Genomic DNA, 72,089 nt, shown 5'->3' with positions numbered 1-72,089 from the left:
GATTGTGTTTTCTTGTCTAGCCTTTTGGCGCGTGTTGATTTAGTACCCAATTTTTGGGTGATTCTGCGTTGTTATATTTGTGATTGTTATGTCTTTCTGTGTTATCAATGAGAATGATTGGAATGGAGTTTTGGGAGATCTGGCTTATGGCATCATTAATACTTTCGACATGTCTATAACTGACTCCCGGCATGTAGATATCTGGGGTATGTTTGGAACGGTGGCGATCGCATGTGCTCACCTTTCACAAATTATAGTTGTTCATTATTTGAGAACTCTTGTTCCTCATTCCTTAGTTTTTACAACTGAGTCGCCTGAACACCGCAACAGCCATGAAACTATTGTGAAGGTCAATTGTGAAGCTACCATTTTCGGGATTGATGCGGGCTGGATTACTCGAGAAGCCTTTGTATTCATTTTCACTTTCAAGAATCATTGGATTCAGTGTGTTAAGCAGTCTCGAAACAATGCGGCTATTTGTTTAGCTCGTTTTATTGTTTATCAACCTGATTGCATTGTCAGTTGGGGATTTGTCCCGACTAGACTTTTTTTAATTTAATGGAATAAATTTGCATTTTGTCAAAAAAAAACATATATAAGTTAAATTATACATAAAAAACAAGTTATTAGAAGCAAAGGTGGTCATGACCAATTGAAGGTTGTCTGTCTTGTTATATATATATATATATATATATATATATATATATATATAATTATAGAAAAAGAATTAGTTTAAATTTTGAATCAATTTTTCTATGATAAAATTTTGAAAGCTTGTTTTTGAGATTCAAATACGTGTTATATCAATTATCATCCCGCACACACACATATTATAAACACAAATATATAATTCATGTATTTATAAAAAAAGTCTTATTAATATTTGATAATTGCTTTTATAATTGTTTTGTTTTCATGTTATTTTGACTCTTAGATTATTTCGATCAACATCTTTTTGTCTTTGTTTTAAAAAAAACATCTCAAATGATCACGTTGGGTAAATATTTTGGATCAAAAATAAATATTATTACTTTAACTTATATATTTATTTGTAGGTTGATGAGTTTGTTGTCACAATCAAAATCAAATACACAATGTAATATATATTCAAGAGTCTTTTCTCGCTTTTTTCTCCTATGTCTTAATTTACCCATTCACGTTGTATTTTTGTCTTGAATTACTTTGTAATTGTATCTCTAGATTAGTATATATTAATGTAATTAATAATTAAATCAAACTATTTTCGATGATTTACTTTTCATCTTTGTTCGAATGGATTGTCAAATTCATACACATATTTTTGTAGAAAATGATTATATATATAATGATAACGTGATCCTTGAATAGTCTTAATTTTAGAGATTATATTGAATTTTTAACGTTATCAGAATCTTTCTAAGAGAGATTTAAACTAAAATTTTCGAAATGTGAAAAAACCGAAATGCTCGAACTAATATTTTTACTTGGTTTTGATAACATTCAAAAATAATGTGTAAAATTTTATAAATAATATTTTTAATGCTCGAACTTATATTTCAAGGTATTTGTTTGATATTTATGGCCACTTCAGTGATTATCTTGATACCGTTTTGAATTCAGTGACCAACTTGATACATTAAACCCACTTCAGTGACCAACTAGATAATTAATCTAATTTTTTATAGCTTAGTAGCTTACTGACTGATCTATTAAGTATTTTTCCATTTTCTAAAAATATTTTTTAATTGATTGTTTTTAAGAGTTCAGGTTACTAGGAAGACAGGAGTCACAGGACCAACAAGGGTTTATAGAAACGGAGCAACAAGGGTTTAACATAAACATCCGCCAGCCAAGACTGTTTTCTTCACACCAACAAAATGGTGGAAACACAGAGTAGGAAGAGGACAACAAATGCATCATCTTCATCATCATTTGGTAAAAAATCAGCAGGGGGCTTCAATTTGAGGCCAAAGACCAAAACTTTTCATAAAGGCAGCAGCTTTGAGCTGCGAGATGGCAAGGGTTTTAAGACTAAATTTGATTCTAGGGATGAAATTGATCTCATTGATGATAGAGGGGATAAGGGTTTCGAAAGAAAGAGTTTCGAGAACAAGGGTTCTGAAAGAAAGACCAAAACATTTCATAAAGGCAAGACCTTTGAGCCAAGAAATGGAAGGGGTTTCAAGAGCAAATTTGATTCCAGGGATGAGATTGGCCTCATTGATGATAGAGGGGAAAAAGGTTTCGAAAGGAAGAGTTTCGAAAACAAGGGTTTCGAGAGGAAGAGCAAAACCTTTCATAAAGGCAACACTTTTGAGCCAAGAAATGGAAAGGGTTTCAAGAATAAATTTGATTCCAGGGATGAGAGTGACCTCATTGATGATAGTAAAGGAAAGGGTTTCGAGAACAAGGGGTTCGAAAGAAAGACCAATTTGAAGAACAAGTCCAGTGCTCACAAGTTTGATGGGCCTGGGAAGTTTGGGAGGAGCAAGTTTGAAGACAAGAATAGAACCGCGGATAGAGGCAACAGTTTTGAGTTCCGGAGTAATGACGGTAAAACTATCAAGGGTTACAAAAACAATTCCAAGGCTGAGATTGAAGTGGATGGTGGGGGAGAACAGGGTATGGAAAACAAGGGTTTCGAAAGAAAGAACAGTTTCAAGAATCAATTTGATGATAATCAGCATTCACCTGTGAAATTCGGGAGGAATAGGAAGAATAAAACACCAGTTGATGATGATTCAGAGGATAGACCTAAAAAGAAAAAGAAGAGAGGAATGCGATTAGACCGTTACGACTTGAGTAAAAAGCGTATGGATGATGCTGCGCCTCCTGCTACTGGTCAGTAATATTTTTACATTCTATGTCAATATTTATGAGTTGTATTTACTTGTTTTTATGTGTTTCTGATATGAAAACACTTATATTGATAGATGAATGGCTATTTTGTTGGAATTTCGATCATGATTTGCATTTATTCCCTTGTGGACATATCCTGAGCCTTAATTGTTCAAATTTGTTATTTGGAAACATTTTGTGAAGTATTGAAGGTTTATAATAATCGGTTTTTGCTAATTCTAGTTCATGAAGGATGTGCTGGAAAGTTGTTCGACATTTTCTTTTGTAAATACAGTGAGCCCACTGTAACATGGCCATTAGGTAACACAAGGGACGGAGGACAATGTTAACTTATTACACTGTAACTTTGGATACCTTAAAATGCTCAGTTGATCATGGTAGTGCTTTCAGAGTGTCATGCAAGTTGCCTTTCATGTTTATGGCCATATGGCAAAAACGAGATGTCAATTAGATTAGTTGGACGTGCATAAACTTTGTAAATCCTTTGTCCACAACTCCATATACTGTTTTCGTTGTCACAGTTAGGGGTCATTAAGGAAATATCCTCTATACTCCTAGACGTATAGTTTAAGTCAGCATACATCTTAACATCGCTCGGGATACATAAGGTGTATTTGGATTGGTCTATAAGTCTATAGAGTATTAGTGACTATGCATATAGTTCAATTTATGTTGAATCAAGTAGTCGTTTGTCAAACAGACCAATACTCACTTTCAGGGTTTTAGTAAATTTTGTATTAAAGTGGCTGCCGCACGGAGTGAAGCTCACATAAAACCACTAGTAATCGATGGCTATTATCAAATGAAGCATGAGGCTGGATTTATGGCACAGGTCAATAGAATGAAGGGAGTGGGATGTATCAATATGCAAGATTGACATGATAGTACACTGAGGTTAAATTAATTTCTGAGGGTTAAGTCAAAGAAATTCAGAATACAGACTTGGGCAAATTATTCATCATGTTTAATGTTTTTGTAGCATAGATAGGATAACTGCTAAAGGGTAAAGACGAGAGATGTCATGATTGGAATTAGCAGTGCAGGTCCTTGACATGGAAATAACAGCTTATTTATGAAGACTGTCTGGTTTTGTCTCTGGTTCCTGGTAACTGTAGTGTAAACCCTACCTTATATATTTAATATGATGTTCAGTCATCACTAATGTACTTTCTGATGATCAATTTTGATGTTTAAGAACAAGGGTGTCAAGCTGCCTTGGTACTTGGAAGCAGTATTGTTTAAGGCCCACATTCTTAAAAAGGGCAAGACCCGATTATGAAGAGCTAGGGCTGAAGTGCCATTGATCGAGCATTTTTTGTGAAAAAAGAAATATTACTCACCACTTAAGAAAAATCTAAATACTTGGCATACTCTTAACTTTCAAAAATAAGAGAGCATATCAACCATAAAATTATCAATAATGTTCAACAATTCATAAGTTTCGTAGTCATTTGGCTTAATATTCTTCCCTCAAATTCTCATTTTTTCTCTTTGTAACCTTATCTCTTAGAAATGAAGAAATGCTCCAGCCTCCATGGTTGCATTTGAGGTGGTTGTGTGCAAGTATGATGATATGGTCTTCCCCCCCTTTCTTTTTAGAGAAATTTCGTCTTATAACTATGTTACCGGAATGTTGGAAAGTTCATGGTTAGTGGTTAAAGTTCTAGTCCATAATAAATCATTGAAGCTTAACGAGCTGTAAATACATACAATTCTTCTGAAATAACGATCAAATATAAGAGGGTTTGTTTGTTTTGTTATAACTCATGATGTGAGCTAATCGTCGATTTATCATTTATATTTTTTGTAATTCAAAACTAAGCTCTGATGAATAATCCTAAAGAATGTTTTGCCTATAATAGCAAATATTTTACCTATATCTGTATTTTGTAGTATATTCTATAATAGCTTGGTCCTCTTTCCATAGGTGCGCAAAGTGGCTAAATGCTTTAATGGTTCAAAAGAAAAATAAGCATTATGCAGTAAAGAATATGAAGCACACACCCATGTATTGCTTAAAATGTTATATGCCTCCAGTAATGAGAGGATAAAGCATGAACACCAATGATTTTAGCGATTTAATGATATTGGATTTATAGATAGTGATTGTTTTGATTGCTTTTTTGTTGTATTCAGATGCAATACAAAAGAAAGAACCAGATGAAAACAAAGATGTTGAAATATCAAAGAACGCACAGTTCCGTGCCATACAACCTAGCCCATCTATTCTTTCTTTTGTGGAAGAAAATGTAATTTGAATCTTCCAGGTTTTGTAGTAATTAAGCCAAATCTACTGTAACTTTATTGTTTGAATATTATGCTCTATTTCCAAAGCATGAGTGCCTGACTACTCTCTCTGCAGCTGTTGGGGCGTAGGCGTGAAATCGAGATAAGAAGAGCAGGCTACAATACTGAAATTCCTTGTCCTTTAGATAACATTCCCTCATCTGCCGATTCAGAAAGAGCACGAATTGAAGAAACAGTATGTTCTTTTTTTTTTTTTTTTTTTCAAATTTAAGTTCAATTCTATCAGCTGATAATCCTACACAAGATTTAGCAATGTCTAATATGATTTACTTGAAGCCCGCTTTATTATAGGAATAGTTCAAGAATAGGCGTCCCTTCATAGGGTAGAACATTGTACCAGGAGCTGCATTATACAGACTTTAAAGTTAGAAATCCTGTAAGAAGTTTGGTAACACTTAAATTTCATGGTGTACTTTGTGGTTGGCGTTTCATATTTTCTTATACGCCCTTCAGCAGTTTAATTTTATTTTTTCTTGAAAACTAGTTGCCACAAATGTAATATGATGCCGCAATAAGAGTATATAGAAATATTGATATCTGCATAGTAGTAAGTCACAGATTGAAATTGTTAGAATGTAAATTTAAAGAACCTAGCTGCGAAGTGTTAGGACTAGCCACATATGAAGTATTAAATAAGAGTCAACCTCTTTAATATTAGCAGTCAAGTCAGAACTGATGGATAAGGAGTATACTCTTAGTAGTGTTGGTTAAGCTTTATATACTAGTTTCCAGTAGCAATTTCGATGGGTTGCTTTTCAATGTGAAATTTCACAACGTATCTTCAGAAAATTTAACTGCTTTTTCTATGAATTCTCTTTTACCTCTGTCACTCTAGTTCTTTGATCTATCATTTCTGAAAAAGATTACCTCATTGCTTATGACCACTTGCATGTTTGCTTGCTCAATAGACTAATTATCTAAGCATTCATTAAAAATTGATAATTCATGTGCAGCTTGTTCTGATCTTATTTGAAACCATTTGATGTTGCAGTGTGGTGGACCAGAGTAAATTCTGAATAACAATGAAACATTTTGTGTGGAATCAAATCAAGTCTTGTATAAAAAATGCAGGTGTCACCAATATTACATGTGTAAATAAGACGAGTTTGTAAATTATGCTCAGATATATGTCTTATGACCTCGGCCCAATTTGTTTAAGATAATATAAATTTCTTATAGCAGCAGTTTTACGAGTGTGTAAATTAATGTTATGATAGTCTGTCTCTGTCCTTAAAAGCACAATAGTAAACGGTTTAAGCCTAGATTTAAAAGTGCTCGACTTATCACACTTTTCAGTCAAATTAGCAAGTTACAGCTACGAAGCTCATTGCATTTTTGTAACTTTGTGGTTGATATATCTCCATTATGAAATTGCATCCGTTCTGCATGGTAGCTTTTGATTCAAAAGTTAATGTATTTACATTTTTGCAGGTATTTCGGAATAAGTTAACATTTTTTGCAGCTGCAAAGGTGTCGTCATCGTTTCCATTGCCCGAGGTACCAGAGATTGCATTTGCAGGTAACTTTATCATCTTATCTGGTCAATGACCCTTGCTATATGTACCTGTGTTTTCAGGTCTTTTATATATTTAAATTTAAAATTAGAGTAATCACTTAATGAATTTAATTTTGCGATTCTCAAATGGTGGTACAATTTAGGTGAATGTTTTTATGGTTCTCTCTTGTAAATTTGTGTGCATACTGCTAGGTAACTTCCTTGATATATAGTCATTGCTTAAGTGTGTAATTTATGTAACAATCGCAGCCGCTATGGATCCTGGTTCAGGTATAATTGATAGTTTGATATAGAGCTGTAAACGAACCGAGCTGGTCGTTAAGAAACTCGACTTGACTCGGTTCGGCTCGTTAATGAGCTCGAGTTTGATACATCAAGTTCTCCCCTGTATTTGGAAATCAATACCAGTTATCAGTGTTAAAGATGAGAAGTAAAAGTGCAAGGGGTGACAGTTGACTGTTTAGACTTGTCCCTCTCCCACTCATATCTTTGTTCGTCATCTTGGTGTATTACTGTACTTTGGTTGATGTGATACTAAGTCTGTAGTTTAATATGATATCTATTACCAGGAAGGTCAAATGTAGGAAAGTCTTCTATACTAAATGCACTTACCCGTCAGTGGGGTGTTGTTCGCACATCAGACAAGCCTGGTCTAACTCAGGTTTTGCCCTTTTTTCTTATGAATGTATATGCTTGTGATAATGTAGATGATCTCATAAAAGGCTTGCCTTCTGCAGACTATCAATTTTTTTCAGCTTGGACCGAAGGTGGCCTTGGTTGATTTGCCTGGATATGGATTTGCTTATGCCAAAGAAGAAGTGAAGGAAGCTTGGGAAGATCTTGTTAGTATATAAATTTTTTTTGCTCATTTATTTAGTTGGTTTATTATAAAGAATTTGCAGACCATTTATCACTCCTTGCATGCTAATTGATTAGTCACTTGTAATAATGCTCATTCAGCATCCATGTGTGGGGCACTGTCGATCACCAAGTGAAATTGTATGAGCTACTTCTTAGTCGTATCTCACCAGTAGGGTTGAAATCACACTCACAAATTTTTCTCTTGGTCCCAGTTTAGAGGTGTAATGAATCAGGATATAACTGTTATTGCATTTTATTTTCGTTGATTACAGCACAATATTAATTAAAATTTGTACCGTGAATAAGACACTGACAACAATAGCGGTGGTGTATCAGTTGTTACATTTTACTGCACATGGACACCGTTTCACAAACCCTGAAGCTGCAATAAATTGAATAACAAGTAAAAGTTGATAATTATCTTTGCAGGACTATTTAGGTTACTTTTCTGTTTTGGTTTGCAACCTGTTATATAACTTTTTAAAAGGCTGAGAATCATATGCAAAAAATAGAGAACTATGTACCCAAGTGCTTCAGTGAAGCAATTTATTAAATATTAATTGCACGGGGTTTTATGAGTGATTTTATAATTATCAGCTGATATAAGATGTCCATTTCTTTTCAAAAAATTTGTAGGTGAAGGAGTATGTCTCTACACGAGTTGGTTTGAAGCAAGTGTGTCTTCTTATTGACACAAAATGGGGTATGAAGCCTAGGGATCATGAGCTTATTGATATAATGGAAAGGTAAGGCTGTTCGTACTCTTGATTCTCTTAACTATAAACCATCAGTTGCACCAGGTCCCATAAATTGTAAAGATAATTAAATAGCAGCACAATGTTCTTAATCATGTGCGTGCCTGTTTTACTAGTTTGTATAGCACAACACTAAGTTTGTACTTGCGTTGTTGTTTCCAGAAGAATTACTCCTATACCAGATAAGAAATTAAAAAATTGTCTACCTGGGACTTTGGCTGATGGAAATATTATATTTTATGAAAAAAAGACCATGTTAAAATTTTTCTGGCAATGAAGTAACGATGATAACTTCATTGTACAGGTCCGAAACTAAATACCAAGTTGTATTAACCAAGACAGATTTGGTTTTTCCAATTGATGTGGCACGGCGTGCAATGCAAATAGAAGAGGTAATTACTACCAAACACATAGCAAGTGACTAGTTTATATTATCTTTGACCCTCTTGCTTTTAGAGCTCACATGTTACCTTGATCTTTTCAGAAACTGAAGGCAAATAAGTCTGTAGTTCAACCTGTGGTATGGATACTAACATTAATTCTTTAAGTATATGTTTGATAATTCAAAAATATCTGATAACACAAGGTTCACATGTTACTGCAGATGATGGTGAGCTCAAAATCTGGAGCTGGCATTCGATGTTTAAGAACAGCACTAGCTAATATCGCCAAATTTGCAAAGCTGTAGAAAACATCCTCAAAACAGATATATTGAATAATCTTTGATTTATATTCTGATTTCTATTTTTCATAATTATTTACTTGAAGGTAGGGGCTGTGCATGACTGGGGGGTTTTGTATAAGTGGAACTGTGGAACCCTTGTATTTTTTTTAATTTTATTTTGGTATATGTTCAATGTCATCTCAGAAAGCAATTGAGCACAGCCGCCTCTGTTCCAACTTCCAACTATTTTTATTCTTTCTGAGTTATTGAAATACTTATCTCCCCAAAATCTTTCTTCCCACGTCTTGAAAGATATTGCTGTAAACACATCTCCATGTTCAAATTAAATATTGATAATTGCCATTACTTCAAATTAGATACTCCTATTGATAATTGATTTATTGTCAAAGTGAAAAATCAGAACTAATTGGTTGATTTATCGATTTCTGGATTTATCATAGATTTGTTCAATAAATTGGAGATTTTTAGTAAAATTGAAAATGCAATAAGTGACCAGCAAAACATTTATTAAAGATTAATTGGAGATTTTAAAGTAATTCATAGATCTTCAGAAGACTGGCAAGATTAGAAAGCAATGCAAATTTAAAATTTCTTTCCCACCTTACGATAAATATATGCAAGTCCAGTAAATTTGAGAACCATCATAATCAAGTATTCTACCGATCAACCCCAACACAGAAACTTGCAAACACAACTTCCAGAACATTTTGTGGTGATGCTGATAAGGAAACATTACAGTGGGGGTGTTCAACATCAGAACGATAACCGCCTGCTCTGCACTAGACATGTCAAGAAGCTCGTACATTTTTCATGAAGACAAGATTACCAAGTAGTATTGCCAGTAATCTGCTTCTCACAACTATATTTTCATTTTGCAATGGTAGTTTTCAGGAACTACTGTGGCCAGAGAGATACAACCCAGATAAATGTACGCACACAAGGAGAAAACACCATCATATGCATAACATAATTAAAGATGATCCACCGAGTAAGAAACTGCTTCATCAAAATAAATCTGACCAGGCTGCTGTTCTGAAGAACAGTATACAGAAAGACTAGGCATATGCAATATGCAAAATTGTTTGTCATGTGATTATATAAGGCCTGTTATACTAAGATCCGTTTCACTGTACCATATGCAGATGATACATAGCTTCATTAACTATGGCAACTGGCAACACTTGTTTTAGCCTATTAATAAGAATTATAATATAGTAAACAATAAGTAACGACTGACAGAAGATACAATTTAGATAATAAATTATAACTTCTTTTCCATAAGAGATAGTTCAAATGGAAAGAAACTTTCACAAGTAGGTATACAAGCTATTAATCTAAGATAGCATGAACCTAATATAATGTGAGAATGAGAAGCCAAAATTTTTAAAAGCAATACACATGAATTCCAATGAATGGATAGATGTCCACTTGGCTAAACAGTAAGCAAAACCTTCAATGCAGTAGATCTTCCATTAATGGTACATTGGTACAAGCACAAACCTCATACACCAGAAATTTTACCAGTTATGCCCTTCCCTTCTTTCCCATTTTCATAGTCGTCACTATCATCATCTATCTGATTAGGCACAGAGGACTCACGCTGTGATGGAACATTACTAGCTCCAGTAACTGACTGCTGGTACAGGACACCTCCTGCAAGCGTGACAAGAAGGCAAACCAAACCGAATGGAGTAGCATGCTTATCCCAAATCATCACGTTAATAGCTACTGTGAGAAACTTGTTAACCACACCAGTCACAGTGAATGCAGTGGCAGATATAGCCTTTCTGGCAGCAAATCCAAAGAAACTGATAAGCAGCCCAAACACACAAGACAAAGATACTGCGGAAAATGCAACAACATTAAACAAGTTCCCATCATTGGATCCAACAGCAGTGAAGACATCAGCATACTCCCCTGTAGCTATCCAGAACAATGGAGCCATCATCAACGACAACAGGTTATTGTAGTATACAAAACCCCAAGTATTCAACCCGAGATTCGTCACCATATGCTTGATGTAAACCATCTCAGTTGTAATGGTAACTAAATAAGCAAATGCCCATGAATACGCAGTTAATGTAAAACCATTATCGGTCGCAACATACCCAACAGCACCACCTAATATTGTCAACAAAGCCAAGAAAGTAAGCTTCGAAGGACACGGCTGTTTCCTAAACGCAGTATCAGCAACAGCAACCAAAAGGGGAGTCAACGATCTAAACACTATAAAAGTATCGACATTGGCATGACGAAGCAAATTCGTATTCGTAAAAATCGCCAGATAAAACACAACGGCAGCAGGCAAGAATTTCTTAGCAATGTCAAGCACAAACGGATCGTGATGCAAAAACCCCAACTTCCCCAAAACCCAAACACCAAGAGCTGAAGTAAGGTACTGTAACGCAGTAAGAAGACCCGGGTAGTTAAATTTGGTAATAGCAAACTTATTAATCACCGCAAGCAAACTCGAACAAAGGGCATATCCAATCACAAGACTACTGGTTGCATAGTGTTGCTTAGCTGCATCAAGCCTAATAGGAACCATATTTTTCAAGATTTTCTTGAAGATCTCAACTGCAAAGCAAGTGGGTTGCCAATATAAATATCAAATTAAGCTGATTTAACAAAAGGGTATAATCAAGAAGCCATGTATATAATTGGGGATCAATGCGTAGATATATAGACAAACTACAAGAAACTGAACCCTAATAATAAATGTAATAAAATGCGATGCAATGCCACCGACAGATTTGTTTATGTGTCTATTAATTAAAAATCAAGATCTGAGAATATTAAAATAAGAAAATAAACCTGCTGTGCAGTGCAGGCGACGAAGGCTCCACCTCTTCCTCGTCCTAAATGTCCGAAAGATGAGGGGTTTGAAGTGAGGACGATGAAGACATAAGTATAACTCGGTGGTTTTGTAGAGTCAAATGTTTTCGGACCAGTTCGCGTTGGTTAAATCAATAAACAACATGTTCTGTTTCTGTGGACCTGTTTTTTTGTTACCTCTTTCTTCTTGCATTACTATAGGACCATCCTTCTATTATTTTAGATCGGTCCTTCATGAAATTATATTTTGGGCATGATTTTCGTTGATATTTTTTATTGTTATTAAACTCAAAATTTTATATACTAAAGTTACAAACGATGAAAATTTAATTTAATAATTGCGGTGTATCTTACTAAACTTAAATCTGAACGGCGTAAGTTTAGGGTTGGATCTGATTTTTGTTAGAACATACAACTAGTCTCCGGCAGTTTTTTAACGGGAGATGTTCTCAAATGATTATTAATAAAAATATATAAACGGTTTTTTATGAAGCAAAGAAGAAAATACTAAAATGTTTTATTCAAGAAAAAAAAGAAAATACTAGAATGAGTGTCTAAATCGCGGATAGGCTCATAAATTTCCTGCCGATACACGTAAAAAACATAAAAATAAAGGGGCTGTTTGAGTGAGCTTAAAATAAGTTTTCTTGCTTAAAATAAATAAGTGGAGTAGAAGTTAGAAGTAAGATAAGACTTATAAGTGATTAAAGTGTTTGGGAAATAAGCAGAAACCCTGAAATAAAAGCTAGCATTCCTAACTTTTTATAAATGCTTCTTAACTTATTACACAAACGGTACGAATAAGTGCTCATAACTTATAATCCAGAAGCTGGACTTATAAGTCTTAAAACAAACACCCACAAAAATTAGTGTAAATATCTTTCCGTTTTTTTTACGCGAATAATTTGGTACAACAATCGATTGCAAGAACCTGGACCCTTTTTTAAAACATAGTTGTTGCACATACAAAACAGTGAGAGAACTGGTCTCATACGCTTGATTAGGGGTGTGCACGAGTCGGTTCGGCTCGGTTTCTACCTAAAATCGTTACCGAACCGTGTATTTCGGTTCGGTTTTTAGGTAGAAACCGTAACCGAACCGTTTCAAACGGTTTTTTTCGGTTCGGTTAACTGTTAGTCGGTTTCGGTTTTTTTCCGGTTTTTATATGATTAGAAGCTACTATACGAATTTAATACTTTTATTAATTTTAGAAAAATATTTATATTACTTATTATATCAATTTCTCTTACTAAAATATATAATTAATATATTGTTGCACATATATATATATAATATGTTATATATAATTTATTATATTTTTATTATATATTATATAAACGGTTTGGTTTTTTGGTTTAAACTACTATACAAATTTAATACTTTATTAATTTAGAAAAATATTTATATACTTATTATATCAATTTCTCTTACTAAAATATGTTATATTTAATAATAAATGTTATATTTTTATTATATATTATATAAACGGTTCGGTTTTTTGGTTCGGTTTTAGGGGTAAAACCGTAACCGTTACCAAACCGTTATATCGGTTCGGTTCGGTTACGGTTTTTTTCGGTTTTTATCGGTTACGGTTTTTTTCGGTTTGGTTTTTCGATTTTTCGGCTCGGTTTCGGTTTTCCCGTTTTTTTTGCTCACCCCTACGCTTGATAGAAAACTAATACACTTCATACAAAACTAATGGTGCCTGCCAAATTTTATGGACGCAAAATTGTTTGTGAAGTTGGCGATTGCAGACTTGCAGTGTCCTCAATTCTACGGCATTTACCTTTCTCAGAATGATAATTTAAATGCTAGACTAGAGTCTATACATGCGCATGACTGTTTCTGTTGACAATCTAATGAACTACAACAAATCAACAATGAGAGGTTTTTATCAGCATCATGATTCAGGATCCTAAACTAGAATAATTCCCTAAACTCATCTTTTTACCTGCAAAATTAATTTGGAGTCATTTTAAGGCTACAGAGCAATTTTTCTCTTTTTTTTCTTGAAAAGGTTTCGTGGAAGACATTTCATCATGAATTCATATTACATATGCACTTTTTGTTCAAGGCTTAAGCTGCTGGAGCAGAATCATAACCACCATCATCTCTGCCAGTGGCGGATCTGACTATAAAATCAAGGGGGGTCAATTTTTTTGTAAAAAAAATTAGAAGGGGTCAAAAAAAATTAAGGGGAGTCAATTTCAATTTTACAACCTAAAAATATGTATAATATTAAAAAAAATAAAATTAAGGGGGGTCAGTTGCCCCCTCTTGCCCCTTCTAAGATCCGCCTCTGATCTCTGCAATCCCCTTCCAAGGTCGATGCAAGAGCGTAGCAATAATCTTGAACATGATCGCCATCTGCAGGTTTCTTGGAGCATGATGTGAATTTTTTTTGAACAAGAGACATTACTGTATAGTACAATGAAACTTAGGTGGTAGAATACTCTGCTGTTTGCCTGCCTAGTAAAAGTCAGTTAATTAATATCGACTAGCTAAAAGATGGAGAAAGTTGAGCGTGTGAATTTGTAATTTCGAGTGAGTTAAGCTACTAAAGCTATATAATGGTAAAAGAAGGTGCACAATTTTACTCTCCACAAGTCCAGCACAAGAGGAGTGTGGAGTAACGGCTGCAGGATGTGCACATAGGTATGTTCAAATAATATGTCAACTTGGATGTAAAAAGTATAAATAGATCAGCACCTTATGGGACATTTTTGGGCCTAGCTCAGAAAGTGAATATATATGGAAAATGCCTTGGCTCTTCTTATCCCAGGACAGGTTAACTAAAAGAAAAATGAGAATCCAGTACATAATTGAGCAACTAAAGTGAGTTTAATTAAATTTCTTTTTATGTTTTTTAAGAAGGGCTGAATTAAATTTCTACCATGGCAGGTTCAGTGGAAGCTTGATAAGATTAGCTTGCTTCGTTTCAGTAAGAAAATTTGCTGACAGAGTAGCTTACAGGAGGGCTGATGCAATTGGCTTGGTTTTCAGTTATTCTGTTTGTTCTACAATACATGAGTCAACATGACCCTATTAAGCAAACATATTACTCTTATCTGTTATCTAAACATAAAAGATTAGCTTAAATACATGCATACCAATATGCATGAGATGCATCTACTTAATTTGTTAGATACTACTCTGTCCCTTATGCTGCGGGAGCATAATCATAACCACCATCATCATCATCATCGCCCTCTGATGCAGCATAAGCATAATCATAACCACCATCTTGAACACATGAGATATAAGTATATGCATCATCGTCATCACCTCCTTTGTGCATCTTGCACCACAAGCCCAAGGTCTTGAGAAGTATAACCATTTTTTGATATAATTTCTTAGAGTGGAAGAACACTGACAAGCTAGGGCTATAATGGATTTAATTGAGTTTGATAATTTGTAGCTGAACAACGCTGTATATATAGATGCTAAAAATTGAAGAAAGAAAGTTGAGTGCTTGAATTTGTGATCGAGTGAGTTAAAATTTTGACTCCACAAGTCCAGCACAAGAGGAGTGTGGAGCAACGGCTGCAGGCTGTGCATAAGCGGATGCTATAACACGGTGTCATCTGTTGTGAAGCCACATAGGCATTTTGAATTACATATGGTGGCATCGTAGGGGCCAAGCTCAGAAAGTGAAGATATCTCTGCTTTGTGGTGACAATTGAAAATCGAATATATATGCCTTAGCTTTTATGGGTGCACAAGTGGTCATTTCAATAATTTATGTGAACATCAGTGCAGGAAATGTGGTAAGCTAAAGGAAAATTGAGAATCCAACACTTTACAAGATTGAGCAGAACTGAGGTGATTTTAAGGGGAATGGTGAATAAATTATTTTTGCTGATTGAAATAGTTGCTGTTCCTATAGCCAACCTAAGAAGCCAGCTACTGGAAGCTGATGCAATTAAGCTTGCTTCGTTTCAGTAAGAAAATGACTTGGCAACGGTGAAATTTATATGAGGCCTGGTGCAATTAGTTTGGTTTTTTTTTTATGCTGTTTGTTCAACCATTTACTTCTTTTGATATTCCAATTGAGCCTTGTCACAATATCTACTTTGTTCATTAGCACGATTATTTCATGGTATTACTGATATATGATATTAGTACACTGCTCAATTATTAAAGAAGGGTAAAGCTACGTATCCCAAAAAATTTCCCCAAAAATCTTTACCAAATGATGTGGCAAACAAGTGGCAAATTATGATTGGGTGATTGATGAATCTGCAGGGGGGTCTCATTATTATGGGAGTGAATGCAGCCAATCAGATTTCGCCACATCATTTGGGAAAAATATTTGGAAAAATATAAGAAGGTGTTAGAAATTGATTGTCATATACATGCATTCAAAGTTACAATATTAGAGTTACGGTAAGTCTAAGAAATAGGAGTAGAAAAATGTCAAAGCATTTAATGTTCTTGTTCATTATTTTGGCTATAAATAGCCATCTTCAGTAAGTATTGAAATGCACCCGAGCATACTTCTTCTGCTCTTCTTTCTTCTCTCTGTCTCTGTTAAATAGCTGTTCTCTGATATTATTATAGCTAGAATATTACAACACGTTATCAGCACGAAGCCCTGCCGGAACTGAGAAGGTATAATTTTATTCAAATGTGTGTATATATATATATATATATATATATATATATATATATATATATATATATATATATATATATATATAGTAGACGTGGTTATACCCTCTATAAATAATTTAAATATATATAATCGTAGTAGACGTGGTTACACCCTCTACTAATTATTTATAAATATGACTCGACTAGACGTGGTTACACCCTCTACTAATATTTTAACTACATATGGCCGGAGCACCGCCTATTTACGGTACCATTTAATTTTGGGTAATACCGAAATATAGTGGGAACCTTGATTTATAAATTGCCTGCCTATCGGATAATAACTTTTGTGCCCTAACTAACTTATGCAGGATTTTCCTATTAAATATATTATTGGTTGGAGATAACCTGTATACGCAGACGTCCGTATGGCGGGTGAAAATCCATTTGTCATTTTATATATAGATCTATTCATAATATCGATGATAATAATGATGCACACATTTATTATTGCTTACTTGTTAACGCACCATATTCAGTAGGATTTTATGTAATATTTATATTGATAGTTTAAGTTAATAATTTTGGTGTTAAATTCAGATTATAATGACAAATCTTACAAACTTGTCGTTCGTTGCATTGGACATTTCAGGGGAGAATTATTTATCATGGGTACAAGATGTAAAGTTGCATTTGGGTTCAAAGAAATTAAGCAACACAATAAATGCTGAAAACACATCCACGGTTGAAGAAAACTTTACCTCTATTATTTTTCTCCGACACCATATGCATGAAGATTTAAAATCTGAGTACCTAGAAGTCGAGGATTCCTTTATTTTATGAGAAAATTTAAAGGATAGGTTCGATCATCAGAAACTAGTTTATCTACCTGCGGCTGAAAATGATTGGGCTAATCTAAGACTTCAGGATTTTAAGAGTGTTCGGGCATATAGCTCTGCCCTATTCAAAATAAGTTCTAGGCTCATTATGTGTGGTGAGGTTGTTACTGAGAAAAGAAAGATCGACAAAACACTATCCACTTTCCATCCCAATAATATCAACTTAGCCGAGATGTACAGGGAGCGGAAGTTTACCAAGTTTGGGGATCTCCTTTCAACCCTCCTTGTTGCCGAGCAGAATCATGAATTTGTGATTAAGAATCATCAATCCCGTCCAACGGGATCTGCCCCTTTACCAGAAGTAAATAACATGACATTCCAGCAGAATGTACGTGGAAAAGGGCATAGAGGTGGACGAGGCCATGGTCGCTACCGTGGACGAGGTCGTGGTCGTGGGCATTTTCGTCCTTATAATAGCTCTGATCACCAGAAGTGGCAAACTGAAACACAGAGCAAAAGAAAGGCACCACAAGGAGGGAAAACTGACAATTTATGTCACAAGTGTGGAATGGAAGGGCATTGGTCACGTAATTGTTATATCCCACAACATCTTGTTGATTTATATCAGTCATCTAAAAGATCGAAAGGAAAAATGGTGGAAACAAATTTCGCCAACAACTTAGATGATTCTCTTATAATATCAACCGGGGGAATAAGCGTTATGAGTCTAACGAAACTCCCATGTGGGAGGCTGAGGATTAGTTTCATAAAATTATTAGCAACCGGAGGAATGAGCATTAATGGTCCGAATTACTATAGTTACTAGTGTGTAGTGTGTGCTTTATTTGATCTATGTAATGTGTTATGTTCTTATCAAATAAATTATGCTTCTTAATTATATACAGAATGGATTCTGAAGATATATGCATTGCTGATTGTGGTACAACTCATACGATTCTACAAAATCAAAAATACTTTACCCATATAACCAAATCCGAAGCTCAAGTTGGAACGAATTCTGGCGTATCTAATATAATCGAAGGTTTTGGAAAAGCTAGTTTCGTCTTATCTAATGGTACACACATACATATTCCAAGTGCATTATTTTCTAGTAAGTCCACTAGAAATCTTCTTAGTTTTAAAGATATCAGACTTAACGGATTTCACATTGAAACCACTTCTGAGGCTGGTAAAGAATATCTCCTTATTACTTCTGCTAATTCTAGCAACAAGAAAATCTTAGAAAAGTTTCACTCACTTTCCTCAGGATTATATATGATGAAAATCAGAACCATTGAGTCACACAATGTCATTGCTTCCAAACTCATAGATCCAAAATCATTTACCCTTTGGCATGAAAGATTAGGTCATCCTGGAGTCTCTATGATGCGTCGTATTATAGAGAATTCTACTGGACATCCTCTTAGAGATTTTAAAGTTCTTTCCAAAAATGACCTTCCATGTTCAGCATGTTCTTTAGGAAAACTGATTACTCGGCCATCTCCTACTAAAGTTAAGCTTGAAAGTCCAAGTTTTCTAGAAAGGATCCAAGGCGACATATGTGGACCTATTCACCCATCATCTGGTCAATTTAGGTACTTCATGGTACTAATCGATGCCTCAACTAGATGGTCTCATGTTTGTCTTCTCTCAACTCGTAATGATGCTTTTGCAAAATTACTTGCCCAGATAATCAAATGGCGAGCTCAATTCCCTGATCATTGTATTAAGTCAATTCGTTTAGACAATGCCGGCGAATTTACATCTGCAACTTTTGTCGACTATTGCATGTCTGTAGGAATCTCAGTTGAACACCCAGTTCCTCATGTACATACACAAAATGGGTTAGCCGAGTCCTTTATCAAAAGACTTCAACTTATTACAAGACCATTGTTATTGAAAGCCAAATTACCGACATCTATATGGGGTCATGCAATACTTCATGCTGCTAATCTCATTAGGATTAGACCAACTGCCTATAACCAACATTCTCCACTACAGCTGGTACTTGGTCAAATCCCTAATATTTCCCACTTCAAAATCTTCGGAAGTGCTGTATATGTACCTATTGCTCCACCACAGAGATCGAAGATGGGAGCTCAAAGAAGAATAGGTATCTACGTTGGTTTTGATTCGACATCAATAATTAGATATCTTGAACCACTAACTGGAGACTTATTTACTGCACGATATGCAGATTGTCATTTTGACGAATCTTTGTTTCCTCCCTTAGGGGGAGATAAACATGTGAATAAGGTTAATCCTGACATAACATGGAATGCATCAGGATTACATTTTCTAGATCCACGTACTGGTCAATGCGAACTTGAAGTTAAAAGAATTATCCATATGCAAAATATCGCAAACCAAATGCCTGACGCATTTAACGATTCTAGAAATGTAATAAAATCTCATATACCTGCAGTAAACACTCCAGCTAGAATAGATATACCAATTCAAAAATCAAATACAAATGAATTGGTTACAGAATCAAAGCCACGCCCGAAGCGTGGTAGACCGGTCGGTGCAAAGGATGTTGCACCAAGAAAAAGAAAAACAAAAAAAATCGCCCCTGAAGTGGCAAATGCTCCAGAAGAAGCAAATACCCCTGAAGTGGTATTATCTCCTGAAGAGATTCACGTCCCTGAAGATTCGGGATTGAACAATCATGAAATTTCAATAAATTATGTGCATGATATGAAATTATGGGATCGAAGTAAAGCCATAATTGATGATGTATTTGTGTATTCTGCGGCATTGGATGTCGACATAAATTCTGATCCTAAACCACAAAGTGTGGATAAATGCCGTCGAAAAAAAGACTGGCTAAAATGGAAAGACGCAATTCAAACAGAATTAAATTCATTGCGTAAAAGAGAAGTATTTGGACCTGTTGTCCAAACACCAATCGGTGTGAACCTTGTTGGGAATAAATGGGTATTCACAAGAAAACGAAATGAAAAGAATGAAATTGTGAGATATAAAGCCCGACTTGTAGCACAAGGGTTTTCTCAAAGGCCTGGCATTGATTATCACGAGACATACTCGCCACTAATGGATGGAATTACTTTTCGTTTTATATTAGGTATGGCATCTAAAGAAAAATTAGAAACACGTCTTATGGACATTGTTACTGCATACCTATATGGATCACTTGATAGTGATATTTTTATGAAAATCCCAGAAGGATTAAAAATGGATGAGTTCAAGAAACCTCGTCATATATACTCCATTAAACTTCAACGATCATTGTATGGATTGAAACAATCTGGTCGTATGTGGTATAACAGACTTAGTCGTTATTTACAAAAGAATGGGTATATTAGTAATCAAATTTGTCCATGTGTTTTTATCAAAAAATCACAATCTGGTTTTGTGATTATTGCTGTATATGTGGATGATTTAAACCTTGTAGGTTCAGCTACAGAGGTTGATGAAGCTGTCATATATTTAAAGACAGAGTTTGAAATGAAAGATCTTGGGAAGACAAAGTATTGTCTTGGTATACAAGTCGAGCACTTGTCATCGGGAATTTTCCTCCACCAATCTACATATACAGAAAAAGTTTTGAGCAGATTTTACATGGATAAATCTCATCCGTTGACTACTCCAATGGTGGTTAGATCTTTAGAACCAGATAAAGATCCATTTCGACCACGGGAAGATGATGAAGAGGTTCTTGGTCCTGAAATCCCATATCTGGGAGCAATTGGTGCACTTATGTATCTTGCGAATAATACAAGGCCAGATATTGCCTTTGCTGTGAATCTATTGGCTAGATTTAGCTCTACTCCGATGGCTAGACATTGGAATGGGATCAAGCATATATTTCGTTATCTTCGTGGAACCATTGATTTTGGGTTATTCTTTCCAGAGAACTCGACATCTCAGTTGATTGGATATGCAGACGCTGGATATCTGTCAGATCCTCATTTTGGCAAATCACAAACTGGATATATATTCACATATTGCGGTACAGCCATTTCCTGGAAATCCACGAAGCAAACTACAGTGGCAACCTCAACAAATCATTCAGAACTAATTGCAATACACGAAGCTAGTAGAGAATGTGTTTGGTTGCGATCTATTATCAAGAATATTCAAGAATCGTGTGGATTACCAGATATCACGAGAAGTCCTACTATTATGTTTGAGGATAACACTGCATGCATTGATCAACTCAAGGAGGGATATATCAAGGGAGACCGGACGAAACACATTTCACCAAAATTCTTCTATACTCATGAGCTTCAAAAGAATGGTGAAATTGATATACAACAAATTCAATCATGTGACAACCTTGCAGACTTATTCACAAAATCGTTGCCGAACTCAACATTTGCAAAGCTACGACGTAACATTGGAATGCGTCGACTCAAGGATATGCTGCCGCAAAACTTAAGTAATTGATGTTTTCATCCAAGGGGAGATTGTACTCTTTTTCCTTCGTTAAAGTTTTTATCCCACTGGGTTTTTCTTTGACAAGGTTTTAATGAGCCAATCTATGATCCATAGTATCATGACAATCAAAGGGGAGTGTTAGAAATTGATTGTCATATACATGCATTCAAAGTTACAATAGTAGAGCTACGGTAAGTCTAAGAAATAGGAGTAGAAAAATGTCAAAGCATTTAATGTTCTTGTTCATTGTTTTGGCTATAAATAGCCATCTTCAGTAAGTATTGAAATGCACCCGAGCATACTTCTTCTGCTCTTCTTTCTTCTCTCTGTCTCTGTTAAATAGCTGTTCTCTGATATTATTATAGGTAGAATATTACAACAGAAGGTTTTTTTTAAGCTAGTGGATGTTGTTTGGATGTAAAATGTTGATAGGTGTTGTATTGGTGCAGACTGTTGACATCAAACTAGTGGAATGCGCACTGTGTAATCCACAGTATGGGCTTTTGGGTTTATCTGATATATGACTTATAAGTCGAAAAATACGCGTGTATTAAGTTATGCATCACAGACAGACAGGGCCTATATATGTGATGCATAGCACAGCCACAAGCTCAAAGTCAAACTCATTGATAAAAGATGGAAGTAGTACCTGTCCTTGTTGCAATCACTCTTCCTCTGTTTTTGCTGTTCATACTCAAAAATTGCAATGCCAGAAAGTCGAATCGGCATGCACCAGGTCCCCCTGGCCTCCCGTTGATCAGAAACATGCTTCAGTTCGACAGCTTAAACACTCACATCTACTTGCACCATCTTTCCAAGAAGTATGGTCCTCTCATGTCTTTGAAGTTAGGGTCAGTTAAAATCCTAGTCATCTCCTCTGTGAGCGCAGCGAAAGAAGTCTTCAAATTCCATGATCTTTGTATCTCGAATAGGCCATCCTCAGTTGCCATCCAGAAGCTATCTTACAACAAGCTAGGCTTCTGTTTCGCACCATATGATGAGTACTGGAGGAGCATGAGGAAATTTTCTGCTCTTCATCTCTTTAATGCAAAGAGCTTGAGGTCATTTCAACCTATCCGCGATGAAGAAATTGCACGAATGGTCAGAACGATACGTGATGCAGCTGCAGCTGATTCCAGTGTCGTAGATTTGAGCAAAACTTTTATGACTTTGACAAGCTCAATTATATTTAGAATTACTTTTGGTAAAACATATGATAATGATATGAGGACTAAATTTCATTGGCTACTTGCTGAAACTGAAGCCAACATTGTAAGTTTCTTTCTTACAGATTATTTTCCCCTAATGGGTCGATTTCTTGATAGACTGAACGGTGCATGGGCTCGGTTGGAAAAGAGTTTTCGCGAAACAGATGCTTTTTACCAACAACTCATTGATGAACATCTTCTTGCATCCAGTTTATCTACTGGAGACTGCAGCATCCTCGACATCTTACTTGAGATGAAGAAGGATTCTCCTGGTTTCACGTTTGATCACGTGAAAGCAATATTAATGGTAATCGAAATTTGTACTTCCTTTATCAGTATTAGATATATAGAGTTGAATTCTATGGGGTCCGCATTTAAGCTGGAGTATTGGAGTACCCGTCATAATTTGTGCTAATTGTTATTGTTTTCTCTACTCTTATGTGCAGAATATTATACTTGCAGCAACGGATACAAGTGCTGCAGCTATAATTTGGGCCATGACTTTGTTAATCAAGAATCCCGCATCAATGGAGAAAGTGCAACAAGAGGTTAGAGATTTAGGACGACAGAGAGGATTTGTAGACGAAGACGACATCGAAAAACTTGTTTATCTTAAAGCTGTAGTGAAGGAGGTCCTGCGATTGTGGCCGCCTGCTCCAATTCTGCGCAGAGAAACCACTGAAAAATGTGTGGTTAGTGGCTATGACATCGAAGCTAAAACGTGGGTTTACGTGAACACGTATGCTATAGGAAGGGATCCTGAATGCTGGGACAATCCAGACGAGTTCTTGCCGGAAAGATTCATGAATAATAGTATTGATTTTAGAGGCCAAGATTTTGAGCTGATACCATTCGGAGCAGGGCGGAGAATATGTCCAGGAATATCAATGGGAGCCACTACGACGGAGCTGGTGCTTGCTAATCTTCTCTACTCTTTTAACTGGGAACTGCCTCCAGGTAAAAATAGAGAAGATATTGACATGGCCGCGCAGCCTGGCTTGACTGTGCACAAGAAGAACCATCTTTGTCTTGTCCCTAAAATTGGTGATCAAGTATCACATGCTTATTTAAAGGTGTGATGCATTGTCATGGGTTGGACCATGAAAGTTCCACTGGTGTAATTAGCTTGGTTTTTATTCCATCCTGTTTAATCATGAATATTTATTTCAAATGAGCCTTGTCATGATATCTTCTTGGTTGACTAGCTTATCTTATGGTCTCTTAGATATTCTCCATAATTAATGAATTTAGAAGAACACTTCAATTATAAATAGCTTGTCATTGTCATTGCTATTGAGCATGTCAGCATCCAAGAATAGCTTTCATTGTTGAATTTCATTCATGTATCATACAAGTCCTGATGTACAACAGCAGCCGAACTAATAATCTGTACACATATGTCACTCGAGCATGGGTTAGTTATATGCTTTTCTAATTACTTATTGTACTAATCAGAGTGCAACTGAAATTATAATTTTATGTTATGTTATCCACTTAATCGTGTGTAAAAAAACTCTGAACTATTGGGTAGCGCAGGATCATGGCATATAGGACAGCACAGCATGCTGCATATTCTGCAATGCCCTATTACCGCCTCTGTCTGCAATTGCAACAATTTGTAGCATTGTACTTGTAGAAAGAACCTGATAGATATTTAGAAACCACATTGACTGCAAAATAGAACTCAGTTACTCAGTTGGTACGCTTATCCTTACAGAAGTTTAAGGCCTGTCGAAAGTTGTCATGGATAATTAAAACAATTTAGTGCTGTCGATTATTCATAGATGATCCATCAATGTATGACAGAGCTATACTTGTCGTCTCTCTGCAAGTAGTCAATTGGCTTCAAATTAAGAGTCCCCTCATCTGCGGAGAGAGTTTCTCAAATTCTATATTATCCATTCCAAAATGACACTTATAAGAAACCCTAAATGTTAGCCTTAGCCCTTAAGTGATATAATATTATCCTCCTTCCAGTTTCTCATCTCATATATATATGATTTTTGGAGGGTTGATGTCAAGTTTGAGACCTAATTACTTATTGCTTGTCTTTAATAATCAGTAGAAAGATTTATTAATAGCTCATTATAAAATGCACAAGGCACAACAAAACGACATAGAAGCACTTTTACTGGCATATAAAATTCAGATCATTGTCATATATTAATCGGATCCACATGAGGCAAAAATATTTCTCTCATAAGATCTCTATTCGCAACATAAAAAATTAGCTTAGATACATGCATACCGATATGCATGAGGTGCAGACACGTAATTTGTCGGATACTACTACTACTCTTCCCTTATTACTTAAGCAGCAGGAGCATAATCATAACCACCATCGTCATCATCGTCACCCTCAGACGCAGCAGGAGCATAATCATAATCTCCATCATCGTCATCACCACCACCATGAACACAGGGGACATAAGTATATGCATCATCATCATCACCTTCTTTGTGCATCTTGCACCGCAGACCAGAGGCCTTGGAAACCAGAGCCATTTTCAATACGATCTCTCTGAGGAGTGGACGAACACTAGCAAGCTAGCTAGGGTATGAAATTGTTAATGATGAATGTGGTTGAGTTTGAATATTTTGGAAGTGAATGAAGCTGTTTATATAGATGTGAAAAGCTTGCGAGTGTTTTAGGTTTATTTCCTCGAGTTCGGCACAGGGCGGACGTGGGTAAATGTCTGGAGGGCCGTGGAAACCTAATGCGTGTACTGAGTGAAGGATCTAAGATTATTTTCTTTACTGGGATACAAAACACATTTTCGAAAAACACCTGTACATTTTCAAATTTTGTATGGGCAATTATATAATTTTGTAAAATTAAGAACGGTCAAAACATGTTTAAAAAAAAGTCAAAGAGCACACGTGCCTCTTACTAGATCCACCCTTGCATGTACTTGTGTGACACAATATTGCTATTCCACGTTGGAAATTTAATGGTGAAAGAAGATGCTAAAGTTGAGTCCACAAGTCCAGCACAAGAAGAGTGTGGAACAACGGCTGCAGGATGTGTATAAGCGGATGCAACAACATGGTATCATCTGTTGCGAAGCCAAATAGGCATTTTGGAATAACATGTCAACACAGATGTTAAAAGTATAAACAGATCTGCGCCTATATATGCATGGGGGCAGTTGGGGCCTAGCTGAGAAAGTGAAGATCTTTCTACTTTGTGGCGACAATTGAAAATCGAATATATGAAAAATGCCTTTGGCTTTTAGATATGGGAGTCCAAGTGGTGATAATTATCAAAAGAAAGCTAGGAAGCCTTCTTACTGGAAGCGTTACTGGAAGCTTGATGCTATTAGTTTTCTTCGTTTCAATAAGAAAATAACTTGCTAAGACTAGCTTCCAGGAGGCCTGGTGCAATTAGCTTGGTCTTTGTTGGTACTTGTTAAGATCTTGTTTATATTCTAAACTTGCCTTGTCATGACTTGTACTTGTTTGACGATGAGTATCACCGCATACTTGCAGGAACCACTGCCCTAGGATAAATCATAATAGCTATCATTAAATATCCATCAGTTTGCATGAGTATAATGTATTTGTATGAAATTAGTCAAAATTTTAATAAATACTAACTACTCCTTCCAATTTTTTTATATGACCGTTTTGACTTTCGGCACACACTTTTAAGTGCTTTGACCGGGTAGTTAAAAATATTATTTTTAAAATTTTATTTTTCTAAATAAAAATTTTGATTATATATTATTACTCTAGAAAAATAAAATTTAAAAAATAATATTTTTGACTACCCCGTCAAAACACTTAAAAGTGTGTGCCAAAAGTCAAAACGTCATATAAAATAAAACAAAGGGAGTATATATTTACTTTTGATTTATCCTTCAAAATTTATATTTATAACAAAATATTATTTTATTTTAAAAAAGTCAGATAATATAGAATAATTTTTTAATCAAATTTTATATGAAAATTTTAATTAATTTCATCCAACAAATTATAACGAGGCCCCCCTACATGCACACTAATATTCTAATTAAAATCAGCCTTCTAACTAAAACTAGCTAATTTAATATTTAATAATAAATTTATGATTTTTTTATTCAATATTATTAAAAAAATATAATGATAATATAATATAAGAGTAAATAAAATATAAAACTTACTTAATAAATGTGAACATTTGAATTCCTATTTAGTAATTGATACATGGTGTGTGATACTCCCTCCGTCTCAATTTATAGGTCCATTTTGGGAAAAAAAATTGTCCCAAAATACTTGTCCCTCACTTCTTTCAATACAAATTTATCTATATATTAATTGTGATTTTTTTGAAACTCAACATTTTCTCATTTCTCAATGCACTAAATCTCTATATTTATTGTGATTTTTTTGAAACTCAACTATATTCTCACTTATCAATGCACTAATTAATGATACATGAGATAAGATTCTATCTAACCAACATTTTTCCTTAATATGTGTGTTTATTCCAAAATAGACCTATAAATTGAGACGGAGGGAGTAATGTGCATTATCTAGAGAAAACTAGGCACATTAAATGTTCTCAATCTGTGCCCATATATTAATTGGAATATACTCCTTTTGTTTTTTTTTATACAACGCTTTGATTTTTGGTGCACACTTTTAAGTGCTTTGATCGGGTAGTTAAAAATATTATTTTTTGAATAAAAATTTTGATTATATATTATTATTCAGAAAAAGAAAATTTTAAAAATAATATTTTTAACTACCCGGTCAAAGTGTGAAAAAATCAAAGCGTCATATAAAAAACAGAGGGAGTAGTATAAGATCTGTTCGGACCTTCCTCTGATATTTTAAAATTTTAGATAGATCTGTTCTTAATGTGATATCAAAGCCGGGATTCACAGGAGACTGTGATTCAACTCCTTACCAATATTCTCATAATTTATTAAAAACACGAAACGAAAGCAAGTTTATACCGACAAAAGTTGTTGGACACCGAAAACAATTTAGTTCTGTCAATCGCTCATTGCGATACTGGAAAATATTTCCCATCGATGCTTGACAGAACTGTACTCGTCATCTCTGTTAGTAGTCATTTGGTCTGCAATTAGCTTTCTTTGTTTCAATAACTAAATAACTTGCTAAAGACTAGCTTCCAGGAGGCCTGGTGCAATTAGCTTGGTTTTTTTTGGTACTTGTAATGATTAATTTTTTGTTTATATTCTAAACTTGCCTTGTCATGACTCGTGCTTGTTTGACGATGAGTATCACTGCATGATATTTATATACCATTGAAATATAACATAATAGTCATTTGGGGTCTTCCTTACTACCTCAATGTTTTAGATGACCGGTTCCAAACATGATTTCAGAGCCTCGTTCATTGTGATACTGGAAAATATGTTTCATCGATGCTTGACAGAATTGTACTCGTCATCTCTCCATCAGTAGTCATTTGGCCTTGCAAAGAGTCCCCTAATCCGCAGAGAGGGTTTCTGAAATTCCATTGCTCATTCCAATAAATAAAATCATAACAGTTAGCCTCTGATATGATATTATCCTCTGAGCTATACACATGTAAATCAGCAGTGATATGATCACTGCACTAAATTTCTCCATGGACACTTGATGACTACGTAAATTCAGGTTCTTTAAACTGCATTAGGCCCCCAGCTACCACTAGACTGAAAACAGCCTCTACTAACTTATCATCATCAGGTTCACTTTCTATCTCAATTAAATTGTGCAATTCGGGTACGAAATTTTAGGATCCTAACGCTAACCACTACACGAAAAGCAGCTACTTATTGGAGATGGCGCCACTATGCCTTTATACTTTATAGTGTAGTAGTGAGCACCACGGTTCGAGCTAGGGAGATGCTGGGCACCCCAACACGTAATTGTTTTACACTGGTTCCATTTGGCTTGACAACTCATTCGCAGAGTCCATGAATGTTGGAGGATGTGGATGTCAAACTAGAGGCTTAATTACCTAGTGCTTGTCTTTTATAGTCCGTAAAAGACTCAGTTAACTTAAACTACCATAACACTCCATATAAAAACATAGAAAGATTGCATAATATCTCATTATAATATGCTGAAAGTCCAACAAAACGCCATACAAACACTTTCTCTGTTCGAAAACTCCGGAGAGCTAGTCATATATTAATCGGATTCACGACCCAAGACCTGAGTCAACATAAACCTATGTATTAAGCGAAAATATTACTCTAATCTCTTATCCCAACATATAAAATTAGATAGAATACATTTTGCATGCCGATACAATTTGTTAGATACTACTCTTTCCTTAGTACTTATGCAGCAGGAGCATAATCATAACCACCATCATCATCATCGTCGCCCTCAGATGCAGCAGGAGCATAATCATAATCTCCGTCACGACCTTGTACACACGGGACATAAGTATATGCATCATCATCGTATATGCATCATCATCGTCACCTTCTCTGTGCATCTTGCACCACAAACCAGAGGCCTGGGAAAGGAGAGCCATTTTCGATATGATGATCTCTTAGAGGAGTGGATCAAGAACACAGCTGGCAAGCTAAGGCTTCGATGAACTTGATTGAGTCTGAATATTTTTTCCCTGATTGACGCTGTATATGTAGATGCAGAAAAGGGTGTCTGAGACTGTGCGAGTGCTCAAACATTATTTGCTTAGGTTTGGCAGACGATGAGCGTGTGTAGGGCGTGGAAGTCCCCATGCGAATGGTTGTGTGACACAATATTGCTATTCCACATTGGAATATAAATGACACATCAGCGTAGATTCGAATGTCTGAGTGCAATTAAGTGTGTTTTTGTGTGGCTAGTGGAGAGGTATCGTTTTTCTCTTTCGGCTGCGGGTCGCGCTGATCAATGTTGAAATGTCGCCTCATGGGGTCATGGGCCAAACTGACTTGGTAAAAACGGCTGCAGTTAACATTGATTAAGTTGAAAATGCAATAACTTCAGTTCTTGTAATTGAAATTGCTTCATGAAATGCCGGAGAAGTGGAAATTCAGGTGATTACTGACTACTGCCTGAAAACCAGTGAGGTCTGGTGCAGAAAACTTGCTACTTTTTGGTTTAAAAATAACTTGTGTCTGTCAACTGAACTTTGTCATGTATCTACTCGGTTGACTTGCATTTTATATGATTCTAACATAAATCTTTGTATATGATTATCAGCGCATGTTGTAGACTCCGTTTTTTGCTAAGTTTAAAATTATGACTCATTAATGTGACTTAATGTGATAATTTGGAGATTAAAATGTTTGTTTGAATAATTTTGATTTAATACTGACTTATGGATTATTAAAAATATAGTAATAATTATAAAAGTCACTTATAAATAACTTACTTATGGTTGACTTTAATCAGAAATTAAAAAATAAGCCACCAAAAAAGTATCTCAAACCAACTCGTGAGAACTTCACATCATTTTCTGACTTGACACACAAACAAAAATTTTTTTAGCTTAGTCAGAAACTGTTTTAATTAGCCGCTGCAGGATGGCTCTACTATGTTAGTAAGATACTGTAAACATATTTATAGAGTAATTAGTTTGCAGATTTGCAGTCATACAACTTAGCTTGATGATAATTACTGTCAAACATCTCAGCATCCAAGAAATGATCAGAAGCCCAAATAAAGATCGCCTCACTCTGTGTATTACTCCACACGCACACACGACGAACTGTAGATGTAAAAAGATCTGAGGCAGATGAACGCACGCATAATTTACATTAGCTAGTTTACATCTGATATCAAGAAGATGTATTATAGGTTATAACTGCCGTCTGCACTAACACAGGACTATAGCTAGGTAGTGAAGTGTCGAATTATGTATAACCTCTTCATGGCGTCTCTCTGCATTTGCTGTAATTACTATTTAGTAGAATTGTTATTTCGAAATGAAAAGCTTCATTTGTTTGCTTAAGCTAGTGACTGATTACATATGGCCATTACTCTACTTGGGCACCTAGCTATCACTAGATTAAAAACAGCCATTACTCTACTAACTTATCATCATTAGGTTCACTTTCTATCTCAATTAAATCGTACAATTCGGGTACGTAATTATTTTACACTGCTTCCATTTGGCTTAACAACTCATTCGCAGAGTCCATGAATGTTGGAGGATGTAGATGTCAAACTAGATGCTTAATTACTATTGCTTGTCTTTTATAGTCCGTAAAAGAATCAGTTAACTTATACCACCATAATACTCCATATAAAAACATAGAAAGATTGAATAATATTTCATTATAAAATGCTGAAAGTCCAACAAAACGCCATACAAACACTTTCTCTGTTGAAAAACTCTGGAGAGCTAGTCATATATTAATCGGATACACCACCCAAGACATGAGTCAACATAAACCTATGTTAAAAAATTAGATAAAATCCAATTTGCATGCCGATACAATTTGTTAGATACTACTCTTCCCTTAGTACTTAAGCAGCAGGAGCATAATCATAACCACCATCGTCATCATCGTCGCCCTCAGATGCAGCAGGAGCATAATCATAATCTCCGTCATCATCATCGCCACCACCTCGTACACATGGGACATAAGTATATGCATCATCATCGTCGCCTTCTCTGTGCATCTTGCACCACAAACCAGAGACCTTGGAAAGTTGAGCCATTTTCGATATGATGAGTGGATCAAGATCACTGTTAAGCTAAGGCTTCGATGAAGTTGATTGAGATTGAATATTTTGGAACTGATGGACGCTGTATATGTAGATTCAAAAAAGGTGTCTGCGAGTGTTGGAACATTGTTTGCTTAGGTTTGGCAGATGAAGAGCGTGTGTGAATGTCTGGAGGGCGTGGAAATCCCCATGTTTATGGTTGTGTGACACAATATTGCTATTCCACATTGGAACTTAAATGACACATCAGCGTAGATTCGAATGTTTGAGTGCAATTAAGTGTGTTTTTGTGTGGCTAGTGGAGAGGTATCGTTTTTCTCTTTCGGCTGCGGGTCGCGCTGATAAATGTTGAAATGTTGCCTCATGGGGTCATGGGCCGAAACTGACTTGGTAAAAACTGCTGCAGTTAACATTTATTAAGTTGAAAATTCAATAACTTCAGTTCTTGTAATTAAAATTGCTTCATGAAATGCCGGAGAAGTGGAAATTTAGGTGATTGCTCTAGACTACTGCCTGAAAACTAGTGAGGTCTGGTGCAAAAAACTGGCTACCTTTTGGTTTGAAAATAACTTGCGTCTATCAACTGAACTTTGTCATGTATCTACTTGGCTGACTTGCATTTTATATGATTCTAACATAAATCTTTGTATATGATTATCGGTGCATGTTGCAAATTCCGTTTTGCTAAGTTTAAAATTGTGACTTACGCCTTAACCTGGCTTAAAGTGATAAATTGGGAGATTAAAATGTTTGTTTGAATAATTTTGATTTATTACTGACTTATGGGTTATTAAATGGGTAACTTACTTATGGGTAACTTTTACTAAAAAATAAAAAATAAGCCACCAAAAAAATATCTTAAACCAACTTCTAACTTCATGTTAGTTTCTGGCTTAACACACAAACAAACATTTTTCAGCTTATTCAGAAACAGTTTTAAGCCGCTGGATGGCTCTACTGTGTTCGTAAGATACTGTAACATATTTAGAGAGTAATTAGTTTGCAGATTAGCAGTCATACAACTTAGCTTGATGATAATAGAAGAGTCAAATATTATTACTATCAAACATGTCAACATCCAAGAAATGATCAGAAGCCCCAAATTAAAGATCTGCTCACTAGCTCTGTGTATTACTCCACGCGCACACACGAAGAACTGTAAATGTAAAACGATCTGAGGCAGATGAACGCACGCAGGCATAATTTACATTAGCTAGCTTACATCTGAAACCTAGGTTCATAGCATAACACAGGACTATATATAGTGTAGTGTGTCGAATTATGTAGAACCCTCTTCATGGCGTCTCTCTGCGTTCCCTGTAATAGGCATTGTTGTTTCTAAATGAAAAGCTTCATTTGTTTGCTTAAAGCAGAGACTGGTCACATATGGCCGAACAACTCAATTTCAGAGTCCGTTAAAAGAAAGGTATAGATCTACAGACAATAGTCTCAAATCTCAATTGATCCAACCAGCTAGCATCATCGCTCGGTTTTTCATATGAATATCAGAAGGTGTAACGTTAAACCTGATACTTGTAACTTGTTGCCTGTGTTTTATTGTTTGTGCAGGAATCTCTTATATATAGCATTTCTACCTGATCATATAAACTAATAAGTTGCATACTAAAAGGGCGACAACAAAACGACAAAAACAATAGAAAAATCAATCTGCAGCCATCTAGATATCATTGTAATAATTTAACCGGATACACGTACATGAGTCAACAAAATCATGATATGGAACAAAAATATTACTTATGTCTCTAATCTTGACTTAGGAAATTAGTTTAATACATGCACCATTGCCTTATGCACTATGCAGACAGCTATTAGCTATATGAATTGTTAGATACTAGTCTCCCTTGTTACTCAAGCAGCAGGAGCATAATCATAACCATCATCATCATCGTCATCACCCTCAGACGCAGCAGGAGCATAATCATAATCTCCGTCATCATCATCACCACCACCTCGAACACACGGGACATAGGTATATGCATCATCATCGTCACCTTCTTTGTGCACCGTGCACCACAATCCAGAGGTCTCGGAAAAAAGAGCCATTCTCAGTATGATCTCTTAGAGTAGCCGAAAAACACTGACGAGCTAGGGTAATGAATTGTTAATGAATGTGATTAAGTTTGAGTATTTTGGAAGTGAATGCTGTTTATATAGATGTAAAAAGCTTGCGAGTGTTTCAGGTTTCTTTGCTCGGGTTGGGCACAGGATGGACGTGGGTAAATGCCTGGAGGGCGTGTAAAACCCAATGCGAGTACTTGCGTGACACAATATTGCTATTCCACGTTGGAAATTTAATTACAGATCAGTATATATTCGATTGTTTGGGTGGATTTAAGTGTGTGCAGACAAGTGGCAATTGTGAAGCCACATCATATTCCAGCTGCCAAAGTTAGTGTATTTGAATTAGCACCTTCTGGGGTATGATTGGGCCAAGTTCAGAAAGTGGGGAGAATCTTTTTACTCTGTGGTGACAATATGAACTTGAATACAACATGTTGACAACACGAATATTAGAGCTTCTGGTGCAAAAAGCTTGAATATTCTCTTTCTTTGGTTTTAAAATCTATACCTTGTGTGTGTCAACTGAGCCTTTTCATGTTATCTAGTTGGTTGACTGGCATTTTATATGATTTTAAATACTTTATATATATATATGGAACACGAATCTTTGATAAATGATTAGTAATTACTGCATGTTGCAGGATATGCAATTAATTATGCTTAGAATAGAGTCATATTGTGTTCAAATATTATGTTGTCTGTGCGAAGATTGTTCAAGATCATCAAGTCATATGCCAACTCATCATGAGAAGCCACATCATATTCCAGCTGTCAAAGTGAGTACACATAGACCAGCAGTATATAATGGGGTAAAGTGAGGATGATCTTTTTATGTATTTATGTGGTGACTGGTGACAATATAAACTCGAATATATCTGGACAATGCCTTGGCTTTATGGGGGAGTACACTTGGTCATTTTTAACAGTAACTTATGTGTACATCACTCTGTAGAATGTGGTTAGCTAGGATTGGTTAGCGTAGCGGAAAATTGATGAGAATCTAAAAGCATCTCCAATGATTGACACCTTTCAAGCAGCGTTTAACATTGCCACTTCTGACTTCACTAAGCATCCCAATGACATTCCTACACTCCAACAGAGTGTTAATTATAAGAGTGTTTTGTCACGTCATGCCACATGGCATTAATTGACACCCCTCTTGTCACCTATTGTTGGAGATGCTCTGACGGTCTTCAAGATGGAGTAACTGCATGAAGTGAGGCAGGGGGTGATTAATTTGTTCTTACTTTACCCATAGGAGAAGTGAAAATTTTGCTGGTTACTGTAACCTACCCTACCTGAAAACTAGTAGTTTTTTGAAGTTCTCCTTTTTTGTGCAGGAAATAATTTCTTTGTTCAAGTCAATTGAGCCTTGTCATGTTATCTATTTGGTCGACTCGCAGTGATTTCCAATATACATGGAACTTTGTTGAATATTATTCAAGAATCATACAAGTCAATCAGAAGCCACATATTAAGAACTGCTTGCTTTGTGTATTACTCTACACACATATTAAGAGTCCTTTTCCAATAATTTTGTAGCATTGTCATTTTGAAAATGAAGGATGAAAAGCTCTGGTGATTGCTTTGTAATAAGTCAATTAAATACACTAACACATAACATGAGCCAACATGATTATGTCAAACAAAAATATGACTCTTGTCTCTAATCTCAACATAAGAATTAACTTGGGTAGCTACATAGTTTGTTAGACACTCCTCTCCCTTGTTACTTATGCCGCAGGAGCATAATCATAGCCGCCATCATCATCGTCATCACCTTCTGATGCAGCAGGAGCATAATCATAATCTCCATCATCATTATCGCCACCGCCTTGAACACAAGGGATATAAGGAAATGCATCATCGCCTTCCTTGTGCATGCACATCAAACCAGAGGCCGTGGAAAGCAGAGCCATTTTCGATATGAATTTTTGAAGAAGTGGAAGAACAGTGGACAACTAGGGTTTTAATAAATTTGATTGAGTTTGAATATTATGGAGCGGAATGAGGCTGGATATATATATATATATATATATATAGATGTAAAAAGGTGTGCGTGTGTTCAGAGTTTTGCATACATGGTTTCGCACAGGTAAAATGTATGGAGGGTGTGGAAGACCCCAATGCTTGCACTAGTGTGACACAATATTGCTATTCCACTCTGGAATTTAAATGACACATCGGTATATATTCGATGATTTATGTGCATTTAAGTGTGTTTGTGTGTGCAGTGACAAGTGGTGAGTGGAGAAGCATCATTTTCTTTGAGGCACTGGTGGTTGCCCAATGCCCAGTGAAAAATTAAAATGCAGAGTTGCAGTATCATTCTCCTCTATAGACTGATTTCTATAATACACAAAGCTAGCTTTCACACACAAATCGTATTAATTTTCGACATTTATGGTTAGATCTTCTGTTGAAAAAAATTTACAAAAAACTGTATTTGCAGATTAGCAGTCATACAACTTAGCTTGATGATAATAGAAGAGTCAAATATTATTACTATCAAACATGTCAACATGCATCCAAGAAATGATCAGAAGCCCCAAATTAAAGATCTGCTCACTCTGTGTATTACTCCGCGCGCGCACACGAAGAACTGTAGATGTAAAAAGATCCGAGGCAGATGAACGCACGCATGCATAATTACATTAGGTCATCATGCATAATTACATTAGGTAGCTTACATCTGATATCAAGAAACCTATATTCATGATTAACACAGGACTATATATATAGTGTAGAACCCTCTTCATGGCGTCTCTCTGCGTTCCCTGTAATAGGCATTGTTGTTTCTAAATGAAAAGCTTCATTTGTTTGCTTACACCAGTGACTGGTCACATATGGCCGAATTAACGACTCAATTTCAGAGTCCGTTAAAAGAAACATATAGATCTATAGCCAATAGTCTCAGCTGAACAACTCAATTTTAGAGTCCGTTAAAAGAAACATATAGATCTATATAAAATAGTCTCAAATCTCAATTGATCCGGCTAGCATCCTCGCTCGGTTTTTTCATATGAATATCAAAAGGTGTAGGGTTAAACCAGATACTTGTTGCCTGTGTTTATTGTTTGTGCAGGAATCTATTAACTTATAAGAGCATCTCCAACCCCAAACACCTCTTAGGTATAAAGTCTACGTGGATATATATTATACCTAACATCTAAATTTTAGACCACTCCGAGTGGTCTGTTAGCTATAAATTTAGCTTCCGATAAACAAGTGCGCTAGATTTGCAGATGATTTTGCTAGAAAGCCCACGTCATCTCCCGCTTGATATATTCCAGGTGTAACCCTAATATTGGTCCAAAACTTAATATCTTTTATTGTAATATATAACATATTAATTTGAATTATTTTTAAATATTTAACTTAAAATATTTAATGTATATTTTAAATACATAATATTATAATATACAAAATATTTATATATGTTCATATTATTATATGTATAGATGTATTATTTACAATTTATAATATTATTTAATTTTATTAAGTGTGAAATATTATTTTATCGTTAACTAAACTTATAAAATTCTAACAACCAATATTATTATATATAAATATATTATTTATATTTTTAATTTATAAAGTCACATGTAATATTATTAAGTGTTAAAATATTAATTTAACTATATTTATAAAAAGATATGATTAAATAAGACATGCTTTTGGTAAAATAGTTATTTTTTTTTTATTTTATAATGTTTACTTTAAAATATTGAAATAGATATAAAAATATTATAATATTATTATTAAATAAATTTTTTATTAAATATAACATTTAATTTTCATTAACCCATATCGAGCAATTTTATTTTCATGATATTTTCAAAATTAAAAAATATATAATATTTGAATATAGCTAATGATTATAGCTAACACCGTCGGAGAAAAATCGCTACAAGTTCAGTAAAATTATAACTAATCATGTTTTAGCTAACAGTTTTCACTGTTAGCCTTGAAGATGCTCTAATAGGAGTATATATAGCATTTCTACCTGCACATAAAGTTGCATACTAGAAGGGCGACAACAAAACGACAAAAATAATAGAAAAATCAATCTGCAGCCATCTAGATATCATTGTAATAATTTAACTGTTGGAATATTAATCTAAAATTTGATGTTTTATTTGCATGCTTTATTTATATTCAGTTTGCTTGTGTCAAGTGCTGTACGTGGAGATATCTGTGAAGCACTAGTCAGTAGTATTTGATTTGGTCATTTAGACGTTAGCAGATTAATAGGAGTGTGAGAGGATAATGGAGTAGTGGAGTCAGTTATGAGTCTTCAACTTCCTAGTTTGTAGCCACTGTTGATGTGCATTAGTATTTAAAACGTTGCATGTAATCAGTTTATATATATCAGAAGTTTTAGTTTTTCTCTCCGCAAATGTTTCCTACGTCTAAACAACTTATATACATTATGTAGATTAGGTTATTTTCAACATGGTATCTCAGAGCCAAGAGGGGAGAGAGTATCAGGGCTTAACAGCCTTTCCTCCGATCCTTGGGTTGTTGCTGGGTGTTGGCGTCACGGGTGCCGGACGTTGTGCTGCAGAGGCGTTGTGTTGCGGAGAAGATGTAGTTTTAAGTAGGCATTGCAGAAGGATGGTGGCAAAGCTACACGTGTAGTATGGGATGCATGTGTAGTATAGGGCTGTCGAGAAAGACAAGTCGATGCCGGAGAAGTCTGTGAGAAGAAAATCATGGCACAAGTGGTCATGGAAGAAATTTTTAATTTAGAATTGTGGGTGAGAAGTGCACCCTGGAGAGAAGTACTCCAAAATTGTTTTTGATGAGAAGTGCATCAAACTTGATAGTGGTGAGAAGTGCATCACAAAATGAAGAGATGGTGGTGAGAAGTGCATCACAAAATTGAAGAGAAGTGCTTCAAAAATTATGTTCAAATAAATTTTAGATTAAGAGGATGATTGTTGGAATATTAATCTAAAATTTGATGTTTTATTTGCATGCTTTATTTATATTCAGTTTGCTTGTGTCAAGTGCTGTACGTGGAGATATCTGTGAAGCACTAGTCAGTAGTATTTGATTTGGTCATTTAGACGTTAGCAGATTAATAGGAGTGTGAGAGGATAATGGAGTAGTGGAGTCAGTTATGAGTCTTCAACTTCCTAGTTTGTAGCCACTGTTGATGTGCATTAGTATTTAAAACGTTGCATGTAATCAGTTTATATATATCAGAAGTTTTAATTTTTCTCCTGCAAATGTTTCCTACGTCTAAACAACTTAGATTAGGTTATTTTCAACATTAACCGGATACACGTACATGAGTCAACAAAATCATGATATGGAACTAAAATATTACTTATGTCTCTAATCTTGACTTAGGAAATTAGTTTGGTACATGCACCATTGCCTTATGCAGACAGCTATTAGCTATATGAATTGTTAGATACTAGTCTCCCTTGTTACTCAAGCAGCAGGAGCATAATCATAACCACCATCATCATCGTCGTCACCCTCAGACGCAGCAGGAGCATAATCATAATCTCCGTCATCGTCATCACCACCACCTCGAACACACGGGACATAAGTATATGCATCATCATCGTCACCTTCTTTGTGCACCGTGCACCACAATCCAGAGGTCTTGGAAAGCAGAGCCATTCTCAGGATGATCTCTTAGAGTAGCTGAAGAACACTGACGAGCTAGGGTAATGAATTGTTGAAGAATGTGATTGAGTTTGAATAATTTGGAAGTGAATGAAGCTGTATATATAGATGTAAAAAGCTTGCGAGTGTTTTAGGTTTATTTCCTCGAGCTCGGCACAGGATGGGCGTGGGTTAATGTCTGGAGGGCGTGTAAAACCCAATGCGTGTACTTGGGTCACACAATATTGCTATTCCACGTTGGAAATTTAATTACAGATCAGTATATATTCGATTGTTTGGGTGCATTTAAGTGTGTTTGTGTGTGCAGACAAGTGGCGATTGAGAAGCCACATAATATAGTATATTCCAGCGGCCAAAGATATATAGTGTATATGAATTAGCAGCTTCTGGGGTATGATTGGGCCAAGCTCAAAAAGTAAGGAGGATCTTTTTACTCTGTGGTGACCAGGGCGGATCTAGCACAAAAATTTTAGGTAGGCACCAAGCAAATTTTCAGAAAAAATCTATATATTTTTAAATTTTGTGAGGGCACTTCTATAATTTTGCAAAATTTAAAATGATGAAACAATATAAAAAAAAACAATTTAGAGGGGACACGTGCCCTTGCGTGCCTCTTCTTAGATCCGCCCTGGTGGTGACAATATGAACTTGAATACAACATGTCGACGGTACGAGTATTAGAGCTTCTGGTGCAAAATGCTTGAATCTCTTTGGTTTTAAAATATATACCTTGTGTGTGTCAACTGAGCCTTTACATGTTATCTAGTTGGTTGACTGGCATTATATATGATTTTATATATATGTGGAACACGAATCTTTGATAAATGATTAGTAATTAGTGCATGTTGCAGGATATGCAATTAATTATGTTTAGAAATAGAGTGTGCTGCTATATATTTAAGAGGTGAGCAGCCACAGAGAAGATCATACATATTCTTGATGTCATATGTAAGCTAACTAATTTCTAACGTATTGGGTCCTTTCTAACGTAAATTCATGGTTTATCTGAGTAAAAATACTGTGCGTCTAATTGTGTAAAAATACTTGGAAGTTGAAGTTTTGCCCAAATATTACATTGTTTGTGCGAAGATTGTTCTAGCTCATGGAGTCATATGCCAACTCATCATCAGAAACAACATCATATTCCAGCTGTCAAAGCGAGTACATATAGAATGTGGTTGGCTAGGATTGGTCAGCGTAGCAGAAAATTGATGAGAATCTAAAAGCATTAAAATTGATGAGAATCTAAAAGCATTTTCAGTGATCGACACCATTCAAGCGGGGTTTAACTTTGCCACTTAATCAAATATAATATTTTTATGATTTATTTCCTACACATCACATCACTATATCATTTCATTAAGCATTCTAATGACATCCATACACTTCAATAGAATAAATTAGAGTGTTTTGCCACGTCATGCCACATGACATTGGCACCCACTCTTGTCACCTATTGTTGGAGATGCCCTGACAGTCTACAAGAAGGAGTAACTGCATGAAGTGAGACGGGGTGATTAATTTGTTCTTACTTTACCCACAGGAGAAGTGAAAATTTTGCTGGTTACTGTAAGCTACCCTACCTAAAAACTAGTTTTTTGGAGTTCTCCTTTTTTATGCAGGAACTTATTTCTTTGTGCAAGTCAATTGAGCCTTGTCATGTTATCTATTTGGTCGTCTCGTAAGAGATTTCCAATATACATGGAACTTTGTTGAATATTATTCATGAATCATACAAGTCCATCAGAAGCCACATATTAAGAACTGCTTAATTACTTCGTGTATTACTCTACACACATTAAGAGTCCATTTCCAATTGTAGCATTGTCATTTTGAAAATGAAGGATGAAAAGCTCTGGTGATTGCTTTGTAATAAGTCAATTAAATACACCAACTCATAACATGAGCCAACATGATTATATCAAACAAAAACATGTCTTTTGTCTCTAATCTCAACATAAGAAATTAAGTTGGGTAGCTACATAGTTTGTTAGACACTCCCTCCCTTGTTACTTATGCTGCAGGAGCATAATCATAGCCGCCATCATCATCGTCATCGCCTTCTGATGCAGCAGGGGCATAATCATAATCTCCATCATCATCACCATCAACACCTTCCGTGTGCATTTTGCACCGCAAACCAGAGGCCGTGGAGAGCAGAGGCATTTTCGATATGATTTTTGGAGGAGTGGAAGAACAGTGGACAATTAGGGTTCTAATAAATTTGATTGAGCTTGAATATTATGGAGTGGAATGAGGCTGAATATATAGATGTAAAAAGGTGTGCGTGTGTTCAGAGTTTTACATGCATGGGTTTCCCACAGGTAAATGTATGGAGGGTGTGGAAGACCCCAATGCTTGCACTAGTGTGACACAATATTGCTATTCCACTCTGGAATTTAAATGACACATCGGTATATATTCTATGATTTATCTGCATTTAAGTGTGTTTGTGTGTGCAGTGACAAGTGGTGAGTGGAGAAGCATCATTTTCTTTGAGGCACTGGTGGTTGCCCAATGCCCAGTGAAAAATTATAATGCTGATCTGGTATTATAATCCAGAGTTGTAGTATTATTCTCCTCTGTAGGCTGATTTCTATACTACACAAAGCTAGCTTTCACACACAAATCGTATTAATTTCTGAAGTTATATATGTGGCTGATCTTGATTGATCAGTTGCAATTATGGTAACCGTATTTTTAAAAATATTTTTTAAAAGTCAATATTTTATGAAAATATTTAAAAAAAAATATTTTTGAAAATACATTTTACAACTTGGGTGTTTTCAGAAAATTCCAATATTTTATTATATTACTAATTACTAATAAGTTGAATATAAAAAAAAATTCAAACACATAATGTGGGTGTTTGGGTGGAGTTTTTAAGCCCCACTTCTGGAGTTATAAGTTAGAAGCACTTATTCGTACTGTATGTATAAAAAGTCGAGAAGCACTTATAAAAAACTACTAATCCTAACTTTTGTTTTATAACTTATATTTTTTTGTCCCAAACACTTTAATCACTAACTTCTACTTCACTTTACTTTACTTTTTTTTAGTTTAAGCAATAAACACTTATTTTAAGTTTACCCAAATGGCTTCAATATAAAAATTACTTTTCGCTAAGTATCTTACTTTCAAGTACTAAGTTTTTTTTCTAAACTAAGAGCATCTCCAACCATCTAAAACCCTTGGCTAAAAGGTGAGTTGGCATACTTAAAATAAAAAAATTTAGCCAACAGCTCCAAAAACTCAACTCCAACCATGCTCAGCTGTTGTCTATAAATTTAGCCAACCTCCTATGGATGGCTAAATTTGTCGAACCTCTACAGGTCTGTAAGAAAATCTGTAGGAAGATTGTACATCATTTATTACCATATTGAACTGATATATTCTATTTTAACAATTTAAAATATTAATAACATACTATTTTTAAATTATAACCAACCAATATAGCCAGTACCATTGAAACAAAATGTCTTACAGGTTCAGCAAATTTTACATAATGTCTTACAGGTCCAATTTAGCCAACGATTATAACCAACACCGTTGGAGATGCTCTAAGCTATGTTTGCTAATTTCATCGGCTTCTAGTTTATAATATGTTTGTGTAAAGAATAATAAGCTAATTTCTAGTTCATAAATCATAATCTGATAATAGAATTTGTTGTCTGTCCCAAAACTTGGAAAATAGTGCAATATATGAAAAGTGATTTCATTGATAGAAAATTCAAAGAATATATTAATTAGCCTAATTTAGGAAATGTGGGATTCTTTATACATTAATCCTATTCCTAAATAATTACCAAGCAAAGTATTGTAACTTGCAAGTTGTTCCTGTTCTCTTTGCAATTTCTATTCAGACGGTGTTGCACTTTTGTAGGAGCAGTTTTTGTCTGGTTTATGAAATGACCATGTCAATTACAGAAAATCAGGCGATCATAACCTTTTCTTCTGCAAAAATTTCTAGCTGATCAGCACAATATTATAGTTTCGGAGCCCAGGTGGTGACAAATTTTTACCCAAAAATCATACAAAATCAGGTATGGTTGTATTTTTGTTGGGGTACTTGTCCATTTCTGAAATCATGTGTTTTTATGCACCCATAATCATGTACATGCAATTGAATTTAAGGGTACTAATGGTGATCTGCTTAAATATATTTCACTATTTGTATGTGTAGCTTTACAAATTTAACAAATGGAAAGGTTTAAAGTAAAGAATTTATAAACCTCTATTTGTCTCTTTTGCATATTGTTTTTGTCGGGGTCTTCCTCTAATACTTTAAGGCTGTGTTCACTTCATAGAATGGAATGAGGGGAGAATGGAATGAAAATTTATATAGAAGTTTTAAGGAGAAAGAAGAAAGTATGAAATAATAGTGACAAAATATGAATGTAGTTAAATTTCTTGTGAGTAAGATTGTGAAGAAACATGATGTAGAAAAGGAATGAGCATTCCTTCCAAAACATGTGGGTTCAAGTTATAGTTAAAATAGTAAGATTGGAATGATTGAAGGAATGAAAATTATTTACATTTTCTTTGATGAACACCATTTTAGTGTAGAAAATTCATTCCATTCTCCCTCCATTCCATTCACTCCAAGTGAACACAACCTAAGGTTTTAGATGAGCTGGTTACATAGCATGGTTCGAGTCCTCCCACTCCCAGCTGTTTGTCCGGCTTTGATGAGCTGGTTACTTAACAGTACGAACTATTGGTGTGATTTGCTTAAAGACGTGTATTTAGATTTTGGCTTGTTTGTTTCAGCAACAAATCACATCTTGGTTTTGCCTGATCGTATATACTTTGCATTTGATACTGATAAATCACATTGACCTTCTCATTAATCTCAGAATGCTTTCATAATGGAATCGCCAAAAATACCATTCCGGGGAATAATTAATGACCTAAAAGGAAGAAAAGCTTGCTACAAGCAAGACTGGACAAGTGCAATTTTCTCAGGATGCAGGTTCTTTTCAGCTTCTTTCATTTTAATAACTTAAATTTCTGCAGAGCATTCCAATATTACTGTAGCTTCACCTGTGTATAATGCAGAATTTTTGCTCCAACAACCTATATATTCTTTGCATCTGCGCTTCCAGTAATTGCATTTGGAGAGCAGTTGGTCAGAGATACGGGTTAGTCATATTTATTTACTTCTAATGTTGTTTCTACAGTTTGAGCAGTTAAGCGATTTAAATTTGCAAAACTGATGCAGTTTGGCTGGCCTGTTTATTTGAGTATGCGGATATGATGGAGGGCTTTGACAAGTCACTTTTTGTATATAGATGGAAGCTTAAGCGCAGTGGAAACTTTGGCTTCAACTGCTATATGCGGCGTCATACACTCAATTTTTGGTGGACAACCTTTATTGATTTTAGGAGTTGCAGAGCCTACAATTATAATGTATACTTACCTATATAATTACTGTAAAGATACACCTGACATCGGAGAAGATCAATTCCTGGCTTGGGCTGGATGGTAAGGTTTACTTGATTCTTATAATACACCTTGACATCTGTAGTATAGTTTGTTTACTTTTGATCCTTCTGTTGCAGGGTTTGTGTCTGGACAGCACTTATGCTAGTCCTCCTTGCAATATTCAATGCTTGCACCATTATCAACAGATTTACAAGAATTGCAGGGGAACTCTTTGGCATGCTCATTGCAGTTCTTTTCATGCAAGAAGCTATTAAGGTATTTTTATGGCTATGAGAATTAATTACCTGAGCCCCTAGAAGTAAAAACAAAATTAAAGCCATTTGCATTTGTATAACAGGGGTTGCTTAATGAGTTTAAAACTCCTAAAGGTGAGGATCCTTCTGAAGAGAAGTATAGCTTTCAGTGGAATTATGTAAACGGGTTGCTAGCGATCATTTTCGCGTTTGGTGTACTGTATAGTTCCTTAGAGACTAGAAGAATGAGGTCGTCACAGTTTGGCCCAGGTTTGTGAATTTTTTGGGGTTCCGATTCTTTATTTTGCCCTCAACTTAAAACTGAAATGGTTTATAACTACTTTTAGGCTGGGTACGAAGTCTTATGACAGACTACGGAGTTCCTTTTTTGATAGTAAAATGGACAGCATTCACAGACCTTGTACCTGAAAGAGTTCCTGCAGGAGTTCCCAGAAGACTTCGTATTCCTCTTCCCCGTGACTCTGGGTTATTTAATCGTGGGCCAGTAATCCAGGTTGAATACTCAATTATTTTTTACATCTCTGAAATGCATATCGAAGATACCATCAGTATGCTACAAGAATAATTGCCAATAACTGCAGCTACTAATTGCAGAATATGGGAACAGTTCCTACAGTATACATCTTTGCTGCAATTATCCCAGCAGTAATGATAGCTGGTCTTTATTTTTTTGACCACAGTGTTGCTTCCCAAATGGCACAACAGAAAGAATTTAATCTCAAGAACCCTTCTGCTTATCATTATGATTTATTCTTGCTTGGTATCATGGTATTTATGTTGATTCCTCAAGAAAATATATATTAAGGTTTCTGTCACTGTTTTCCATGATAAGTTATTTCAATATGGTCTTCCCATGAACTACTCAGACCTTTTTATGCGGATTACTCGGCATCCCTCCTTCCAATGGTGTTCTTCCTCAATCTCCCATGCACACCAAAAGCCTTGCCTTTCTGAAAAAGCAGGTACAAACAAGTGTCGATACATTATTATGTGTACGCAGTATGTTGATTTTCTTCGACTGATATCTTTCATCAATGCATGTAGTTCATTCAAAAAAGAATGGCAAAGAAAGGTAAGGAATGCATAAGTCAACAGGGTAGCAACTCTGAAATCTTTGGGAAGATGCAAGAAGTTTTTGTTGAAATGGACAAGACTCCGGCTGTAAGTGCTACAACCATAATATTAATAAACATGATCTAACCAAAATACCTCATATATAGAGGACATAAAATGTAGTTGTGGTTCTCAGCCTCAAGCCTCAGAAGAATTGAAAGACCTAAAGGATGCAGTTCTGAGAGTTGAAAATGGAGAAAATGGAAGTCGCACACATGATCTGGAAAAAAACCTTGATGCTCATTTGCCTGTGCGAGTAAATGAGCAAAGATGGAGCAACCTACTGCAATCAATCCTTGTGGGAATGACAATACTTGCTGTTCCAATTATCAAGCGCATACCTACATCTGTTCTTTGGGGTTATTTTGCATACATGGCCATCGAAAGCCTTCCTGGCAATCAGTTCTGGGAGAGAATTACGATGCTTCTCATTCCTCCAGCAAGATGGTACAAGTAAGTTATCTTCTCTTTTGTCTACAGTATAATTGTAATATGAGAAACACTACTGGAGTTGCTTACAAATATGACAATTATTTAATTAACCTGAGTTGAATAATTTCTTAAAATAAGAGCACACAATTTTGCAGAGTACTTGCAGAAGCCCATGCTTCTTTTGTGGAGTTGGTGCCCCAGAAAACTATTGCTATGTTTACGCTGTTTCAACTAGTATATCTTGGCATATGTTATGCTATAACTTGGATACCAATAGGTGGAATATTGTTCCCCTTGCCATTCTTTCTGCTAATAATTATTAGAGAGCGTGTGATGCCCAGACTAGTACATCCAGAATACCTACAGGAGTTGGATGCAGCTGCATATGAAGAGTTGACTGGAAGTATCATTCACAATCGGACCATCCCTGGACAGGTATATTACACTCGAGATTTAGTCCTTTTTTATGATCAATTTTATTTTCCAGTGTAAGACATGAAGTATGTTCGTAATGCAATATCAGTAACTAATGATTCATCTACTTTCACTTAATAGTGCTTGAAATCTAACCGATTTCAATTAGATTGCATGTGGGAACATGTATCTCATTTCAAATTTTGGATATTAAAAGACATGATTTGAGCTTTCATTACAAATTCTCAGCTTTATACTAATGTTTAAATATCCTGGATTTTAAATGAAATTCATATCCAACTATTTTTGTGTGTATTTAAACAAGTCATTTGATCAACTCCAGAATTTCAAATGTATTCATCTTCCCAAACGGGCCATAATCAGGATTTTTATCGCTGGATTTCAATATTTGATTAATTGCTTACCAGTAATATATACGTAAAGTCGTAAACCAATACTTCGAGTTGCCAGTATGTCTTCAGAATTTGTTAATAATACACAACTGTAAATAATTGCTTACCAGTGATATATATTTAAACTGATACTTTGAATTGCCAGTATGTCTTAAAATTTGTTAATACTACACAACTGACTTCAAGCTGTTCAGAGGCTTAGTTGTGATTGTACTGTTTTTGTTTTATTGTTCATGTTATTATTAATTATATATTAGTTGATGACGCTCTTTATATCAATTGGAAAAGATGCATGCTCAGTTTGTTGCCTAATGGAACATACGATCCTGTGTCTGTGTGTATAAGGTTGCCCAGAAGTTCAGGCATTTTTTTTAGTCCCAGCCAAATTATGTATTTTTGAGTTGTTCAACATATACAAACTACGGGTTATTTGGTTAAGAGCATAATTTTGGCTTGTATCACATAGCATATGTAAAAATTTGTTTATTGCTGAATCCACTTGGCATGTGGTCATTTGGGGTTGATCTTAAAGTGTGCTGAATTTTACTTTTGCAGAGTTCTGCAGATGATGGAAGTTCAGAATTGCCAACAGATGATGATTATGAGATACTGGATGAGCTAACCACTAGCAGGGGTGAACTGAAGCTTAGAGCTGCAAGTCGTCGTCAGCACCAACAGGCATGTCCTTCTTACTCTCGACATTATTTTCCACCAAATCCGATACTACATATGAACATGTTATCAACAATATCTGACAAAACATGACGACAGTATTGTACTCCGAAGATATATGCATATTCAGAGGCTTATACTTTGTGGATTTTAGTTCCCCATAAAATTTATTCATCTCCAAAGTAAATATCTAATTAAAAGCAAAACTAGAGGGTATAGGTAAAATATTTGTGTCGATGGTATCAAAATACGTCAGGAGAAAAATCCATTGGGGCCTGATAAAAGACAGATTCATGCTTATGCTTGAGGTTTCTTCAAATATACAGAATGTTGCTTGTAACTTTGTCAAAAGTGACGAGGAACAAAGAATTGAAACACTACCCCAACTTCAAGCATGACAGTTCTATTTTTATACTTTATAAGATTATCCTCAATTCTCCAGCATCCTGTCTCGATGTCCTATCAAGTGTTGTACTCGGTAGTATATTTAATATTTTTCTTTGAGTCGATTATTTTGAAATTTTTGAATGCTTCTGGAAGAAATCTAAGTGTTAAGACTTGAGAGTCCATGTATGTGTCTAAGTGTCGAGTAACTAACACTCATGGAAAGAAACATATTCTCTTTCCATATCTTATATCCAAATTGTTTGCTTGCTTAGTTTAAATATGGTGCATTCTAGTCAACACTACAAATGCTTCCATTTCAGATTCACCCTGATGAAAAACCTCAGAGATAGAAAAGTCTATGTAAGGAAGGATTTGCCGAAAATAGTGAAGCATCAGGTTGGCTAATAACTCATCAGCAGAACTCACAATGCTGTTGCAGATGTTAAGACATCAACTAGTCCAAAATGCAGACCATTCTAAAGAGAACACCGGGTCCTGAAGCTACAAAAATTCGGGTCCAAGCACTGCATCAGTCTTGTACAAAGCTGGATTATACGAACAGGCTGGCAAAAAGAAAATGATTTAGAGCTGTTGAGATCACACATTTTTTTTTCATGCTAATTCGTGTTTTTGTTTTTAGCATTTGGTTTTTTTTTGTTTTTTTTTTTTTGACAAGATTTCTAGCATATTCCGCATCTCTGTTTGTCTTACCTGTGTTAACGCGGCCGGTTTGTACCAACTTGGACCGTTCCTTTGTTCTTCAGCTTTCCATGTCTAAGCAAATTGCACCTGTAGCTTTCCTAAACTAATATGTTCACTCCCACTGGGCTTTCCTCACCGATACGGACAAGTGACAACCAAGGATTAAGGACAAAGATGTCCATTCACATGCAAAACACGTTCTCATATACCGGTACTTTAATATTTTCTCAATGGAACATTCTATAGCTAAAAAAAATCCAGTGATAACATTTTGATAAAAGAACGGAGACGAATTTTCAAGCAAATTTCACGAAAATACGCTTGTTAATACGTAAGGATTAAACTAAACATGCTCAAAATTTTCAAGACGATCAATAATACTATATTATAATTTACATTTAATATATATGTACACACGCATATAAATGAGTGAAATAAAAATAATTAAAATTGTGTTATGGAATTTAAATATCAACTCTGTCTATATGGTTCAAAGATTTATATTATATATCTTTTTTAAAAACACTATAAATAAATAATTTATTTACAATATTAAATTTGTTATGTTTTACATAATCTGAGATATTATATGTGAAAATTAAATATATAAAATTGTGAATAGAGATATTAAAGTGCGTACCATTTCTTGTGTATAAATTCAGGAGGACGGAGAGAGCAATTTATTGATAAATATATAAAGTTAGTGAAGAATATCGGGATTATATGACTAAGATTAAAAATAAGTGCTTCTGACTTAAAGTAAAGAAGTGAAGTAGAAGTTAGAATCAAGTTAAGACTTATAAGTGAGTGTTTGGGAAAGAAACAAAAGTCATGAAACAAAAACTAGCATTCTCGATTTTTTATAAATACTCTTGACTTATTACTCAAATAGTACAAAATAAATTTATCTAATTTATAATAAAGCTAAAAGCCGTGACCAAACACCACCGTGGTCGTCGTTAAAATACAAGTTAAAACTTATCCTGTTAGAAAATGTGAAATGTGAATTGGTAACCGGAGGATCCGGTAAATAAACAGAGAAAAAGTGTGACCAAACCAAGGTACCCCACACAGCACGTCAGTCCCACACCACCTGTCGAGACTTATCTTATTCTCTTCTTCTTGCATCCCTTTTAAACCAAACTCCACTTTCCTTTATTTCTCAAGCCACCAAACATAACCTTAACCAACTCAACTCGACTCCTTTCATCTCTCCTCTCTCCCGACAATCGACATGGCCACCTCGTATCTCCCCTTCCGCGCCACCACTGTCCGATCCGCCTTTCGCAACCACGACTCTTCTCGCACACAAAAAACCTCAAATCCCAAGTGGTGGGCCCCGCTCGTCAGCTGGTCCTCCGAGCCAGACTACTTCGACTCTGATCTCTCAGCCAAAGCCGAAGCCAAGCCGGAGACAACGGAGCCGATTAAATCTCGCATCGCGCCGGGAAGCTTTACGGAAGAGAAGGCGAGAAAGCTGAGGTTGATGACGAAAGACACGGCGTTTCATGATGCTATGTATCACTCGGTTATTGCTTCTCGTTTAGCTTTCGATTCGAATGATCGCTCCGATTTTTGATCCCCGAGAGCCTGGATTTTATATTTTAAGGCTCCCGTATCGATCATGTATTAAACCGAACTAAATATTTGTAGTGTATCAATAATGTGTATATGTAATTTGATGTATATAGAACCGGATTTGTTTGCGTTGTGTAAAAAGCAATTTGCATGATATATTTGCCATGGAATTGCATCTATTTAATCGGTTTTATCACAGAATAAAATTATTTGGAACGACCTGACAAAAAACATAATATTTGGAACGAGTTAGCTTTGTAAACGGCGATTGAAACAAATTATACTCGGTTCTAAACCGATGCATAGGTTGTGGAAAATATGCGTGTTAAACTGTTAATCAATCTGGTTAATTAGTTTTAAATTCCGCTGATTCAGATCCGTTGCTAAGACGGAAAGCGAGTTATACTTGGTGCTGTGATGTATCACTTTTAACGGTCGTGATTTAACTTTTAGAACCTAAATGGTGGGGATTAGTTGGCTCGGGGAGATAAACATAAGGAAAATGTTACTTGTTCCAGGTACTTTTTTCAAATTTTAGGTGACATTAAATGATTAATTTTATCTGACAAAAAAAATGATTAATTTTATTGATGTCGATAATAATAGGATTTCGGTATAAACATATACGGATATACTCTTATCATTCATTTAAAGCATACTGTATATTTGTAACACGTTATTTGAGGATAAATTGAGGTAAGAATTTAAAATATGTAATACTATTCAAGAAATAATTGGGTTTGGCTTTTAAATTGATTACTTGTGGAAAATTTGCACAGACGTCTGCTCAGTGCTGTCTTTTAGAATAGATTAATAGTAGTAACAAGTAAGTTTACTGCATTATTAACTGATATGCGCTTTAATCCAAAACTGTGGCATTGTTTTAAGCGTTAAAATGTGATGAGAAACGGCCAACGATGTTAAAGTGTTGAACACATCACTCCATCCCCGTGCTCAAGCATCTGCCGAATATCCTGGAATATGCCTTGAGATTCTTTAGCAATTTATTAATATGATAAGTATATACTTTTATACTCAAATTTAAGTTAATTATATAAAATCTCATCCAAATAGTAGAACGTGAAATTTAATACAAATAGTGGAACTTAAAATTCGATTCAGTAATGTCCAGTTGTCAAGTATAATCAATATGGGTGTATAGAGTTGGGCTCAATGGAGACCAAAAATTTTGGAGTCCTCAGAGACTTGTCGTTAAAATAATATGACAATTAATGGACATGATCAAATATTTCTTGTCTTGCATTTCTAGTAATGTAATATTAATAATTTACATTATTCTTGTCCTGCATTTCTAGTAATGTATTATTAATATTCTTGTCCTGTATTTCTTGTTTCAGTTTTAATTCAAAACTATCTTTATAACTCACACTATTTTTGTCCCGCATTTCTAGTAATATAATATTAATAATTTGTCTAGCATATTTGTGATATATTTAAGTGTTATTTTGCAACAAATTCAATTTGTTGCAGGACAATGACAATAAGTTCAGTGCCCATCATAACAATGTCCAACTACATCTTTATTTTGTATGCAATTATTATTTTTATTTGTTATGATTTCGGTGATTGAACACCAATATTATGGAATTATTATTTTATGTAATGCAGAATTTAGAATTTCTGCTTGTTCACCGATTTAGAAGTGGAGGACATGATAGGGAGAGAAAAAGAATATGCAGGACAAATATCTGCAAGCCCTTGGATGGGTAAGAAATGGATGGCTGTGATTAAGTCTCTAAAGCCTCAACAAAAATCAGTCTCCATAGAACTTTTCTCTAGGTGTATAATCATACTTTCTTATTTGATGAAAAAATATAACGAGTTTTACGTGTTATTTATTACTAGCCTAAAACCCGTGCAAAGCACGGATGTTTTTATTTTTCATAATTTTTTAATATTATTAAATTGTTTAGAAAAATTTTGTATTTTTTATAAATTAATTAGTCACATAAAATAATGAGGTTCTTTTATTGTTTATGTTTTAGATATTATTGATGAAAGTGTATGTTTAAATTTAAAGATAAGAAGCATGGGAAAATTGGAATAAAATAAGTCAAAAGGAAAAAATATCAGATATTTGTTAAAAATTTCTTGTGATATTAATATAATTGAAATTTATACTAATGCCACAAGAATTTTCTGTAAATAAAGGTAGGTCGATCTAATCCTTGATTAGGAGCAGAGTTCAAAATCATTAACAAACATCTCGATCGAGATCTCACCATAAATTATATTCTAAAGCTTTTTAAGCAATTAAAATACAAAGTGTCCTAGTTGCAGAAACCAAATATAGAAACCAAACTGTCAAGATCAGAGCTGCAAATTTCTCAAGTTGGTTGCTGAATCTTGTACCAGCGACCAAAAAGCCTTGTCGCTCTGTTCTCAGATGCAAGAACTACTATTGGACCCTAAACCAGAGAATGGATGCCAATTGTTGCTACATCAGATGTCAAGTTTGTGTTTCCAACTCCAGAAAAATACAGCAAACTCGGAAGGAGATTAGATGGAGGCGCCAAAGTTGTGAATGAGTTTCAGGCTTAGGAATATTTCTGTGCTGGCTGAGTTGCTAAGCTGCCTTTTCCATTCCATCTCCATGTAGATTTTTGTAACTCTAGCAGATGTGTTATATAATATGGGAAGAACAGCATTCATTTTTACTACTGTAAAATGCTAATCTATTGTCATGGATTTTATGCCATTACATTAAGTAAACACTATGTTACTAAAGGATGCAGGATATGGGTACCCAGACTAGTTCCTTATTCGTGCCGATCATACCACACAACCACATTCATGTCCTGTACTATTCTGTACTGAAGTGCAACGGCAAAATTGAAGAGTCCAGTAACAGATAGTATTATCAAGATTTGGCAAATTAGTTCTTCTCAGTAATTTGGCAAATTAGTTCTTCTCAGCAAAATTGAATAGTATATATGATTTTCATGTTTTTTTGCAGTTATTGTGTAACAATATTCTTACATGACATCACCTTAGGATTCTGCATTGCAAGCCTAGTCTTCTCTCTAATCTTCCGTAGTGTTTCTATAAATGCAACAGAGGTTATTTATAAAAATGACAAATGACATAACAATTCTAATATACTCTAATTTTGATTTCAAGTTTATTAATGTTGTTATCTACCTGGAGTATGTTTCATGCCTTTATTCCATGGTATATTTCCTTTATTTGCTTCAAACGACTTCCGGATACAGAAGTCATGGCCAGTGGATATATCTAGACTATACACAATCCAGGAGGTTGCGAGTCTAAGGAACTATATATAAACATATATTAGATACAAACAAATACTAAATTACAATGTGATTTCTTCTGTGGTAAGTAGTCGTATGAGGTCTACAAAAAAAATAAACCAGACAAGAAGACAACTTAATATGAGCAACCATACCTGGCCTGCTGAAATCAGATAGGCCAAAATCTATGATCTTCAATGGGGCATCCTCGTCTCTTGCCGCGAAAAGAAAGTTTTGCCAATTGATTAAGTTAGTAGCTTGGTTGGGAGTGACTGACGGTACAAACAGAGAGGATAAAGTGAATTTCTGTGTGCTTTTCACCTTGAGTGTATTACAAGATGAATCCAAGTCATATAAGCAACTAATACTTTAAAAACACTACAATGTATTAAACTAATACCTCCAGTTTCAGATCACGGTGCACAACACCTTGTAGATGACAGAAGGCAACCACTCTTAGTATCTGCACAATAATGATTTTAGCGTCGTCCTCTGCATATCCTCCACCCCTGTTGAAAAACAATGGAAAGGTTTAGTTCGACTGGAAAGCATCAAATTCGATACTAAGAAATACCAGCACCGCTGGTACAAATATATTTACAATTCTTGAAATAATCACCTTGACAAAATCCGATCTAGTAACTCTCTACCTTCACATAGACTGCTAAGGAAAAAATAAACAAATGCATCAGTTTCCGGTACTATAAAATATTGACAGAGAAAATCTAATATCAATTAGAAAATGCACCCCTAATATAAAACAAAGGGAAGAATATGGTTGTACTTCTAATGAAAAGAAGGCTCTAACTAAACCATGTAAGCTCCAGCTTGAGCTCTTGCTAATACTGCCTAGCATCAAATATCCCGATTACCAAGCATGAAATGATGTGTCTATTTATTTGGCTACAATTAAATTTCTTGTTTCTTGAATAGAGATCTTGATATTTATCAAAAAGGGACAATAAGAAATAAAGTGAATAGAATATGACAGAGCATCACTAGAGAGGCAAACGATGGACTTCATAGGTTGTAAAGCTGATCAAGTATATTACCTGTAAAGATCATTTGATATCATTTGGTTGTAAAGATCATCTTAGACACAAACCAGGGGATGGGGAAACAAATTTGAAGCACTCAGGATGTTAAAGATTCATCACTTTTTACATAAATATCTATTCTATAAATGGTTCGTGTAAAAAGCTTAGTCTTTTAGCCTGTGGCAAAAATAAAAGGGAAAAGTGATAGCACAAGGGTGGTTTTAAATCCCAGGGAAATGAGCTATACTTGTTTATTTTTTATTTTAATATCTATCAATTTAGATTAGTACTTTCGATCATATGATGTATCAAAAATTCAGAAGCCAGTTACAAGTACAGTTGGAGCTATTTAGCACTGTACATTAGGGGGTAACTACACCTTAGCCTCATATTACATATGCAATTTGACCCCATCGACAATTATGTTAGCTACGCCACTGCTTGAAAGGGGGGAATATATTTGAGTAACCCACAACACTGGCATAGATTATTATTATGGTTCAGTTTCAGCCTAATATGCATTGCAAAATGTATAATATAAAATTTTACAAGAATTATAAAATTCAAAGGATAAGTAGCTTCAGTGAATGAAAGTGATTCATATCAGCAATATACGGTCTACATTCCTTACATATAACCATGTAGGAAAAAAATTCATAATCTGTGCCTGCAATGAATATTCAGGTAAACAGAGAACATAAAAACGTACCATTTGATGACCTGAGCGAGGACTAGGACATCCCTTATAATTTAGTTGTTCCCATTGATTGGTTTTCAAGTCCAACATCCAGAAGTCCTGGAAGAAACGAAGTCCAAAAGCAAAATTCCAAACACAAAAACAATGTATAAGTGCAGATCTGCAGAAAGAAAGCAATTTATGTAATAGGTAATACAGTTTCTACCTTGTAGTGGTGGAAACGCTCTTGATTAGGAGAGGTAAATTCACCACCTATGAACCAACAAACCAGAATCCCATATCAATCCACAGGAAAGTGCGAGAACGTTTATTTATAGACTTGTGCATGCCCATTAGCCAAAGAGAGATAAATACATTATTGTATGCATGCATTGTACATATGACTGTAAATAGTTATTTTACCATATATATAAAGATAGTTCTTCCAAGCAACAGCCTGATGAGCACTACGAGGAGGTGGGCTGTTAGGGCTAGATATTAATTTCCACTCATTCTTGTCTACATCGTAGCGATAAAGATCACCATATACATATGTCTGCAGTAACCCAATATCATGTATTCAGTTCCAAACAAGACAAATTCATCAACACTCCAACTAACCTGTATATTGGCATATCACACTCGAAACATTTTTTATTTATTCTTACCTTGTTGCCGTTGTAAAATTCGCCACCGTATAATATCAATTCTGTCTCTTTTAAAGGATTAATACATAACTACACGAAAACACCAAAATTAGTACTGAAGCCGCAAACAAAAGACGTTATCAAACACATCAAATCAATGAAAAATAGACTCCATTTCATGCTTAAAACTACTAATTACCGAGCAGTTGAATCGAGGAGACTGCGCCGGCACACATTATCTTCAACATGAACTTCTTTCTTCTTCGATTCCTCTTTTTGTATATTCAACTGCTCAGGCATAACCAAAGACACACATAAACACATCAAATTCAAGCAAAAACATAACGCACACATAATTGTATATTGAAAGAGTAACAAGATGCTAGAAACTTGATACTTCATAACTGACTAAACACATTTGACTACGAACTGAAATGTAATCTCCCTCTCCCTCTCTCAACTGAACCTTACTCATAAAAACACAATTTCAGCAAATAAGGAAAGCTCAGAAACATAGCAAACACTTACAATACGAAAGGATGAAGCTCGTGTAAAGCAAAACCAGCTAGAACTCCATGATCGGCAGAATTGTTCCTGGTTCCTATTTATCAATTAGCAATTACTCTTATAGGCAGAAGGTGGAGCATTATTTTTTTGCTAATATACTATATCTTCTTATTTGCTGGTATATATAGACATTGAAGGATGTAAGTGATCTGAAGGCTAAGGTTTCTAGTGCTTAAGTTGCTGTCATACTGTTAGGAAGGAGTATAATGGTGAAAGTAAAAAGCTAAAAGAATTGCAGGCTCAGTTCATGTTTCCGAAGATGGAATCCTATATTATACTACTAAATACTAATATAGAGGCAGTTTTATGAGCTACTGTATGTGTTAGTGTTGGACTGATACAGTGTAGTAGTAATCTTTGTATGATTCAGTTTTATGAGCCAGTTCTATACATTGAGTATATGTTACTAATACCATGCATTCACAGCGAGTAATATTACAGAAGCATGCCCGCAAACTGAAACTCATGGCAATTGCCCAATATTACACATGAATCTGGCTATGTGTTACAGTAGCCCCCTTGGATGTTCCCGGTTCTAAGCCTGAAAAAACCTAGTACTACTTGGTAGTTGAGGATTAAATTTAGAGTTCAGATGTGCATTACTATTGAGTGAGTAATTTTATGTTATTATGTGAGTCTGTCACGGTGAGTTGACGTCTCAAACAACTTTCAGATCAAACAGTTTAGCTGCATCATTCATTCTCAGCTTTTTTCATGATTTTGAGGCAGTTGACACTACCAAGAACCAAGAAAGAGCACAACAGTGATGTGCATATAAAAAGTGAATTACTTGAACACAAAGATCAAATTAATCAATCCTCATGAGCAACTAAATTAGTGAATTAAGATAAACAAACAATGAATAACAAAGAAAGCTAGTCATTCAGAACAAATAAATACATACAGAACTCATATACATATACATGTATACAAAACATACCTGAAATTAAGCAGTGTTCTTGAGAGATGGAAAGAGACACAGAGCGCGAAGGTGAGTGTGTTACGAATGTTGTAGTATTTGTTTTTGTTTGCAAAACCAATATCTACGAGGAGATTGAATTTTAATAGGAAACAATTTCCAGTGTTAGTCTAGCGCGCGACGATAAAAAAATGACCAAACCAAAAAACTAGAAGAAAAAATAGGATTCCACCCGGACTCGTGGCACTTGGCAGTACTAAAAAATCGTGGTCGTCGTGACCGAGTGTTTAAGCAACACAGTAAAAAGACGTCAACAAACGGATAATTCAAATCGAAGCATTCTCAAAGTTAAACAGCCTAGCATTTATAAAATAGTAAGGTGCATTGCAAAACGCAAGTGGTAGTGCTTGATTCAGGTAGCACCTGCAAAGCACATATGTTGAATTCCCCTATGTTTTTAAGCATAAAGCTGCTGAGTTATGGAGAATTGTTTGTCAAAAACAACTCCGAATGCAATCACATTGACTTAATTTTTCAAACAACTCTCACATCAAACACTTTACGTGCAAAGAAAGACAACAACCAGGAACCAAAGAAAGAGCACAACAAAGGCAGCTAAAAACAAAGATCAAATTAATCAATTCTTATAGGCAACTAAATTACTGAAATTTAAGATAAATAACCAACGGATAACAAACCCATATCCATATATTTTCAGAAGAGAAACTTGAAATATAATTGATTATATGTGTATGAAGAACAAACCTTCACCGAAGATGAAGTTCGATAAGTAGAATAAATGTCCAGCTACGGAGTTCGCCGAGACGGAGAGGAAGACAGAGGGCGGTGGTTCAGAGACGGAGAGGGTGGTGGTTCAGAGATGGAGAGGAGGTGGCTGTGGTAGAGACGGAGAGGAGGTGTATGTGGTGTGTCCTATTTGCTTTAGTCTGTACGATCAATGTCCAGGAGAAAGTAGAAGTCTGAGAAGAGTAGTTGTTTATTACTAATAGGATACGAAGTAACATAAAAAAAGACCAAAAAACAACGACCAAACCAAAAATTATGAAGAAAAAGTAGGACTACAAAATATACCCATGTTGGCTTTTTATAGTATGGTATAGATTTTAGTTTTCAATTTAATTTTTAGTGCATATTCTTATATGTTTGTTTGGTGGTTAAAATTATTTTATCTTTTTAAATAAAAATAGATGCTGGAATTTTAATCCATAATATAATTTTACAAGGCATCTAAGATGATGTCAAAAGTCAAAATTTTAATTTTCAAATAAAAGAAAATTGTGGTGGTCAATGGTAATACAGTTGTTGGTTAGATTTCATCTCATTTGGGTTCGCTGGGCTACCGGTGAGATATCATAATGGAACAGTTAGAGTTCCAATCTTTGTGTAGGCTGTTCCAAGGTTGGGCTGTTCACCCGGTAAAGTAGTATGTGGGCTGGATTACAGCCTTATAGGAAGAATGAGGAGTTAAGACATTCGTAAGGCCAGTGATTCATGATCATGTTCCATTCAAAGCGGTCCGTTTGGATTACTACACTGTATGTAGAATGTCCAAGGGCCGGCCTACACTTCAAATTACCCACATGTTTTCATTTGAAATGCTAGCCCACAGCCCAATTTTAGAAACATTTTTACAAACATATTTATTATTGCTAAGTTGGAGGAACAATGAGACAATATTTAAGCCCTTTTTTTCATATAAAAAACCTAATTTTTGCATAATTTTGATACTTTTTCTCTTAATTATATTATTCTGATAATGGGCAAAGGCACACTAAATTATTTCAATAAAAGTCTTAATACTTTTAGAGCAACCTGCAATATGGACCGTTTGTATTATTATTTTGTGGGTCTAAACTTTTTGCTGAAAACCATTTTTTTTTATTTTCTTACTTTAAGAATACTAATTACAAACTAAACGGGTATCAATATGGGCCCCAAAGAATAGGTAGTGTTGCATTTCATATCGGACACTTCTTCCGTTTTTCAGGAATGCTGTTTCTTCTAAAAGCCCAATCATGACAAAAAGGTTACTTCAGTTTTTTTTGTAGATTCTACTTTTAAGAAGGAATATAAATATTAGCATATCCAACTTGAAAACAATTCTTTTTCATTTATCATTATTTGAAAAATATTATTCAGCTGCAGTTTTATTTCTCGTCTGGTGTTTTTATTTAGTATCCATTAAATTGAAGAAAAATATGTATTGAAAGCAGATTAAAAAAACAAATAAGAATATGTTTTTTGCCAGGTTAAACTTGGGCCACGTTTTATTGAGTGTATCTCGATTCTCGGTATGCAAATAAGGAACACCCGTGAATTTGTATTTTCAATCTTAAATTAAAATATATTTATTTATGTAATAAATTAGAAGTTGGTTAAAACTAGAAATAAATGAAAAATTGACTCAAAACTAAAAGTATTTCTTTTGAATGCGTTATTTTCTTTTTTATGAGTTTTTTCAATAAAAGTCAAGTTCAACACTGAAATAAATAATCTATAAATTTTATTTTTAATATTATATGTTTAACTCGTAGATCACTTATATTATAAAATTATTATTACATATAATTTAAGTAGAATAATTAAGTCTTTCTTTTAATTTTATTCATCAAGAATTCTCATTAACCCCTTACTCTCACAATTATGCATATGCGGTAGAAGTATAGTATCTTGAATTAAGTCTTTCTTTTACTTTATGGCAGGATCATTTCTTGCGAATATTTTATATGGTGATGTAAACTTGAATTGGACATCTCTATTTGTGTGGATTACTTGCGCATGGTACTACATCGGTGGACATGTCGGAGAGGACCACATTTCTGCGTACACTAATGACTAGTGAAGCTTATCGGACAATGTCGAAACACTGTTATTTATCAATTGGTTGCTTTCGATAGGCTTGGTCTCACCTTTTGCTCAGTGTTTCTCGACATTCATTTTCGTGTACAGATACAGTATATGTCGTGGTCGACTCGGGACCTCGATCACATGAATCAGGCACGAAATATTCAATAATAAGATATTAGGTTCAACAGGGACTCACAGAATTAATTAAGTTAGGTTTTTGGCTTACTCAAAGAGTCTATTTATAATTGTGTTGATTAAAATTATTATTTGAAATAAGATGAAATATTATTTGATAACTCCTTTTCTCATCTAGGTTCCAATACACTGTTCCGGGAATCCCAGGTCGCTACCTAATCTGCAAAACAACGCCGCACGGGGATGTGTCCCGTGAAGCGCCTCCAGCGTGATAACCAGTGATCGGAATGCTCGATAAGTAGGGTGATTTTAGAGTTTTCACTCTAAATATGTAGGGTGCGATATGCTTTGTGGGGAGAGCTTGTGTGGGAAAAATTGTACTTACCTTTCACTTTGGTTGGGAAGCTTTTTATATGGGCCCTTGCCCGTCACTGTGGCTACAGTGGCGGACGCGGGTCCATACCTGCTCCGCGCGGGTCTATACCTGCTCCCCAGCATGGTTGTCTGTTTGGTGTATCAACTGTCCTTTTCTGTGTCCTTTTGGAATTTGTGCATCCTTTTTATCCTTTTTGTTTTGTACTTTGTAATGATGAGTTTCACTTTGAGATGTCCGCGCACTGTAGTGGGAGGCGAACATTGTAGTGGGGACTGTAGCGATCGCTGTAGCATGGTACCATATAACTATTACATACATCTTCCAATACTGTGATATGCCGGTAAACGTGGAGATGGCTATAATAATAAGATAATATTATAAAACAGTATTGTTTTACTATTTTCTAGATTATAATCTAGATATACTATTTTATTTTAATATGATAGTAAATGATGTGAAATTTCTTTAATATATATATACAAGAATATCGTTAGATTGGATAAAGTTTTAGTCGAAAAAAATGTTCACCTATAGTCAGGAATACTTGACTAAAGTTTCCCTTTATAGAATTTTAGATAACTTTTAACTAAAATATTTATACAAAGTCCATACTCTTCGAGCCTGTTTGTCCCGGTTTTAAGTGGGGACTTAAAACTGTAGCCAACTTTAAGATGAAAAATGTCTGCTTGTGTAATAAGTCAAAAGTCGACTTAAGTCAGAAATAAGTTGGAAGCTGACACAAAATCAAAAATTAGTTTGAGGTACCTTTTTGACTTCACTTTTTTGAACCCATTTTTTGCTTATCAAATAAGTCATGTTAAGTCATAAGTTCAACCATTCAACTAAACGGGCTCTTAGTCGGCAAGAGCCTTCTTCTTTTTTTTTTTTTAAGTGGGAAGAGCATCTGATTGGTTGGCTAAGCTCAACAGAATGTTTAATTAGTGTTTAGATTTCTTAAAATTCTATATTAAAAAATCGTAATAATTTTTCTTTATTTTAAACCGGATTTGCGTACTGTTGAAGCTGGAAGATAACAAAAAAATAGCTCCGAATCGATTCATGTTTCTCCATCTGGCTTCCCTTGCATGTCTCAGGTCTAATTACATCTTCACTATAGACAGTTTGATTTATATATGTTTGGTAATAACTATCTAATCAAATATTAAATCAGCTAATTAAAGCTCAATAATCCAGCATATGACCAGCATAATATAACAGACGACATTAGATTAATCTGTCCGCTGTCATTCTGTGTGGTTTGCGTTTGCACGTACCTACATGCTACATGCACATGCAAAGACTTGCCGTTGCCGATGGTATTTGTTATGTGTTGGTTAAAAGAGTAAAAAAAAGAGTCGGGTTATTGTGGCTCCAGTATTGCTATATATGAGCAATCTGTGACAACATCAGTTGTCGCAATCGATGTCGATTCGAACCGAAATTAAATGCATCGTCTGTCAGTCTCATTTATTCGTAACTGAGAAACACTGTGCATATGGCCAGATCAAACGCATCAATGTCGCCAATCCAACCAAAAACTTACGAGAGTTTTAAAAGCTTGGTCCAATTCTTTGCCAGCATATATTGGTCTGTTCGTCTTGGCCTGCCTTTTATTCCGAGCTTCTGAATTTATAAATCAGAATCAGCTTATTTATACTATTTGTGTAAAAGTAATCCTTAATGTTCGATTTATAAGTCAAAATATAAAAAGTCGAAAATTCTAAATTTTTAGTGAGATAATTTTATTTTTGAAATTTATCTTTACTTTTTACTAGTGTACAGGGACATTTTAAAAGATTTTAATACTTAATATTATTTAATAATTTTTAAATCTGATGTATAAATTAACTTCCACCATACAATGTGGGGTGGTCACACAAGAACATTACTAGAATTCTCTAGCAAACTAGGGTTTGTTATTAAACCCCATTTGGGCCATAATATAATTAATTTCTTTTGATAATAAATAGCAAGGCCCTTTCGCTTCTGTCGGTGGGTGGTCGGAGAGAACTGATTAACGATGTATGATCTAATTAAGTTAGTTAAATTCCTTGTCATTTCTTTTCGATCATAAGTCATTATCTGTAGCCACTATCTTTAATACGAGATTAATTTGGTCTCGCCTCTTTTGGAGCCTCGTTGTTAGGTTGCGACGAATTGGCTATTTTTCCGCTTTATAGATTTAGATGTTAATCAATCAGTGTTTGTATATTTATTATACATGACTTTCGTAATAGAGGTGAACATAACATGCTTATCTTGACCGGTACAACTTGATATCAAGTCATTTCACAACATGTGTGTGGAGCGTTATCTTCTCCTAGCAAATCAAATTTCAATTTGTCAGGAAACAAAACAATTTAATGAATTCACGCTTTTGTTTAACCTTGTCATTTTGCATGCAGGTCTATTCATGCGCAGCCTACATGCATATTTTTGCCTCGAGCAACATATTAATTTTAGACTTAATTACCAAAAAAACCATATAACTATCGTGTTTTTTTCAATTTAACCATAATAGTATATTTGTTGCAGGATAATGCAAGTAACTTTAAAAAACTTTATTTTAAAAACCCAATCTCACTAGTTCATAACCATGGTTAAGTTAAAATAAAGATGGGTGCCACATATATTATCAAGTTATTAATTAAATTATTTGGTACATGGGTTTTATTAATATTTTTACTATCTCATTAAGGGTCAAAATCCTAATTCACACTCTACACAAACACAGAGTGTGCTGAAACTTATATTCGAAGGCGATGATGTTAGTGTGATTTTTTGAAACCACCATCTATCAGGTAGTGTATATCGATTATTTTTCATGCGATTTATATTTTATATCGAATTGATGATTTTATTTAAGAAAAAATAGATTTTTTCGCCATCAAACTTATTGTGTATTTAGAAACTTAGCACTAAACTATGATTTTTTTTGTCACTGATGTTAGGATTCGGATTTTTTTTGTCACTGATGTTAGGTTCGGATTTGATTATTAACACTATATTATTCTTTTTAGCCTTATTAAAATATTGTGGTGGTTTGCAATATTTTAATGATATGATAACGAGAGTTTGACACGCATTTTAATATATCTAAAAAATTTAATTTCATAAATTATTTTATTACTTTTCCTAAATAAAAATTTATCATTTGAATTTTTATACACAAAAGAAAATGTAAATATAGCTGACTTTTTATGTATGTATAATAAATTATGTAAAATTTTAAAATTAAATTAAAAAAATTGATGTCTTGTGCTGCGTGTGACATTCATTTCAGCTATGAATTAACTATGGTTAGAGACTCATTAAAACTGGGTTATGTCAAATTGATTTTGTATTACTTAGTTGCATTATTCTGCAACAAAAACAGTTTTATGGTTAAGATGAAAAAATCACAAAAGTTTAGTAGTTTTTTTGGTAATTAAGTCTTAATTTTAAAAGTAAAAGTTTTAGTTCCTAACTTTTAAGTAAAAATTAATTCGAAAATTGTGACACTTTGGTATCATATAAAGGAGTGTGAATATTTTATTTCAGCTTATAAGAATAAGTATGACTATCAAATATACCGGTAAATAATTGATCTTTCAAAGACACATGACGCACCTTTAAATTATCCAAATTATCGCATCTGGGCCAATATATTTGCGCTTATTTTGAAATCCGAAATTTGAAATTTGTGACTTGACTAAAAAAATATTTAAGCTTTGAACTGGATTGTCACAATATGATATCAAATCTTGATTCATCCTAAAACTTGAATTTCAAATATCTTTAAATTCAAGGTTGTGTTTTGACTGCTCGCTCCGTCTCTCTCATTTTTTTTATACTGTACATTGCTCGACACGCACTTGAAAGCGCATAAAAATAAAGTTTCGAAACTTTTTTTTGAATTTTTTTCGTATAAAAATTTTGATAGTAAATTTTTATTCCGAAGAAAAAAATTCAAAAGAATTTATCAAACTTTATCATGAGATTATTAAAATGCATGTCGAACCTCTGTCCTCACTCCTCAATGTAAAAAATTGAAAAGGACATGGAGAATATTTCATAATTCTGATTATGTAACTTTGCTTTAAATAAAATTATAAAATATTGTTTGAAAGAGCATTGAGGGGGTTGGGTGTGTTTGAGGAGGTAGATACATGGCAGTAGTAAATGATAGTCATGGGCGGGAAGCGATGGGTGGTCACATGGGATATCATGTGATCAAGTATTACGGAATTTGAAGAAAGTAACGTATGATGAGGCTTGATCATGGTAGGGTTAGGATAGTATAGAGTAAAAGACAATATGTGTACCTGTAGTTTCACTCATATGCAATTTGTGTATATGGAGTTTCATAATAGCAAGATGTGTATCTGGACTTTGGATTTGTGTGCGGAATGTGTATTTGACGTTAGTTCCGTTTGCTCCGTTTGCATATCTTCTCAAATTTAAGTGTTGCATAGCCACTGATATTTTAATTTTTTAATGACACCCTCGGTTATTATTACACGTAACTGTGTGCCGCTATTGTCATGTAATTGGATTTTGGCAGTGTTTGGAAGGGAAAAATTAGAGATTTGGGATGATGTAGAGGTTTGACTAATAATAGTGTTGGATAGTTAGTATATTGAAATAGAGGTTTGAGCTCAAAAAGTTAATTTTCTGAAAATTACTTATAGAGTTTTTTGGGTTACAGGTTTTGATATGTGTCATAAAAACTAATGAAACAGCTATTTACCAAACAATTTTACACGAAATCGCTAATTTAATCCGCTAGTCAAAACATCTGTTTCGATCAGCTAGTCAAAACATCTGATTCCTATTAAAAAAATGTAAACTATTTTTTTTTCTTTTGAAAGAAAATTTAAAATTATTTTAATTATAAAAATCTATTGTATATTGAATTTCTAATTCGTAGGACTAAAAATATTGAAAAATAAAAAAAATTGTTTTCAATTCCGAATAAAAGATAAATCTTTTATTTACGATGTTCTCTAATTTAAATTTTATTTTATTCACACACAAAACTCAAATACATTAATGAAGATTCAAATATAATTATAAACAAATCTTTAAATTTTATTTCATCTTTTATTATATTTATGTGAATCTTATATTAATAATCAAATTCTCCAGTAATAGTTTCTCTAAATTTCTTAAGAGAGATAAAGTAATTAATGAATTTTTGATGATTTGATGATATATTTAAAGATAAATATCTATTTGTTAGTATAAATATTGATATAAATTTTTGTTTTTCAATAAATAATACCGATGTAAATTAGCACTTAATTTGATTTTTAAAACATTTACTGAATTTTCATTTTAAAATAGCCATTGGTTGCTAAATTGCATATGCGACAGTTAAGTGTTTGAGAAGATCTGTAAACGGTGCAAACGGAACTAACGGAACTAACGTCTAGTAAACGTCCAGTAAAGAGAAATACACATTTCGCACGCAAATTCAAAGTCCAGATACACATCCTGCTATTATAAAACTTCATATACACAAATTGCATATGAGTGAAACTACAGGTACACATATTGTCTTTTACTCGATAGTATATTATGCGATATGTGTGTGTGTATTTATATTACTAGTAGCTAGCTATAGAAGTAAGTAGAGCTAGGTAGGCTTTAAATCAGTTGGGGTTGATTGCTAGCTGGTTGTCATGTAACATAATTAGTCTCTGTGCATGTAACGGAACAGGTCATGTTCTTGTACAGTACGTCGCATGTGCTTACGCCAAAACGGGCTAACTTGTGCTGATTTATTGCGTCTCTCATGTCCCCCTCGCCTGTTAAATACCTCACCTTCTTCCCCAAATTTATAATTCTCCATAGGAAATTTCAGTTTCAAGAGGAAGGTAAAAAAAGATACTAAGCAAAGAAGAGGTTGTATACAAAGGGTAGGACGGATCCAGAACTATTCTTTTAGAGGGTCATTAAACAAGTTTTTGATCATATTTTTATAATTTTAAAAATGATAACAAAATGTAGAAAAAGAAAATTAAGAGAAACACGTGACCTCGTATCTCTCAAGTCGATACTTGTATACTCCATCCCATTTTGATTTGATATATAAAATTTTAAAATAAAAAAATATTTTTTATTCTTATTTTTTCTATTTTAAAATTTCCAAAAATAGTAAATTTTCTTTCAAAAAATATTTTAGGAAAGTATCACTTCTCACCATAAAATAAAAGTAAAATTTCAAAATTGTTTATTTGTTTTTAAAAGGCTAAAATTATAAAATTGTTATTCATTTGGGTTGGAGGAGTAATCCATATTTAAAATTAAAATTTTGCTTTCCTCCAAAACCTGTAGTTACACACCAATATATGTCGCATTCGACTATCAATTTTTTTTACGGAAACTAGATAAAAAAATCTTATTATTTTTTCAAATTAATTATATTTTTCACGTTATATATCAAGAAAAATAATGTATTTGATATAATATGCTTCGTGTTTCTTTCGAAACAGATTGAGCCGCGTGCGTGTCCTCTCGTAGACTAGAAAGATAGCAAGCTTTTCAAATATCGCAAAGATTATTTTGTATAAATTAATTGATTATTAGCCACGCATTCGCAACTCGCCAGCTTAATTTAAGCGTTCATTATTAATAGTGTAAGTTATCTTTCTTTGCCTTGGCCCTTTCTGCCTCAAATAAATGATTCTAATTTGTCCTTAAGCGGCTGTACATTCGTCACAAATCCAACGCCAAATTAGTCGGGGCTACTCGGAATACGATAGGCTTGAAAAGTTTCGGAATTTGTATTTTTTCTGTTGGCATCTATAATGATCCCAAATTATACACCCTATGAAAACGAGGACGAATCAGAACCACTTCTTTATGGCGTATTAGTAGTACATTTTTAAAACTTCAAATTTTTTAAGACTCATAAGTCTATGATAAATTTAATTAAAAGAATTACATCATACATTCCGAGACTCGTTGCTAGGAGGTTTGGATTATCCTCGAGGATCGAAAAACAACTCTAAAAGTTGGTTAATCAAAATAAGATTTATATAAAATTTTGTTATGATCTGATTTCAGAATGTTTTTCTCAATTTTTATATTTAATTTTTTTGAAATTTATACATCTATATCTATATAATATAAAAACGAATTTCACTTATTTGTTTCATCCATTTTTTTAGACCTGACAATTTGAATCGTGTCGTGTACTTTCGTGTCGTGTACCTGGTGCACCAACACCAACACGGAATTTGTGTACCTGAAATCAAAACACGAACACGACAAGAAATAAATGAAATAACACGACACGACAAGAAGTATACGAAATTTTTCTAAAAATACACGACACGAATTGAACATGAAAAGTACACGACAAGCACATGACACTAAATGTACACAAAACGAAAAAAATAAAATATTAAATTACATTTTAATATTTTAAAAATTGATATTTAATTAAATTTTATATATTGTTTGATATTATATCTATGTTATATATAAAAACTACTATTACAATTAAATTATGCATGATAAATCATGTCATTACTATTTATTATTAATTATTAATTATTATAATTAATTAATTAATTCGTGTATTTCGTGCCGTGTTGTGTACCCGATGAGTAAACCCAAAACCGACATCAAATTAAGTCGTGTACTTTCGTATTCGTGTATTTCCGTGTTGTGTACTAACTTAAACACAAACACGTAAAATTCGTGTCGTTCAATCGTGTCGTGTATGAAATTGCCGGATCCACATATTTTCACCATATTAAATAAATATTATTTTGTATCCGTCTTGCACTGGTTGCGAGTTGTTTATGTCTTGTCTGTATGACAAGTGTTATTCTTTCGTTTATCATTCGTATTAAGAATTACTGATCAATGGCAACGAAATCAAACGATTTAGAGGAGCTATATGCGAGGTTATCACTGGAGGAAGGGGACGATGGAGGGTTTATAGTTGAAAAAGGGGATGTGAACAAAACAAAGCAGTACGTGTTGATAGGCAGGTTCCTTACGGAGAAGAACATTAATTTTAACGCGATGCAGAATGTGATCGCTTCACTATGGCGCCCGAGGGAAGGGATGGAGATTCATGACATAGGAGGGCAGAGATATTCATTTGTGTTCTACCATTCTTTGGATATGCAGAAAGTTTTGGAGGGAGGCCCATGGACATTTGAACAAAACCTATTGGTCACTCATCAGTTACAGGAGGGAGACGATCCGCACACAGTTCTGTTGAATTATATGGACATCTGGGTTCAATTGTACGATATTCCAAATGGTTGTTTTTCGGAGAAGATAATCCAAGGTATTGGCAATTATGTTGGAAAGCTAATCAAAACAGATCCTCTAAATCTCAATGGGATGTGGAAGGCGTATGCACGGGTACGAGTTACAATGGACGTTACGAAACCCCTTAAAAGAAAGATGAAATTGAAGCGGGAAGGCGGAGATTGGAATTGGGTTAACTTTAAGTATGAAAGACTTAGCACGTTCTGTTTCGTTTGCGGTATTATGGGGCATTCAGAACGGGATTGTGGAATAGTGTATGCACATCCTGATAAGGAAATCAGTAGGGCATATGGATCATGGCTGAGAGCACCAGCGAGAGGCGGAAAGAATTTGAATATAGGGTCAAAATGGCTGAGAAATGGGGTGGACGGAAGTGGAGCTTGGAAGACACCGGAAATGAGTTCTCCGGCAGCAGCAATGGGAGCGAGATTCATGGAGATTGATGGTGTAATCCGCGATGTTTCAGGAGAAGAAGGGGGAATTAGTTTTGTCCAGCGAGATAAGGGGAATAATTTAGTTAGCCCGACTGTCAAGGGAGTGATAATAGGAAGTGGTGGTGGAAATCCGGAAGACTTTAATATGATTGATCATAATATGCCACCTGTAAATAATTCAAATGCAGTCTTGGCGGAAAATACAAGTGGGCCGGATAGCCTTCTAATAACGGATCCTAAAAGACGGAGAGTGGACTTGGACTCTGAACATAGTAACACTACTCTTGTGACCCAGGATCGAAACACAGAGATGGAAACACAAGCTGAAGACCTTCACCATTCAAAAAACGAGTTATTGGCGGGTTCTGCTATGCAGACCCGCCATTCATTATGAATGCTCTAGCTTGGAACTGCCAGGGTTTGGGTTCCCCTGGAAAAATTCAGTTCCTAAAAGATCTAACCCGTATGGAGAGGCCTTCTTTTGTTTTTTAAGTGAGACTATTAGTAGTTATGTCAAGATGGAAGAGTTGTGTAGCAATCTTGGGTTTGAAGGGTTCATTGCTGTGGAACCTCAAGGGAGGAGTGGGGGCATAGCTATGTTTTGGAAAGATACGGAGAGTGTGAAGGTGTCGAGCTTCTCTCAATCTCATATTGACATTACTGTTAATTCAAAGGAGCGATGTACTTGGCGCTTAACAGGAGTATACGGTGAGCCTATGCGATCCCAAAGACACAAAACATGGGATTTATTAAGAAATCTGGCACGGGATGCAAACCTACCATGGTGTTTAGTTGGTGATTTTAATAATGTGACATCTCAAGCAGATAAGAGAGGAGGTGCCCCATACCCTGATCATCTGATAGACGGGTTTAATGAATGTTTGCATGATACTGAGCTTACTGATCTTGATATAACTGGACACCAATTCACTTGGGAGAGAGGTCGTAATAGTGAGCACTGGATTGAAATTCGCCTTGACAGAGTGCTTGCTAATACACAATGGTTATCTGTGTTCCATATGGCTAAAGTATATAATCTTGAAGGTTCGCCTTCCGACCACAGCCCATTACTTCTAATCCCTGAGCAGCAAACTAAAGGCAATAGGAGAAGACAATTTCGCTTCGAGAATGCCTGGCTAACAGAGCCTATGTGTTTTCAAATTATAAAGGATCGCTGGGAGGAAAATAGTAACAGTGGAGTCATGCAAAAAGTTAAAAATTGTGCGGAAAGTTTGGAAGTGTGGGGGAGAGAAATTACAAGCTGCTTTGGTAAACGAATTAAGGCGTGCAAGTTAAAATTAAAGTTGCTGAGGAATAAACATGATGAGCAGTCATTGGCAGAGTATGATGCTGTAAAGAGACAGTTGCATCTAGTGTTAGATCAGAAGGAGATATTTTGGCGTCAAAGGTCGAAACAACTATGGTTACAGGCCGGAGAGAAGAACACTAAATATTTTCACGCTTCTTGTAATAGCAGAAAACGTAATAACCATATTCAGAGGCTTAAGAATGAAGAAGGAGAGTGGGTTGATTGGAATTGTGGTTTACAGGAGGCAATTAAAACGTATTTTCAGCAATTGTTCACTGCAGACCAACACCACATTGAGGCAGTCTTGAGGCATATTCCGAATTCTATCTCTGAGCACCAAAATAATGAACTCTTGAAGCCAATATCAGAGGAGGAAGTGAAAGAGGCAACTTTTCATATGCATCCTGACAAAGCGCCGGGGCCAGATGGCATGACTCCGGCGTTCTTTCAGAAAAATTGGTCGATTGTAGGGAAGACGTTAGTTCACATGACAAGGAGTTTTTTCACATCAGGGCTTATTGGAGAAGAAATGAATGCTACGAATATTGTGCTTATCCCAAAGAAAAAGCACCCAACTACCTTATCAGAGCTGCGCCCTATAGCCTTGTGTAATGTGGTGATGAAAATCATTACGAAGGTCATTGCTAACCGGTTGAAAAAGGTGCTAGAAACTGTAATCTCGGACACTCAGAGTGCATTCCTCCCAGGACGACTGATTACTGATAATATCATGATTTCATTCGAGATTATGCACTATTTGAAACGCAAGAAGTTTGGGAAAGAAGGTTATATGGCCCTTAAATTGGATATTTCTAAGGCTTATGACTGTATAGAATGGAAGTTCTTAGAAGGAATGTTGTTGGCAATGGGTTTTAGCAGCTGGTGGACTTTCTTGATAATGCAGTGTGTGTCTACGGTGCAGTACAACATAATTCATGGTGAATTTGAAATTGGACCCATTCTGCCTAGCAGAG

The 72,089-nt window shown here is 34.8% G+C and overlaps 6 protein-coding genes and 1 long non-coding RNA gene across 8 annotated transcripts; 5 read left to right on the top strand and 2 right to left on the bottom strand.

Annotated features, from left to right (window-relative positions):
* The first annotated feature begins 1,752 nt into the window (after nucleotides 1–1,752).
* On the top strand, nucleotides 1,753–9,161 carry LOC108211070 (uncharacterized). The gene is made up of 10 exons (XM_017382561.2): nucleotides 1,753–2,820; nucleotides 4,975–5,087; nucleotides 5,201–5,320; nucleotides 6,577–6,664; nucleotides 7,231–7,322; nucleotides 7,399–7,503; nucleotides 8,159–8,268; nucleotides 8,582–8,669; nucleotides 8,762–8,797; nucleotides 8,882–9,161. Exons 1-10 carry the CDS (start codon nucleotides 1,857–1,859, stop codon nucleotides 8,963–8,965), a joined length of 1,800 nt encoding a protein of 599 aa, XP_017238050.1. The 5' UTR covers nucleotides 1,753–1,856; the 3' UTR covers nucleotides 8,966–9,161.
* Nucleotides 9,162–10,195: 1,034 nt separating this feature from the next.
* On the bottom strand, nucleotides 10,196–11,981 carry LOC108210508 (GDP-fucose transporter 1). The gene is made up of 2 exons (XM_017381831.2): nucleotides 11,777–11,981; nucleotides 10,196–11,539 (listed from the first exon to the last, which is right to left on the bottom strand). The coding sequence occupies exon 2, from the start codon at nucleotides 11,508–11,510 to the stop codon at nucleotides 10,464–10,466; it is 1,047 nt and encodes a 348-aa protein (XP_017237320.1). The 5' UTR covers nucleotides 11,511–11,539; nucleotides 11,777–11,981; the 3' UTR covers nucleotides 10,196–10,463.
* Nucleotides 11,982–17,377: 5,396 nt separating this feature from the next.
* On the top strand, nucleotides 17,378–18,055 carry LOC108212115 (uncharacterized). The gene has a single exon (XM_017383846.2). It carries the CDS (start codon nucleotides 17,378–17,380, stop codon nucleotides 18,053–18,055), a length of 678 nt encoding a protein of 225 aa, XP_017239335.2.
* Nucleotides 18,056–22,125: 4,070 nt separating this feature from the next.
* LOC108213427 (6,7,8-trihydroxycoumarin synthase) lies at nucleotides 22,126–24,236 on the top strand. Of its 2 annotated transcripts, XM_017385218.2 has the most exons (3): nucleotides 22,126–22,834; nucleotides 22,922–23,145; nucleotides 23,285–24,236. In XM_017385218.2, the coding sequence occupies exons 1-3, from the start codon at nucleotides 22,267–22,269 to the stop codon at nucleotides 23,915–23,917; spliced, it is 1,425 nt and encodes a 474-aa protein (XP_017240707.1). In that variant the 5' UTR covers nucleotides 22,126–22,266; the 3' UTR covers nucleotides 23,918–24,236. The 2 variants fall into 2 exon arrangements, with proteins under 2 accessions (XP_017240707.1, XP_017240706.1); XM_017385217.2 differs by having other exon boundaries at nucleotides 22,126–23,145; nucleotides 23,285–24,234.
* A 19,823-nt stretch (nucleotides 24,237–44,059) lies between these two features.
* On the top strand, nucleotides 44,060–48,204 carry LOC108212114 (probable boron transporter 7). The gene is given in 12 exon segments (XM_064090691.1): nucleotides 44,060–44,163; nucleotides 44,250–44,332; nucleotides 44,483–44,675; nucleotides 44,753–44,891; nucleotides 44,974–45,139; nucleotides 45,217–45,355; nucleotides 45,430–45,658; nucleotides 45,757–45,852; nucleotides 45,935–46,055; nucleotides 46,153–46,456; nucleotides 46,591–46,891; nucleotides 47,818–48,204. Coding segments are annotated over 12 exon segments (2,085 nt in total). The 3' UTR covers nucleotides 48,028–48,204.
* A 2,053-nt stretch (nucleotides 48,205–50,257) lies between these two features.
* On the top strand, nucleotides 50,258–50,602 carry LOC108212112 (uncharacterized). The gene has a single exon (XM_017383843.1). The coding sequence runs from the start codon at nucleotides 50,258–50,260 to the stop codon at nucleotides 50,600–50,602; it is 345 nt and encodes a 114-aa protein (XP_017239332.1).
* A 4,976-nt stretch (nucleotides 50,603–55,578) lies between these two features.
* Nucleotides 55,579–56,338, bottom strand: LOC108212111 (uncharacterized). The gene is made up of 4 exons (XR_010290563.1): nucleotides 56,255–56,338; nucleotides 56,010–56,142; nucleotides 55,813–55,859; nucleotides 55,579–55,706 (listed from the first exon to the last, which is right to left on the bottom strand). It is a non-coding gene; the product is annotated as an uncharacterized LOC108212111 (long non-coding RNA).
* Between the last annotated feature and the right edge of the window lie 15,751 nt (nucleotides 56,339–72,089).

Source organism: Daucus carota, chromosome 3 (assembly GCF_001625215.2).
Source record: "Daucus carota subsp. sativus chromosome 3, DH1 v3.0, whole genome shotgun sequence".
Lineage (NCBI taxonomy): Eukaryota > Viridiplantae > Streptophyta > Magnoliopsida > Apiales > Apiaceae > Daucus > Daucus carota.
This window is presented reverse-complemented; position numbering and strand designations above follow the sequence as displayed.

Bases quoted from the DNA above. Each gene is read 5' to 3' on its own strand.
- LOC108210508 (XM_017381831.2), bottom strand. From the start codon at position 11,510: ATGGTTCCTATTAGGCTTGATGCAGCTAAGCAACACTATGCAACCAGT.
- LOC108212112 (XM_017383843.1), top strand. From the start codon at position 50,258: ATGGCCACCTCGTATCTCCCCTTCCGCGCCACCACTGTCCGATCCGCC.
- LOC108212115 (XM_017383846.2), top strand. From the start codon at position 17,378: ATGTGTGGTGAGGTTGTTACTGAGAAAAGAAAGATCGACAAAACACTA.
- LOC108213427 (XM_017385217.2), top strand. From the start codon at position 22,267: ATGGAAGTAGTACCTGTCCTTGTTGCAATCACTCTTCCTCTGTTTTTG. The intron at 23,146-23,284 runs GTAATCGAAATT...TCTTATGTGCAG, and splicing joins ACGTGAAAGCAATATTAATG to AATATTATACTTGCAGCAAC.
- LOC108211070 (XM_017382561.2), top strand. From the start codon at position 1,857: ATGGTGGAAACACAGAGTAGGAAGAGGACAACAAATGCATCATCTTCA. The intron at 5,321-6,576 runs GTATGTTCTTTT...ACATTTTTGCAG, and splicing joins GAGCACGAATTGAAGAAACA to GTATTTCGGAATAAGTTAAC. The intron at 8,670-8,761 runs GTAATTACTACC...TGATCTTTTCAG, and splicing joins GTGCAATGCAAATAGAAGAG to AAACTGAAGGCAAATAAGTC.